Genomic DNA, 60,064 nt, shown 5'->3' on the forward strand with positions numbered 1-60,064 from the left:
TAAAATAGGCATACCAAGTTCTGATACACCCCTTGGGGTTGATAACTCACAAATTTATCCCATCCTAGGTCAACAAACCTATGAAGATGTGGGGAAAGTATTCTTACATAAAAGGCATGTCGAGAATCTTACCTAAGATGGGTTCCGCAGAGCGTATATGCTCATTGTATATCTTTTTAGGTCCTCGATAAAAGAGCCAAAGGTGAATATTCTCAGCATCATTGTGACCTGAGGATGGATTCTTTCATGCCATGTTCTTAGATCTTGGCATTTTCGAGTTTTAGTGCAGAGAAGTCTAAGAAATCTGAGTTTAAGATGCACAATATGAGCTTAGATCTTAGTTTAGGAGTAGAAATTGAGGTGTAGGAGGTTCAGGGAAGATGAGATGCATGTTCAGGTGAGAGAAGAATAGGGTTTAGGGAGCTAAATAGGCAAAATTTAGGGTTTTTCCATGAGTTAAATTTTTATATCTATGCAATTCTATTGACCAAACAAACAGTTCGGTCACCCGAACATGCTGGAATTCTAAAAACCCCTAACACAGTAGTTGTTTGGTTGACTGAAGCATTCAGTTGACAAGCTTTAGACTTTCAGTCGCCTAAAACACTTAAATCTCTCAGCGACCAGGTTCAGTAGTCGTTCGGTTGACTGACCAACACCCTTTGATTGCCCAAATATGTTGAATTTTCAAATTTACTTAAAATTGCCCCAGAATCCTTAAGTTAATGATCTCATTTTCCTCAAACTACTTCCCCTAGCATGCAATAAGCCTAATTCACATCTTATTAATATGAAACGATCTTCTTCAAGGGGTTTCGTGAATATGTCGGTCCATTGTTCATATGTGCTCACAAATTCAAGACTTATGTCCTCCTTTTGCACATGACCTCAAAGAAAATGATGTCTTATATCGATGTGCTTTGTTCTTGAGTGAGATATAAGATTTTAATATATATTAATGGCGCTAGTATTATCAAACTTTATTGGCATAGACTCATAATCCAGTTTATAGTCTTTAAGTTATTGCTTCATGTACAATACTTGAGCACAAAAACTGCTTACAGCAACATATTTAGCCTCGACGGTAGATAAAGCCACATAATTCTATTTCTTAAAAAACCAAGATATCAAAGAATGTCCTAAGAAGTGACACATACCACTTGTACTCTTGCGATCAATTTGCACTCGGCATAATTTGCATCAAAGTAGTTGATTATTTCAAAGGATGTGTCATTTGGATACCATAAACCTAAGTCTATAATACCAATCAAATACCTTAAAATCCTTTTAGCAGCTATTTGATGTGATACCTTAGGTGAGACTTGAAAATCTAGTACACATACAAACATTGAACATTATATCTAGTCTACTAGCCATTAAGTAGAGCAAACTCCAAATCATGCCACGATAGTACTTGACATATGCCTGTTACCCTTGCTCATCCTTATCAAGATTAGTGGAAGAGCTCATTGGTGTTCCTAATGCCTTGCCACCTTCTATATCAAATTTTATGAGCAAGTCTTTTATATACTTAGATTGGTTTATGAAAGTGTCATTCTTGGCTTGTTTGATTTGAAGTCCTACAAAATATGTAAGTTCACCCTTCATGCTATCTCAAATTCATCTTGCATGCATGTAACAAACTCTTTGCATAGATTCTCATTTGTAACACCAAATATGGTATCATCAATATAAATTTGAATGATAAGCATATCACAGGCCTTGGTTTTGATAAAGAGAGTACTATCCATCTTTCCTCTCGAGAATCCATTGTCTAATAAAAAGCCCCTCAGTCTTTTATACCAAGCTCTAAGAGCTTGTTTTAACCCATATAAGGCTTTCGTCAATCTACACACATCGTTCAAAAAATGGAAATCTTCAAAACCTGGAGGTTGTTCTACATGTACTTCTTCATTTATAAAACCATTTAGGAATGCACTTTTTACTTGCATTTGATAGAGTTTGAAGTTTTTATGGGATGCATAAGCAAGTGACATACGAATGGCTTCCATTTTAGTTACTAGAGCATAGGTTTCTTCAAAATCAATTCCTTCCTCTTAATTGTAACCTTGTGCTACTAGTCTAGCCTTGTTATGTACAACAATGTGATTTTTATCCTTTTTATTCCTATAAACCCATTTAGTGTCTATTACTAAATGATCATCGGGCCTAGGAACCAACCTCCAAACTTTATTCCTTTCAAATTGATATAACTGTTCTTGCATAGCTAACACACATGAATCATCGTTGATTGCATTATTTATGTTCTTAGGTTCCTCTTGTGATAGGAATGCACAATGATCGCATAGATTCTTAAGTAAAGATCTAGTTGACACCCCTCATGATGGTTCACCAATGATTTGGTCCTTAGGGTGGTTCTTCACTAATTTCCATTCTTTTGGCAATTCATTTACTTCAACTTGATTTTGAGTCATTATTAGATGGTTCTTTAATTTCAATGCTCTCTTCTTTACTATCACGAATTGCTAAGTCTTCTAAACCTTTTCTTATATCAAGATCATCATCACCAATGGTTTTAGAAAAGAATGGGTTGGCCTCATCAAATGCAACATGAATGAATTCCACTATAGACATCGTTCTTTTGTTGTACACTCTAAAAGGTTTTACTATTTATAGCATATCCTAAAAAAATCCCTTCATCGGATTTCGCATCAAATTTTCCTAGGTCCCCTTTATCATTTTAAAACAAAACATTTACATCCAAAGACATGGAAGTATGAAATGTTTGGTTTCTTTCCGTTCCAAAGCTTGTAAGGGGTTTTATTCAAGTTAGCCCTAATGGAAACTCTATTTATAACATAACAGACGCTATTTACCACTTTGGCCCAAAAGTATTTGGGCAGGTTATGCTCATTTAGCATAGTCCTAGCCATTTCTTCTAAGGAACTATTCTTTCTCTTAACAACTCCATTTTGTTGAGGTGTTCGAGGTGTTGAAAAGTTGTATGAAATTCCATTTTCATCACAAAATTTTTCAACATCATTATTTCTAAATTCTCCACCTCTATCACTTCTTATGTATAAAATACCATAAACCTTTTCATTTTGGAGTTTCTTACACAAGTTGGTAAGCATTTTACACACTTCATCTTTGGAGGCTAAGTATAACACCCAAGTGAATCTGGAGTAAATCATCTACTATGACGAATGCATATTGTTTTCCTCCTAGACTTTGTGTTTTAGTAGGGCCAAATAGATCTAGGTGAATTAACTCCAATAGCCTTCCAGCGGATATTAATTGCTTATTTTTTAAGCTTGTCTCGGTTTGCTTCCTGAGTTGGCAAGCACCACAAACTTTGTCTTTTGTGAATTTTTTGTTGGGTAACCCCTTAACCAATTAAAATCATGAATCTTGAAACATGCAGTAGCCTTTCGGTCGACTAAACTTTAGGTTCGGGCGACTAAACACTCTTTGGACTTTAACAATGGCAATAACCATTCGGTCGACTGAACCATAGGTTCGGTCACTCAAACTCTCTAATGCCAGACCAGTTTGTTCAGATTCCTGCATTTGGTTGACTAAGCATAAGCCTCAGGCGCCTGAACACCCTGAAATTCAATGTTCTTTATTCTTTTGATTCCAAAACTTATTTGTCTCCTTTTGGAATGATATTTGGACTTTGTAAAAATATTTTCCAAGTCATTAAAACGGGTCTCTAAGTCCAATAATTAATCCTAAGAGCTTCATAAACAAACACTAATTTGAGAAGTACTTACATGAGACTTTTTTTACAATACACATGAAATGCTATCTAAGTCCTCATGTCATCAAGCTTGATCTTCATCCTAGCTTTTCTTTAGTAGCCATTCTTCATTTACTTGAGTTCCTCGTGGCTTTGCATTTAAACATCATTCATTGTGCTTGTAAGCTATAATACCTATAAAGTGCACTTGATAGCACAATTAGATGTCTTTGTTTGTCATTATCAAAACGAGATTAAGCCTTGTTAGGCTAACATATCCAACTACTTTTCAAGAGGTAGTGCACAACCAGGAGAAAAGTAGATGGATGAGTGCTATGATAGAGGAAATAGAGTTGTTGCATAAGAACCAAACTTGGGAGTTGGTTGAACTTCCAGATGGGAAGCAATTTCAAAAAAGGAAGGAGAGAAATTCAAGGCTTGGTTAGTGGCAAAGGGGTACTCACAGAAGAAATGAGTAAATTATGATGAAATTTTCTCACCTGTGATCAGGCACACTTCCATCAGATTAGTGTTGGGACTAGTGGCATATTATGATATGCATTTGGAACAAATGGACGTCGATACAACATTTTTCCATGGTGACTTGGAGGAGCAAATTTATATGGTATAGCTAGAGGGATTCAGTTAACCCGGGCTAGAGCATTTAGTTTTCAAACTAAAGAAGTCTCTTTATAGGCTGAAACAGTCTTCGAGGCAACGGTACAAACATTTTGATTCCTATATGATTCAGATAGGTTACAGGAGGTGTGAGTATGATTGTTGTGTGTATGTGAAGAATCGTGATTATGGTTCTCTCATTTTCTTATTAATGTATGTTGATGACATGCTAATTGCTGCAAAGGACATAACTGAGGTAAATTAGTTGAATACTTTATTGAATAAAGAGTTTGACATGAAAGATCTTCGTGCATCTTAGAAGATACTTGGGATGGAGATTCACCAGGATAGAACTACAGGGAGATTATGGTTATCTTAGGGGCAGTTATGTGGAGAAGGTGTTAGAGAGGTTTAGCATGCTTGATGCAAAATCGGTTAGTACACCTTTAGCGAATCACTTTAAATTGTCTACCGCTAAATGCTCAAAGACGGATGATGACATACAGGACATGTCAAAGGTCCCCTATGCTAGTGTTGTGGGGTGTTTAATGTATGACATAGTATGTACAAGACCGGACCTGACACACGCAGTCAGTGTGGTGAGTAAGTTCTTTTCAAATCTGGGTAGACAACATTGGGAAGCCATTAAATGGATTTTCAGATACTTATGGGGTACTTCTAATTGTGGCATCATGTTTGACAAGCAATAGAGTGATACGTAAGTTGTGGGGTATGTTGATGCAGATAATGCAAGAGATTTGGATGATAGAAGGTCTACAACGGGGTATGTATTTACCTTTGTGGGAGGACCTATTTGTTGGAGGTCCATGGTATAGTCTCTAGAGGCATTATCAACAACTGAGTTGGAGTATATGGCTGTCGATGAAGTTGCAAAGGAAGCATTGTAGCTTACTGGTTTAGTCAAGGAGTTGGGCATACAGCAAGGTGGAGTTGAGCTGCATTGTGACAGTCAGAGTGTCATCTATTTGGCGAAAAATCAAGTGTATCATGCTAAAATTAAACATATAGATGTAAGGTTCCATAGGATCCGGGAGTTAATTTCTTCAGGTGAACTTGTACTTGAAAAAGTTCATACATCTGAGAACGTAGCAGATATCTTGATAAAACTAGTTACCACGGATAAGTTCAAGCATTGCTTGGACTTGCTTCATGTCTCCAGTTGCTAGAAGGGAGACGATACATGTTGGGAATAACGAACAAATTCCCGAAAAACCTGTGAGAAACAAAATAGAGAAAAAATAATGCCAAAGAAAAATCAATCACACGCACAAGACAATATTTACGTGGTTCGGCAATTTTGCCTACGTCCACGGAGTTGTAGAGATTTCAATATTATCAGGAAGAAAACACAGAGAGTGCGGTGATACAATGCTCTCGCTCTCGCTCTCTCGCTGGTACAACCACACCAACCCTAATCACCCGAAAGCAATCCTTTTTATATGCTTCGCTCCATGGACTAAGCCTTAGGATAGAAATCTCTAATTAAATAGAGGTCGGGTCGTCATCCAAATTAAAACACAACTAGGCTCCACAAAAGCCCAACAATACCAACTTAATGTCCCAAGGTCAAGGTGGAGCAGCGGGTTATATTTTTGGTTTCCCTTAAGGGGTGTATATTCGTCAAAGTGGAGATTGTTGTATATGTGGCTTATATACTAAGTGGAATGTATGTACAAAGAGAAAACATTGTAGAAAAATCAATATGCTAGGGGCAGCAAAGGAAACCGTCAATGGATTCACTGTAACCATCAATGATTTGGCCCAAATAGTCGACGAATTTTGGCATGGTTTGGCCTAATTTCAAAGATTTTACACTCTACCTGAAACAGTTAACGATATGACACAACCCGTTGACGGTTTGGCTCGAGAACCCAGAGTAAATTTTCAAATTTTGAATAATGGACGATAAGTTGGTTGGGGTTTGGAGGGAAAGCCTCCAGGAACTCTATTTATAGGTCATTTGTGATGTATTTGTAATGATGTTCATGTCTTTGACACAAGATAGTAAGAAAGATTGTCGATTGCACCCGTGGATGTAGGCATTTTTGAACCACGTAATTCCTTTGTGTTTTTGTTATTGCTTTCATATATTCTACGTGGTAGTGTTGTTTTGTAGTTTTACCATTGAGTGTTGCGTTTGTTTGATCCGATATTCCGCTGTGCAATTCAATTTATACAATAAAAAATTAATCATATTGAATATTTTGATGTGTCTTGAGGAAATTAAAAATATTTTTAGATGGATTTGATTTGAGACCTTCTTCCTTCCAAAAACCTTTGATATTGATAAAGGGAGAGCAAACATAAGTGAATTTTTTTTTTTTTTTGAAAATATGATAATGATTATGAGTAATTTTGAATGGTTGTGACCTTTGTGAAAATTGGATTTTCAATTTTTTATTGAAGTTTAAATTGTGAATCATTTTTCTTGCTAAATTCATACACTCCCATATTTTTCTTTTTATAATGAAAAGAGGAGATATTTTTCAAACATGAAATTTTTTTAAGTTAATTGGTGTCAATTCTTTTTGAAATAACTTGTAATCAATAAAAACTGGTGTTACAATGTTCCGAATAAGGGTTCGGAATGGCGAGAAATAATAATATTGAAAGTTCGATGGAATCATCACTAATCTGTTATTTACTTAGGTGCGGTTAGTTCACCTAATTACTACTTGTTGAGTGGTTTCTAAACTAATCCTTATTCAAGAAGCTAGTAGTCTCGGTTTGCTTTTACCAGAGTTGGAAACAAGAGTTCAATTATGCGAGGAGAAGATATTAGCACCCCCTACACACCCATTCTATGAAATGTACCTAATTAATTGTGAATTATCCCTAAATTGATTATAATGGACTTTAATTAACTCCTTTAAAAATAAATAAATATTTAAAATTTAGAAATAAAATGTGAAATAAGGTGTGATTTAGGAATGTTTAATAAGACCTCCAAAGAAGGGGATCTTATTAGATAACCCCCCCTCCCCACAGAATTAATATAGGCGAGGTCTGAAATACCTCTTTATCCTTTGTTAAATTATTAGGACATACACACATAAAAATAAAATATATACAGATAATAATCAAATAAAATCATCAAATTTGAGGAAAAAAACCAAGAGTCTTTAAAATATTCCTAGATTTTTCTGAAAGTTTTATACCATTTTTCTAAAATTTTCTAGGATTTTTAAAGACTTTTCCTCTTTTTTGTTTGGAATTTTTTATTTTTCTATTTTTTTATCTGAGTCAAAATAACTCAAATAATTTTTATTTATTTATTTAAATTTTAAATATTTTTCTGATTTTTTATTTTTTACTATTTTTCCCAATTTTTTGTAATTAAAAATAAATTTTAAATTAAAATAAAATAACTAGTGGTTCAGACAAGGTCGAACCGATACAATCAGTCTGAACCGAGTTTGACCCAGTTGGGATGAGTGGGCCACATGTCAACTAGACATGGCTACACATGATACTACTTTATATATATATTGTTTTTATTTTACTGTAGTAGGGTGACGTCATCATGACGTTACCCGCCACGTGGCAGGATATGACTTGCCTTAGGATTTTGACACAGATCATTGACATGGCAGCGATCCAGCTGTCCAAAGAAAACACATTTTGGACGGCTATGATTGGGCCACGTCGCCTTCCAAATATGCGGCCTTGGTTGTGCCACGTGTTATCGTATAAACAGTGACACGTGTCCCATTAATATATATAACCTATTCTCTCTCTCTCTCTCTCTTCTTTTCTCTGCTTCGCTCCTCCTCTTTTCTCTCTCTTTTTCTCATTCTTTCTCCGCAAATCGCTCTTCCTCTACGCTCTCTTTCTCTCACAAACCTCTCTCTTTTTCTCTTTTTGCCTCTCTCTTCTTTCTCTATTCCTCCTTCCTCTCTGTTCTCTCTTCTTTCTTCATCTGTTTCTTTCTTTCCGTTTTCATTTTCTTTTCTTCTCAGATCTCACTCCTTTTCTTCTTTATTTTGCAAATCTGGATTGAAAAAGAAATATGAGTAGAAAGTTTTTGGCTCTCTGCCTTCAAGCTTGGATAGAAGATTTCGAAGATAAGTTTTGGTACCTTTCCTTTTGTGCCCTTTTTATTTATTTATTTTTGTTTTCTTGAATTTTTTTAGTAATTTTCTCATAAGATAAACAAGTTGGGATTTGATTGACCTGGGTTCTAACCCAGGTTAAGTGGATAGCTAGGTTAGGCTAACTGGTCTAGGATTTAGGCTATGTTGATTGGGCCAAGCTATGTTTGAATTGAGTCAGGAGCAAGCTAAATAGGGCCAAGCCCGAGGATTCACTAATTGGGCTATATGGCAATTGGGCTTTGGGTTTTAATTAAATGGACTTCAACCAAATGGGTCGAGCCCAATAAACCTAAGCTGGAAAATGGGTTTTAGTTTAGTTGGGCTTGGTAAAAGGTTAATGATCACCGATTAATGGACCCATGTCCAAATTGGACATGGCTTTTTGGTCTTCGAGTCAACCATTTAAGATCCGGGTCAAATTGACTTGGATTTGGATTGGATTTTGGGTAAGTAAATTCAGGTTATTGGACCTAGGGTAATTGGATATGGATATGGGGTAATCAGGTATGGGCGTTCGGATCTAAATCTTGAATCTGGATGGGTAATTAAACTATATTACATTCAAACCACAATATCTTGAATTCTAAAATTTTGTAATTTTAATTATCCAAGAAGTTAAATAAAACTAAACAAAATTAATAGAAACCAACTTTTGTCTTCAAACTCCTCAAATCTTTAATCTTGCTGCCAATTCTCCATTGTTCCTACTCGTAGACCTCTTCTTATCATTCTTCAAACCTCAATCTCTACATTTCTTCCTCAAAATTCCTTTAATTCTGAATTTTGACTTCATAGCCTTTATCCAAGCTCCTTTGAATTTTTCACTTTCTTGATCTTCATGAATTATTCTCCAAATTCACAACTCTCTCAAACTTCTAGTTTCTATGTGTTTATCTCTATGACTCTTTTTATGTATGTGTGTGTCTCTCACCCCCCCCCCCCCCGGGCGCGGTGGCCCCCCAAAAGGCCTCTATTTATAGGTTTAAGGGAAGCAATTGAATTAAAATGATTAATCAGTCAATTTTAAATTGATCAATCAAACTTAAAGCTAATTGATTAATAAAATTGTTTAACCAATTTAAATTGCCTAATCATATTTAAAATACCAATTAGCTTTTATTTTCGATTTTCTTAACTGCACTCTTTTGTGTGTGTGTGTAGGTGCAAGTATGGAAAATTGGAGAATCTGGCTTTCTTTTCTTTTCTTTTCTTTTTTATTTCATTTTTTCCCTTTTTTTGTTTTTTTTTTTTATTTTTAATGTAAAAAAATTAATTTCCCTATATTTCTTATTTTCTTGTGTTTTCTCATTTTATAAAATAAAAATATTTACCCAATTTTTGTTATATAAGCCCCAGACAAAATGGGGTGCTACAACCGGTGTCAAGATTTTTAAATGATTTATGATCATACATTAAATTGGTATCATCATTTGTCATTGTTGTGACCTTGCAAAAATGTTCTGTAAAATATGTTGGTATATTTTTTATGATCAACATGTTGGGATAAAATTGAAATTTTGTGCTCAAATGATTTATCTTTTTTTTTTTTCCCTTACCCTTTATATTTTGATTTGAATGACGTCAAAAGGGGAGAGATATGAAAAATAGAAAATTGTGTGTGATTTAAATGATTTATATTTGTTTTTTTTTTTTTTTAGGAATAGTTTGTCATCATCAAAAGGATGAGATTGTTAGCCCAAAGGTTTCATTAACCTGATTTTGATGATAACAAATTATTGTATACTAATAACTTCGTGCTTAAATTGTTTTTAATAGGATTATTTCACTTAGAGTTGAAGATTTGAGAACTTTTATGAAGAGTTAAATTCCTATATATTTTTATTTTAATTCTCTCTATTGTAATTTGTTTCAACTTGTTTAATTGTAAGAATATATAGACCATAGCACTAGTAGACTAAATTTGAAAAAATGCAACCAAAAGATACTGCTCCAGGCTACACTTCTAAGGGAACGATCAACCATGCCTCTAGGGGCAGTCAACCACTCAAGGCAGTAGCTAGGGACTATTGACCAGCCCCCAAGAGGTTGTCGATTGGTGCACCCAAATTTATGGCAACTCCCATCAAACCAACAAAAAAAAAAGAAAAGCAATTATGGACCATCCTTGGGATCCCTCCCATGGTCCGCACATTGCAACATCCTATATGGGCTAGCTTATATATCAAAGCAACAGTACTTATCCTCATGTTATGTCTTATGTATACACACACACACACACACACATATATATATATATATATATATATATATAAGAAGGGGAATGGAGCAAGAGGGCAGAAAATAGAACAAAAGGGCTTTGAATATATTGTTATTTTGGAGTTTTAAGAGGGAAATGAGTTCAGTGGATTATTCATGCCATTACATTCACTCCAAAATATAAATCCCTAATTGTGGGTTTTTAAAGGAAATGTGAGAATTAATTAAATGATAGCACTCTTGTAATATAATAAAATATTCACATAAAGTAAGGCAATAAGTCATAGTTGGGATCTTAAGAAGCAGAGTAATGAGTTATTGATGGAGCTAAAGATGCCTCTAATTAGTTTAGAATCATTATTTGTTGCTGATAAATTTAATATTTGTTGTTTAGAAGGAACTAAAAAAGGAACTTGAGAGACTTAATAGTCTTTATGGATTTTTTTGACACTTTAGCATGGGATATATGTATTGTGATTACAGTTCTTAGATTATTGGGTCTTGGAGTACCCTAGAGAGTCCCTTTAGAGCATATTATTTACATTCTCCCGGCATGTGTCTTTTATAGGCACCCTCAAGGGTCAATCATCTCCCTTAATTAATGACTTTTAAGCATTGCAAAGCATAGAGTACTTTTCACCCCATATTTCATGCCACTCACTCCTAATCTTGAAAGGAAGTCTTAAATTTAGGTATAATGAAATTTATTGAGACCCTAAAACTAGGGCACTCCACTATTTCTATTTTTATTCTTTCTATTTTGCTATTTTTGAGCCTTAAAGCCAATTAAGGTGCTTCCAACTCCATTTTTTTTATGACTTGTAGAGCCTCTTCAAGCCTTGGAGATGAGGTGCTTCTTTGTTTGGAGAATCAATGTGCCTCCCCTTCTTTTAAAAAAAAATTTATTGGGCTTCTTCTAGCCTTCAAGTTGATGTAGTATTTGGGCCTTCGTACTTATTTTCTCATTTTAAATTATTGTTGTAAACTAAATCAGAAGGGTATTCCCTTTTTCCTCCAGGGCGATGTGGACAATGATTCCCAACACCCAGTGCCCATGTTGTCTAGAACTTTTCACCCTCTCTCAATGCTCTCACTCTTCATTCCAATCACTTGTCCCACATTAAATAGATGAATTTTGAGGGCATTTCTACTTCTCTATAAGTACGACTGAAGATTTATTATACTTTTATATAAGATTATTGAAATATTATCACATATCTATATTTGTATGTATATAATATTAAAACCATTTTCATATTGATCAGCTTTCTGGTTTTCTTCGTTCGGTTTTCTTATAAAACCAAATCGAATATTGATTTTCATAAAAGTCAAAATTGAAATTGGATACTGATATACTAAACCGAATTGTCAAACGGTTTAGTTTTGGTTTGGTTTTTAATTTTTCAGTAAATTTTGTATACCCTTAAACTTAAGCATGATATTGTGTTATGTGGATGTTGTTAGTTATATACAATACACAAGCATTGTTAGCAAACTTTTCAACAACACCTAAGATGATACTATATGCATAGGTGTGTTCTCTTTAATCATAATGAAGCTTTTATCTTCATATATGTGCATACTTTTAATGTCAAAAACGTGGTAATTAAATTTAAATGAAGTAATAACATGCCTCCCTTCAATAAGTTGAAACTCGAAAAGAAGAGAAAACTGAAAAGTACCAAGCCCTAGCTTAATAAATATGACATGAACATATGATTTGGGTAAGTACTTCACCAAGCATCTAGGGACCTTATTTTCTTGTATTCTTGTTTTTTGGAATGTAAATATATGATTTCTAAACATCCAAATAATCGAAAGAGTAAAAAGAAAAATAAAATATAACAAATCACTGTAAATGCAACAACTTGAAGAGAGGCATGAAAATCATCAAATGTGATCTATATCACATCCACCAAATACTATTTGTCAGTGAGCAATTTTACCAACTTCAAGATCTACACGAGCTTAAGAATTATTATTATTTTCTCAAATGATGCTATAATATCACATAAACACACTTGCTTTACTTTAATTGTTTGATGCTTTTTATATATTTTAGGAAAATAAAAAGTGGATACAAAAGTGGGCAAAATCCTCTTAAATATGTATTTGCCATCACATACAAACCATGTATGCAACATGTCTTCATTTTTTTATAAAATGAATGAAAAAAATTTATATTCTTTTATTTTTTATAATTTAATGAATTTATTTTTTCTAGATCTCTAGTGTTTATTATATATCTTACTATAAATTTTTATCTTTAGTTAACTTATAGGGGATATTTTAGACGATAAATAGTGGTAACTAAAGTGGGGGATCCCCTTTATATATGCGCAGTAGATATAGATAAAGCTTCCTTTATAAAAAATAAAAAGATATGAGTATATGTGAAATCAATACGGTGTTATATATGTAACGTTGACTGTCTTTTCAGGTCCATAGATAAACTCAAATATTTAAATTTACAAATTTCAATATAGCCTATGTCTAAAAAAGAGGTAGTGTGAATATATTCATATACTTTTGCTAATCATGAACTTGCCCAACTGATTATGCATATTCATAACTTTTGTTACAAAAATGAAGCAATTACCACAAGTGGTAAATTATAAAGGAAAAGTGAGAAAAGGGAAAATCAATCATTCTTTAAAATTTCACAATCATTCCCTTCCATTATTAATTCTAGCTATGTCGATCAAATGCAGACAAACACACCATGTGCTAAAAAGAATATATAATATAATTTTTCTAAGAGAAATTTAGAGAACAATAATACATTTTCTCCTATGATTATGGTTGAACAACAACATGCATGCTTGTAATTTTCTCAATAATATCACATTATGGGCGTTCTCTCTGATGGCCCATTGTTCTCCTATGCTTATAAACTTGACATCTTTTATAGTCTTCAGTCCATTCTCCTTCTCTATAAATGTGAGTAAGGTGCAAAAGGACTAGATAAGACCTGATGCAAAATTGGTTGGCTATAGTTTCCTTGGCAATTGAGGTGCCCCTGCTACGTTTTTCTTTTCATTTTCTTTTCTCCAGGTGCAAGGATTATCATGTGGAAACAAACTGCCCCCACCGAGTGTATCAATTTCTTGATGCCAAAGGTTGTACTTTTAATCTTCACATCGACATGTCATGGTGATCACGTGCAATTAAGATAAAAAGGAAAGTGATGTGATTGGTGTGATCCTAAGAGTGGGGTGAATTCGAATTTTAAAACTTTTCTCCTAGGTTCAATTCAAAACGCAATCAGAATTTCACAATCTAAGGTCTTTCTAAGTAGTTACCAATTCCATAGTTAATAAGATATTCAAATATATTTAGATCAAGATAGCAAATTAAATAAATCATTCAAGTGCAGAAATAAAAAGGCATAGGAAAGAGAATGACACAGCATATGTTATCGAGGTTCGGTAACTGTGCCTACGTCCCTGCCTCTAGTTAATCAGTCCGAGGATTCCACTAATGCTCACTTACGGGTGGAGCGATACCAAATACAATCTCCTCTCCTTATTGGGTGAGGAATATCCCAGGTCACTTTCACAGGGCTGACCTCAACCTATAACTATACCTTACAGGACAGTTGTAACGACCCTAAAATCTATACCATTTTTTTTTATAAAATAAACTGCAAAATATAACATTATAATACTCCTGTATAATTTGCTATAACATCTCAAGACCCAAGTGAGCATTGAGGAAAACCTGATTGTATTACACACCTATGCAGCGGTAAAACATAAAAATGTTCATCCATATAAACAATACCAAAATTCTGTAATTCTTCCCAAACCATACATACATATATACACATCACCCTAGTATCATCTACTCAAAAATAAAACCTCCTATTTACACTTACCTTACAAGCAGGGTAGTATAATCACCCTCTCTATCTGCGAGCCTGATCCGCTTATCTAACTGGATCACTTGAAAAATGTTAAATCACGGGGGTGAGACAATGCTCAGTAAGAGGAAATACGCTATTACTAGTGTGTGGTAATTAAACTTACATAAATATTATACTAATAAATAACTGAAACAGTGAAAGCTGTTTAGACAATATACAGTACATTTCATATCTATTATGGTTTAAAATACAACCGTAACATCTGAGTTTCTACTTATTCATACTTCTAGTATTGTAATATGTCTGATGATATTCTGTAAATCTGTATACATATACATAACTATGAAAATATACCTTAAAAAACTGTACGTCATGATTTAATCCCTCATAACAGGGTTATGTGGCTCGTAGGCGAGACTTAACTCTGGTTGGCCTACCAGGTAAGTCAACTATAACTCTACCATCCTCAGCCAGGCCAATCTACAACCTCTCCTAGGCACGATATTGGTATCTACCTTGTCAAATTGGCCACCTCAACCCAAACTTCTTGGGAGCCTGCAATCCCTCCAAGTACGGTTGAAGGAAACCTTCCACACATTATCTAAGATGTGTGGTTGCACTCTGATCTGTAATAGCAACGGTAGCATGCTCTAATAACTGAATATTTATTGAACTGATTTATCAGGGTCTAATACTATATAGTACTGATATACATAATTATCTTATTATTTCGTCATGATTCCAAAATAATCATAACATCGAAAGCTAATATGGAAATACTGTAATATCTATACTGTATAATCCGTAATACCATAGTGCTATGGAAAATAACTATAACACCAAAAACTGATTTGAAAATGCTGTATAATCTGTAATATCATGGTGTTATGGAAAATAACCATAACACCGGAAACTGATATGAAAATACTGTATTATCTGAGTTGTATAAACTGTAATATCATAGTGTTATGGCTTTAGTATTTTAGAAATCATGGTAATCTGCATATACTGTAAAATATCTGTCTGTATAAACACTGTAATTCATACTATTATAAAATTTGATAAAACATTTCTTTACATAATAACATAAATCATACCAATATGAAAACTGTATCATTTCTATACTGATCTGATAAAGTCTTATAAAAATATTTCTGTATCGATACTATAAATCATAATAATCTGGGAACTGTATAATTTCTGTACTGATCTGTTAAAATCTCATGTCACATAACAAAACAAGTATATATCTCATATTTTGAATAACTGTATTTTCTAATATACTAATAATTTATAAACAAAGTAATAATTTGGAAAACACATAATTTCTATTACCATTCTGAAGTTCCTAGCATAGCATATTTTCCTTACCTAACTGACTAGGAGGCTTGCCTCCAACTCCACTCCCATGCCCTCGACGTACTATTCTCAAAATCCTGAAATAATACATATATACCAATTCCTCCATAAATCACTAAATTCCCCAACAAATCATCACATTCATATTTCATGTTCATAATTTCCTAAATTATAATATACCTAAACTCCTGGAAAGATATCCACTAGGGTCCTCAATCCATGACTAAAGGGTCTCAAAACACCTCAACCTTGAAAATATAACACCTTAATTTTATTTCACAAAATTCTAGTATATTCCCTTATAACTCAAAATCTAAACTCAAATAAGTCTGATAAAACTGAAAATATTCAAATAAGCTACTTACCCCGATTTTGGGATAGTGCCCAAGTTGGCCTAACCAACAATCTACTTCGGCAGATTTGAAGAGAATCTTCCCAGGAGTAACGTGGCGGCTTCCGATTGTCAAACTGGCGAAGAACGAAGTCACAATTCTAGAGAGAAGGTGGGGAGGACGATTTTAGAGAGGGAAATTTTGCATGAAAAAATTGCTGAAAACCCGAGTTAAGCATATTTATACACTACTGCCTTGTCGAAGAGCCATGTCGCCCCGTCGACGAGTTTAAGAAGAGATTTTTCGATAAACACTTAACCCTCGTCGACAAATTGCAGGCCCTGGAAACATCCCTCTTTGTAAATTCTCGTCGATAAGGCACGTATCCACGTTGACGAGCCCAAGAAGCCTGTTCGTCGACGAACACTCTGCGCTCGTTGACGAGACCCTGCTGAATACTCTTTTTGAAATTCCCTTTTTCTCATTCCTTTAATTATTTAATTACTATAATTCTTCAGGTCTCTACAACGGTGCTCCTAGTTCTCCTAACCGGGTCTGAACCAGTCTGAGACTTTCTTAATCGGGTCTAAGTCTATCCAGTGCACATAATAGGCCAGTGCAATCTTCTTCCGACCACACGTCGGGAATACAACAAAGATAACAAATATTTTACGTACAAAGAGAGTGCTTTTATAACAAGCTAATGATGTACGCCAATAAGCACAAATGCACTCTTGTATTATAAGAATTTATGCTCAATAGAGTCTATGTGAATATATCTCTCTTAAAAGATATGTGATAGATAATGATTTTTGAGTGAAAAAAAAAAATATTTTATATTAAAAGCTCTTCATAGATCAAATGCCCAAATAATATCTCAAAAATATTTATAAAGAAAGTGTAAGAGATATTAGATTTTTTCTTGACAAAAGATATTTAACAATAAGCACAAAGTAGGCTTTTGAGTCTTGCAATGAGGATGCAAAAAGACTCCCAAGCTAAGAAGTGATTTCCCAACTATATTTACCAATGAATTAAAGTGGGACATACTCAACGCACACTCTCAAAAAAATATTTAAAATCAATGAATGAGAGAATGTATGCTATAAACAAATATAATAACCAAGCCCACAAGAATGAATATTAATCACTCTTCACTTTTCAATGATTTTGCAAATGAAGAGGATGAGATTAATGTTCTCCTCTATGAATGATTTTGCCAAGAAAGAATGAAGGAGAAATGAACAATATGCTTGAAATTTGAGAGTATATAACAATATGTGTAAGATAATTTTCAGAGAGAATTTGCTAATTAAATAGCTAATCAAGAGTTATGATTGGGTATTTATAGAATTCCCAAGTTTTTTTACCGTTGGGGACACAGAGGGAATTTTAAAAATTATTAAATTAAAAATTAACCCTGATTAGCGCAATAAAAAATTGAAAACTCGAGAGATTCGGTCGACCAGTGTTGGCGTTGGTCGGCTGACCTCACTCAGAATTTTGGAATAAATTTAAAGGTTCAGTTGGCTGTGGGAAGTGCCAGTCGGTTGAGCCAAGGCGATTTTCCAAACCTACGTGGTTTTGGTCGCCTAAGGGAAATGGCGGGTTCGTCGAGAGGACAAGGCTGGTTGGCTGTCCAACTTTAGAGTGTAGTGGTTGGTCAGCCGAGGTCTAAGAAACAAGTCAATTTTGAGACTGGGCGGCCGAACATGATAAAAAATACAACTTTGCCCTCAGGTCAAGTTCAGTCAGCTGAGGTGATATAAGCTACATGAGTTCAGTCGACTGAGGCTTTTTTAGAATAAAAGATTTTGTCTTGTTTTTGTTCCTTAAACTTTTTCAACCCTGTGTGAATAAGTTATGACATGTTATTTTGAAAGGTCTTGGAACCTAATGGTCAATCTATGGTCATTAAGCATAAAACCTATTCATGCATGCAATGCATTATTACAAACCGTTTAATATTAAAATTAAAATGCATTACAAATAAAATCATATCTTCTTTGATCTTTAATCTTCATGGAAAACCCCAATTATATGAGCTTTATGTGTCTTTATGGCTTCCATTTTTCGATACCTCAAAACATGTTCAAGCACTAAATGCACACATAAGATACTTGTGCTTTGTCAGTATCAAAATAGAGATTGGACTCAAAAAGTTAACAAAATGAAGTCAGTATTGGGTTATCCCATATCGATTGTGGAAGAGACTAGTGGTCAGTTATTAAGTGTGAGGGGAAACCTCACCCCTCAAAATAGCTTTTGGGGTTGAGAAGGCCCTAAACTACCCAACACTTGTTAGGATTGGAGGAGCCCATGGATGGGCTTGATATACATGGATGAATACCAACTTAACCCAAAAGGATAAGCCTATTGGGTCTTGGGTTCAACCGTGTATATAAGCACCCATTATCCACTCAAATTTTTCAATATGAACAAACTCACAAGTAGAATTTTCAACAGTCAAGAGACCCCAAGTGGCCTCCGCGGGTCTTTTCCAACACTCTAAGTCAATATCAGGATATATGTGATTATAGAATTTTTTAGATTATTATAGGATGACCTTACCTCAATCGTGACCCTCTTTTTTAATAGATAGACATTTCCCTGAGTTATTACCTTTCGCCTTTAATTTGGAGGAGGTTATAGGATTTTAATTGTTGAGGATGTAACTCTCTTCACTTCCTCCCATAATTTAAGAATACGCCCCCTCATTCTTCCTCGTAATTACGCTTTGTAAAGGATAACCCTTCACCTTCCCGACCAAGTCTTTATACATACATTATTTTTATCCTTACTAGTAATTTTTTTTTTAATAAAAAAGCAAAGTGAAAGGTTAATAATATTGAGGGTTATTTTTGTCAAATCATATAAAACAACCACAATTGTTCATTACTTTGGTATATTTATTTATTTTTCTTTATTTTCTTGGAAACCAATTAAGAAAAGAAAAGAAATATTTTTTTCTTGAAAGCCAATTAAGAAAAAAAAATCAATTCTTCTGTTCTTTTCTTAATAAAAATGTGAATCTCATTGATGTGGATTATATACCACTTTGGTAGGTAAAATATTAAAAAATCTTGTGATTGGTAAATTTCAAATCCTATAGAAGAGCAATGATTTGTAAGTATATTTATCTTCTTCTTTTTTTAGAAAAAAAAAATTAAACACTATTTCTTAGTAGGCCACAAGGAGTTGAGAAGATAATAAGAAATCATATACTCATAAAAATTGTAAATGTTATTTTATGATAACTTGTAAAATAGAGGCATTTTAGAAAGAATTCCTAAAAAATGTAATTTGAAAACTACCTTTCTTTATTTTACCAAGGATTGGTTTCAATAAAAAAATTGTTTTGGAAAAAAAAGGGAAGGAAAAAATTTTCCATTATATTTTTTCGTTATTTTAAATACTATCAAAAATAAAAATCCATTCTAATATCACTAAAAATTTTCAAAAATAAATACTAATGATATGTAAAATTAAATTTTGTTTATTGATTTAGGATAATTTTATTTATTCTTTCACCTTTTTTTAATAATCAAATAGGAAAAAGTGACTTACTTTCTTATTTTTCTATTTTTTAGCCTCCATTCCAAACTTGGAAAATATGAAGAAATGAAAAGAAAATTCAAAAGATTCCACTTTTTTTAATATTTTGTTATCAAGAAAAGTGAAAAATAAAATTTAAAAATGTATCAAATCAATGAACAAAAAATTTGATATTTTAAAAAGATTCTTCCTTCGGATTGTTGGTCTTCCCACACTCAATTTTATAGAACTGCAATGATCAAATTTTTACCACCACTTTGATTTCTAAAAAGAAAATTGAGGTTTTTAAAATTTTCAATCATATTAGAACAAAATTTTGTTTTTAATGATATTAGGTATATAGAGAAACACCTTAGCCTTTGTTTTGTGAGCATTGATTTCATGGCTTAGAATTGGATTTGTCCGTGTTTAAATAAAGTACAAATAATATTTATTTATTTTTTTTTAAAATAAAATAAATCTATATTCAAGCCCTAAAATCCACACTCCCTAATGTTTAAATTTTGGCATTTCAAAATTGAAATAATGTGAAAAAAGGGAACATGAGGAAGGTGATTAGTGGAAAAACCAAGAGAATATCAAAGGATTGGAGGAAAATAACAATATATTTATTTAAAAAAGGTGGAATTCAAAATGTAATAATTACCGTGGAATCAAACTAATAAATTATGATGAAAAAGTAGAAAATAGTAATTAAACAAAGAATAAAGTTATAAGCAAGCGTCTCAAATAATCAATTTGGTTTTACGTCTATCTCTAATCAAAAAAGGTTAATGGAAAAATTTAAGAAGAATAAGAGAACTTGCATATGATTTTAATTGACCTATAGAAAACCTATATAGATTGTCTATGGGAGTCATTCGGTGTATTTTGGAGAAAAAATGGTATATGGTAGATATACTAACGTCATTAAGGATGTGTATGATAGAGTAACAACTAACTTTAAGATTAGAGGAAAGTTTAGAAAATTTTCAATCACAATAGAAGTACATCAAAGTTCTACTTTGAATCTTTATCTTTTCGTCTTTAGTGATTAATGTTCTCACTGAGAATATCTAAAATGAGATCTCAGGAAGTATGCTATTTGTAGATAATATTGTTCTAATTAATGAAAGTAGGAGTATACTACCGTATAAGTTAAAATTATGGAGAACAACTAGAGTCTAGAGGCTTTAGGATAAATAAAAATAAAACAAACTATATGAAATAATGACTTTAGCCACATTAGGGGAAATATTGGAGATAAGATTAAACTTGATAATTAAGAATTTAATAACACTAGTAGACTTCGATATATTGGATCTATCATGCAAACTGGGGAAGAGATTGAAGAGGATGCTATACATAAAGTTAAAGTAGGTTGTGCAAAATGGAGGAGTGGTTTAGGTATGCTATCAATCATATAACACCCTTCAAATTAGAAGGAAAGTTTTATAGAATGGCCATAAGACCACCTATGCAATATGGATTAGAAGTTTAACAATTAAAAAATAACATATCCAAAAAGTAAATGTTGGCGAAATGCGAATAGCAAGATGGATGAGTAGTATAATTTTAAAGGATAAATTAAAGAACAAACATATTAGCAATAAATTAGACATATTAATAGTAGAAGATAAAATAAGAGAAGAATAATTTAGATGGTTTGAACACGTAAGCAAAGTAGTGTTCTAGTGAGGATAAATGAGTTAATTATTGTTAGGGGTGAGCATTCGGTTGGTTCGGTTAAAAAAATCTCATTAATGGAGCCGAACTGAAATTCCATATTAACCGAACTCAAAACTGACCAAACCAAATTTTTGTTAAATCGATTAACCGATCTAATATTTTAATATATAAATAATATATTATATATAAAATATATAAAAAATATTCCATTTTAGTATATATATAATATATAAAATACTTTAATATATATATATAATATATAAATACTTTAATATATAATATTTATAATTATTTATTATTAATTTATACTATTCGCTTAATCCAATTAACCGAATTAGTCAAACTCAAAAATCAAACTGAAAATTGAAAATCAAAACTAAACAAAAATGATAATTGAATCGAATCGAATAAATTTTTAATCGACATGAACTGACCAAATTTACTCGGTTAATTAGATTAATTCGATTAATTAATTTTTAACCGAATTATGCTCACCTCTACTTATTGTTATTAATAGTAGAAAGAATAGAGGTAGACCTAAAATAACTTGAAATAAGATAGTAAGAAAGGATATAGTAACTCCTAAGCTAGTTGAGGAAAATGCCCTCGATCGTGTGAATTGGCGAAAAAAGGATTCAAAGAATTGACCTCATTTTATAGGGTTTAAGGCTTATTATTGTTGTTGTTGTCGTCGTTGTAGTTGTTGTAGATTGACTTCCCTTGAAATTTAATGAGAAGACAAAAACTTCATATTAAACTTCAAAAAATCTAACGACCCCTTGAGGTTTCATAAATGTTACAAACCTTTCATTAAGTATACCAAAAATTATAAAAAACTCTTATAGTTATTAGAAAAAGAAAGATAAGGCTTTTGAGAGATATAAGTATCCCAAATTAAATGCAAGGGAAATTTTGTGTAATGTTTGAAATCTGATGAGAAGTCTATAAAATTTTCAGAATTTTAAAAAAGATCCATACATTTTTGACAAATAACCCTTATTTTATATTGGGAAAAACCTTAAATTTGTGTTAAATTTGAATAGAGAATAATATAAAATAAAATTGGATTAGGCTTTAAGCTGTGTTTGGTATTCCGTTTTTGTCCTCCTTAGCCCTATACGGTTCCTTCACTCAATCTCTCCATCGTCTCCATTCGGTTCATCCCCCTCGACACTCCGGGCGCGCCAGAGCCTCGCCTTCGGTTGTCGTTATGCCGTTCGGGTAAGCTTAATCCCTCGCTCAATCTCTCGCTTGCACTCTTAGTTCATTATCAATTTTCTCCATGTCCGCCTTTCCGCTACTCTGCCCTTTTTTCCTCACTGCTCAATCTCTCTCTGCCTGTCGCAGTAGTAGACCTCACTTGCTCAAGCTCTGACAATAACCGCGGACGAGCTCAACCATTAACGTCAATGTCAGTATCAAGATTGTTCATATCTTCATTTTCTCAAACGTATCTCTCTCTGCGATTTCGTTTATATAAATTTTGCCCTTGCTGGAATATTTAAAGTGTTTTTCTTGTCCGCAGATTCAATTTTAAGAAATGCAATCGTTTCGGGGGAGTATCCGACTGCTCAGAAGGCACCGCGTCAACACCTCACAGATTGGTCAGTTCAACTGTACAAGGGACTTTCTTTCGTACAGTGATTCTGGATTGAGCACTTCGAAAGCTAGCTTGTCTGTATCTGATGGAATATCTGCTGCAAACTGTGTTGGGTTTATTCCCAACTTTGCCATTCGCTCTCTATCGGCAGTGGTATGTTCTGGAGTCATTTTACGTGGCGCCTTTCATTTTGACCTGTTTATAATTTGTGTAATTTTGATTACATTTATGGTTTCTAAGTGTGAATTGTTCTTAATTTTACTGCATTCAATCACAATAAAGAGTAGTTCTTCCTGGTGTGTAGTGGTAGGCCTAAATTTGAGCACAGTTTATTATTAAGAATCATTCAGCACGCCTTGCCTGGCTTGCAGGAATGTGGGATTAAACTTTGACATTTCATTTGGTTGGAGAGAAGTGGAGAGAAGAGAAAAGGAACTTATAGTAAAGAAGTGAAGAGAAGAGAAACTAGTTTTTGTACACTCTGAATGATTCAATGGGGGAGGGGATGGAGAGAATTAGGGGAAGTACAAAAATGTCTACTATCATATATCAAGCCACTTTTAAAAACTGCAGCATATTTTTTTTAATATTTTTTAGCAGGTTCTGCCCATTTCTCCTTAAATCGCTCTGATTTGAGGGAGTAAAAATGGCTCTTTTCCTCCCTTTTTTCTTTTTCATTTCTCTTTGTTCTTTGTTAACCAAACAAGAGGAGTGGAGGGTAATCCATTTCTTTTCTCTTCTCATCTCCCCACTTCTCTACAACCAAACACAAGTGAATTATATACATGGAGAGGTCAATAAGGCCAACTATGATCTTGTTACTTGATTTTACAAGATATGATTTTGTTACTTCCTTTTAGTAGTCTGAAATTTCTTGTAGAAATCTAGGGATTTTACAATTGTTAATTATAGTATCTGCTTTATTAATTCCTCTATCCTCATTTGAACTTGTGTTAAATTATTGGCAACTAGTTCATGCCACATTAGGCTTTTTATTTCCTTTATAAATTTCAAAAATGAATTATGGAGGGGGTTCTTGAAAAGGAAGGAGAGCTTTGTTGTGCACAAGTAATGGATGTTCTAGAGAATGTCTATAGAGGAGAACCAGGCAATTACCAAGAAGCTGAAGCGTGGTTGTGCTAGGTGAAGGTATTCTGATGGTTGAAGGGGTTATCAGAACTAGTGGAAATTCATAGAGAGAGGGCTTAATTGTTCAAGCCTAAAAACAATGCCCCTCTTTGAAGAATAATCAGGGGTATTAATAGGGGAGAGACAAAATGGTGCGATTTGTCATCCTCCAATAATAGATTGGCATGTCATGTCTCGATTAATGGAAAGATGGGTTTTTGAGTGAATCAGTCATGACACATGGTTAGGAATAGAGGAAATAAAAGGGAGCACATTTCTCAAATGACATGTGGATACTTGAGCAACTTAAGAAAAGGTTCAGGAGTAGAGACCCCTTTTAGCGAATCCTGACGTGAGTCCACCAAGTCAAAACTCTCTAGAACATCCCAATATGAGGATTGGTAGTGACTCCGCCACCTGTTTCTATGGTCAATCCTAATACACACTGCTGATATTGGCCTATTGCAAGAATGCAAACATAATATAACTAACACTTAAATTTAATCATTATTTTTTTTTTTTTGATAACAAAAGAAGATTTCATTAATCGAGAGAATTTACTAGAGAGAGAATGAGACATCTCCCACGAAAAACTGGGACAAACCATAAATAAAAAATTTAAAACAGAGAGAGAAGAGATCAACAACTCAGCATGTTCCTCCAATATCTTTGTAACTCCTGAAAACTTGCCCCTTTGAATAATCCATAACTGACACCCCATAGTGAGGCTAAGTATTGGATTTTTCCCAGACCAATACCCAATTTAATTTTTTTTCCCAAAAAATATTTGACCATATGGCTCCATCCATATTCCATAACACTGCAAAAATACCACACTTCCATAATGCTGCCCTATCCTTCCATCTACCGAAGCTTGTGAAAGAGATGGCTAACAAGTTTTCCACCGAAGAAGGGCAAACTAAACTCTCTCCCATAATACCAAAAAGCTTATTCCAAATCCTCCAAAATTCATAGTGCAAAAGAAGGTGAGAAGCTGTCTCGGAGTTCTTGTAACAGAGCACGCATACATTAGGAGAGAGAGCCTTCAAAAGTCTCCTAATTTGCAGCATGTTATTAGCATTTATCTCATTAAGCACAATCAACCAAAAGAAAGCCTTAATTTTTTGGGGAGCATTGACCTTTCAAATAGTCGGATAGAGTGGAAATGAAGAGTTGGAATGGATCAAAATTCATTTTTTTTTTTGCAAGAATACACGCTCAACTGATCTAATGACCAACGAGGTCTCCTAATGGAGTTTCTAGGAAACCAAAGGGTTGCTTAAGTCGCCAACAAAGAAAGATATGACTCCACTTTGATTGGAAGTCAGATGAAGGAGATGAAGGAAAGAAGTGAAAAAGGAAGCGTTTCATAGCTAAGGGTCTTTCCAAAAACGAATATGAGAGTCTTTCCCACCTCAAGTGTGCGAGGGGTGAATCAAATCCGGAAGGAACTTTCAACTTGCACTCTCAACTAAATAACCAACTTTGTACTTCTAAAACGTTACACCTAGTGCACAAGGCTCCCATGCCATTGGGAGTCTTGGGAGGGGCAATCCTTCACGCCTGGAGCGATAGTTTTTGTGATTTCAGCCTGTAACCTTTGGGTTTGGATGTAACATTTTTACTAATAGTGATGAGTCAAGATTTATTGTCAACTTTGTACCTCTACTGCAAATTATCATTTAAAATATTATACATTATATGGTATAAAACTAGGAGTAGAAATGAGCGAATTGTAAAAATGAATGATAATTAGGCCTACCTAAAAGTGATAATGTTTGTTTGTTTGGGTTGCTTATCCATTCAACATTATATTGAGTTTTTCTTTCCTTTTCTTGCCTTTTGATGATCTTGGCATCAAAAATTAGTTTGAGAAATAGTGAATTGATATAGTAGCTGATGATGTGCTTGTGGAGGATTTATGTAACCTGGGAAGTCTAGGTATATTTTCTAGAAATAAAAAAAAAAAGAGAATGGGAGGAAAATAGAGAGGAAGACGAGTAGAGTTGGGATGATGAAAAGAGAAAAAATAGAAATGCATAAACTAGGGTTAGAAGGGATAGAAAAAACAGTCGAAAATTGAGACAGAAAAGAGGCTGGATAATAGAGCAAAGGACTCTTGACAATTTTGATTCATCATAAAATTGTCCCCCTGGTTATAACATCCTTTATTTGAGCAGTTGAGCTCTTTATACAGGCTTGTAGGCTTAACTCTAGACACAATAATAAAACCCTAGAACTAATACCTGCACAAAGGACCCCGTATTAGTCCTAATTGACCCAGGGCAGCTTTCCTTATAGTACAAAACTGTCATGAAAATTTTTACTGAAACTGAAAATGAGAAAAAAAAATTTGGAAAAAAATTTAAGTCCTTTTGGAAGCCCATAACAAATTTTATGGCAACGTTAAAATTACATTTTATGTCAAAGACATTGTGGCTGCAAGGTAATCTAGGACACATTGGCTAGGACACATTGCAACGATTGTCTTCTTGCAGATAGCAGGCTAGCTGAGTGAGTATAGTGCAAGAGAAAGGCATTGTCTCTCATCCCTCTTGCAATTCCTTGGTGCGCTTGGAAAGAAAGGAATAGGAGAGTGTTTAAAAATTCAATCACACTGCTTTATATTAGTAAAGAGCAGTGGATTATTGCAGTTTCCAGCTGGCATAGTGGGCTTGTAGTGAACACAATGTAATTCTAGATTTCTGACACCCTGCAGTGTGGTTGACTGTTTCTACACCGGGTTGGCATCCCCTTAATGCCCTTTCAATGAGTTTCATTTACTGATAAAAAAAAAGGGTTTGTTAGCATCATGTTATAATGCAGCATTGTGCTATAATGCTAGCCATTAAATATGATCAATGCTGAAGTTAATATCCATGTGCAATTGAGTCAATAGTGTAGTTGGAAATTGGGCTACTTTTTGTAAGCAGCAGTATAGTGCAATAAGCATGGAGTAAAGTTAGGGCTTGTTTTTAGTTGTGGAAAACAATTTTCATTTTCCAATTTTAAATTTTCAAAAATGAAAAAAATGCCATCTTGTTTTCTAGTTTCCCTTTATAGATTACTTGAAAAACAACAAAAGTTATTCCAACTTTTCTATACGAAATTTGGAGAGCTAGGAAAAATGGTGTCATTTTTGTAATTATTTGGAAAATTGGAAATAGAAAATAAAACTGTTTCCTCAACTGATTAGGTGTCTACATACTTACCTTGGAGGTAAACTAGCTCAAAATTCTATTGACTAGTCACTTCCCTCTAAAGATTTTGATATGCCATTTCTCTTTTGGCATAAGCAAATATTAAAATGTTCATATTGCCCCCATTTACAAAAATAAAAATAGAATTACAAAGTACAATTGACTTTCCACCTTTATGAGGAGTGGGACAAGCCCTAGACAAGCCTGCCTGTGATAAGTTGCCAGGGGAAGCTTCCTATCTTCTGGAACTTGGAATGGTTGGTTCATTTATGGCTGTTAAGGCTTGATATACATTGCTGGCGAGCAAACTAATAATTTAGGCTTTTAGCTAGAGTGTAAATCTAACATGGTGTTAGAGCAAGATTCAATGTAAACCCTTAGTGCATAGCTGCTGCCAAACCAAATGCTAAACCTCACAAGTCCTATATAAATCTGCCACAATAGTAGGATCATCTGCAACACTACTAGAGACAAGTCAGGAGTCGTTGGAAAACATAGGAGTCACTAGAAAAATTCGTGGACATCATTACCCTCTCAGAATCTCAAGAATTCTTTCAGATTTTGTAAAACCAGTCCCACATATGGATAAGGCTATGAAATTTCATTACCATAGGAGGCCCCACACATTGGCCGATAGTTGGCAGCTCTGGCTTCACAAGCTAGCACATGAGAGCTTGCTGAGCCTTGTTTTTTATCCGATTCTTCCCAAATGCCGGAATACTTCCATATTCCATAATATCAATTTCTAGATTCTCTGAGGACAAGTCATTGGGATGCAGTAATTTGCATCTTGAGATATCTCAGAAGTGCTCCCAGGAGAGATCTTTTATATCGTGATCTGGGTCACACTTATATCCATGGATATACAGATGCAGATTGGGTTGGATCACCTTCCTATCGGAGATCCACTATCAAGTATTGTATCTTGGTTGATGGTAATTTGGTTTCTTGGAAGAGTGAGAAACAAACTGTGGTGGCAAGGTCAAGTGCGGAATTAGAATGTAGAGCTATGGCTCACACTGCTTGTGAACTTGCTTGGTTGAAGAACATATTGGAAGAATTGGGTATTTTACATTCTCAACCTATGAAGTTGATGTGGGACAATCAAGCTGCTCTTCATATTGCCTCCAACCTAGTCTTTAATGAGTGGATGAAGCACATTGAAGTTGATTGCCACTTTGTTTGGGAGAAACTTGTGTAGAAGCTCATACTACCGCTTATGTGAAGTCGGATATGCAGCTTGCTGATTTTTTTACCAAAGCGTTGTGGGGTGCTTGTGTTAAATTCATTTGTAACAAGCAAGGAACGTGTGACATTTATGCTCCAGCTTGAGGGGGAGTGTTAGATGTTACTTATGTCTTTTAGTACTACTATTATTAAGTCTGCTAGTATGTTAATTAGTGAGATTTAGTAAGAATATCATTGTCATTAGAATGTGTTCAATTTGTATTATAAAAAGAGAGAGAGACCTATCTTCAAGTTAGGTCATTCATTTTAATCAAATATTAACAATGCCTTTCGTTCAAAAGTCCAACCCTTTCCGATCATTCATTCTTGCCACTTTGTTAATGGTTGTTTGGTACCATTATGGTTGTGTTTGTTAGTTTTCTTGGGGCTGTGGCAGTTTTATGCTGGTTTATTTGTGACTTGTTTGGGTTATTTTGGTTGTTCACCTTGTTTGTGGTTTTACCTTGTTTATTGTGGTTCATTTGTGAGTGTTGTGATGGAATCCATGAATCCCAAAGGTATGTTTCCCTCATGAGTCACCTGTTTGGCCATTGGTGAACAGTATAATATAACTGTCTTAGAGGAGTATTGAAGATTCTTGCAGTACCAAACATCCCAACAAGAATCTCATCATATTACATATTTTGCTCAGAAAGGTAATATTACATCCTGCATGTCATGTGGTGTCTCTCCTGCTAGTCCTTGGGTTATCAATTTTGCCAGACCATATGATAAGTGTAGCTAACTGCTTTTTGCCCTCTAGTATTCTGAAAATCTACCTCGAGTTACCCTTGTTGATGAGTTCACCCCTAAACTTTAGGGGGTTGGAGTAGTAAATCCTACTCCCTCTGTCTTTCTTTCTTCTATTTTATACATTCCTAAATCCCCTTTTATTCTCATGTTTGTTAGTAAGATTATAAACTCTCCTTCCCTGATTTTGTTGTTATTTAGGATTTGAAGGCAAGGAAAACGATTGGCATAGGATGTGAGGCTAATGGACTTAAACCACTTTAAGTTGCTCTTCCCTCTTGTTGTCTGCAGTGCTGCTCCTACACACTTCAGATCCACTGTTACCTTGGTTATCCGTATTGGACAAGTTAAAACAACTAGTTTCTACTTTTTTTTTAATTGAAAAAGAAGAGATAATGTTAAAGAGAAGAAGAATTATGAAAAAGAGCATAAGAAATCCTCAGAATAAAAACAAACTGAAACAAAAAAAAAATAAAAAGAACATTGCTCACCAATCATGTTGGAAATATGAAAAATAAACTTCTTTGAAACAGCTTGCTGCAAAAATCCACAATGAGATTAAAAATTGAATCCTACTTTGAAGAAAAGACGAGGATTTGTGATGTAGGACAAGAAGCAAGACCTTGTGAAGAGCCATGTTGGAGAATAATAAGAAAAATTGGGTTTAAGGAGTGTCGGGTTTAAGTAATACTTTATTATGTATTTAGTTTAATTAGTATAATATTATGTGTATTGTGGGGGATTGTTTGTAATATTTGTGTAAAGTATGAGTATTGGGTGTGTTTCTAATGTAATGTAGTTTTAGGGGTTTTTATGTAATTTCATGTGAAGAGGCTTTCTTATAAATAGTGTGTAAAAGCCATGTTATAGGCAGTTGTTGATGAATTTGAATTGGTATTGAACATGAGTTTTCCCCCTGGTATCTCCTCTTTCCTCCCTTCCCCGTCCTTTCGTCCTAATTTCTCCACGGTTGCGGAACCTTGATGCTGCCCTGCATCATTTTTTATTAGAGCCCAACTTCGATCCCCATTCTTCCATTTCAAATTTTCAATGCCCCCACGTCCCCTTCTCTCCTCTTCTACTTTGTTCTTCTTCACACTCTCTTCTTCTCTTCTTCTAATTTTCTCTCCCAATTCTCTCTATTTCTGATTTTTTCTCTTCTTCCCCTTTCTTCTTTGTTTTGATGTCCTATTCTGTCCCTAATCCTTTGCTGCCCAGCAGCCTTTGTTGGGGATCTAGGAGCAACAATAACACCACAAGCAAAAATAAACACTAAGATTTAATGTGGTTCGGTCCAAACTGACCTACGTCCACGGAGCACACCGAATTTCACTAGAAATGGGAGAAAATACAAGAGGAGGAGGAGGCTTCTGCACTCCACTCAACTCAACTCACTTTTTCTCACACTTCTCTCCCTCTCTCTCTCTCTCTCTCTCTCTCTCTCTCTCTCTCTCTATTACCTTCAACTCAATTACATTCACTCTCACTCACAACATTTCTCGCACACACACCTCCATTTATAGATGGATGGGGAGTGACATAAATGGAAGATGGTAATGAGGTTTAATGGGGTGATTCAATGGGATGAGTTGGGATTAGCACCAACACTCCAGCACATCAAGGCTGGCTCTCCACAACTCATCAAGGTTGTCTATCTCTACCGCTCATTAAGGATCATCAAGGCTCCATTTCCATTTTAGCTTCAACAATCTCCCACTTGGAGATAGAGACACCATCTCGACCAGTATATTGGTAAATGATGTGCTCAAATCTGTCTTCAATCATGAAGACCAACTGAAGTTGAGCACAACTTCAGCTTCTCTGTAGTCACCACCTTTGTCAACATATATGCTGAATTCCTGCTACCTTGAATTTTTTCAAGTGTCAACACTTCGTCCTCTAATAGAGATCTGACGAAGTGATAATGTAGTCCAATGTGTTTGGTTCTAGAATGAAATGTAGAGTTCTTTGCTAGATGTATCGCACTCTGACTGTCACTTTGCAAAACATTGCTCACCCGCTTTTTTATTTCGAGCTCTGTCAACAAACCTTGAAGCCAAATAATCTTTGTTGGCTTTTGTCACTGCTACATACTCAACTCCTGTAGTGGATAGGACAACAATCTTTTTTATCTGTGAAATCTAACTAACAGCTGTTGTGCCAACAGTGAACACCATGGTTTTAAATAACGGCCGTTACGTAGCGTAACGGCCGATACGTAACGGAAATCGGAAGCCCCGAAACCGATACGGGCCGATAATGCGGTTCGGAAAAAATTCACGGCCGTAACGGCCGTTACGGAGGCGTAACGGCACGTAACGGCCGATTCTCCAACGTTACACTTCGTAACGTCCGTTACGGACCGTTACATGGCCGACAGTCGCAGATTCGCTGAAGGATTTCTGCTGCAGGCAGCAGGCAGCAGCGCTGCTTTCCCCCTCCCCAGTCCCCACACTCATCTGCCATTCAAAGGGTAAAATGGAAAGTTACAAACTGACCTTGAAAATTTGTTGGCGCCTGGCGGAAGCAATAAGAAGGCTTCGAAGCCTGAGAGTGAGCACACCGAGGCTACCGAGCAGATCTACTCATCTTGCAGTTCCAGCAACTTGGCGAGTCACCAGCGACGGCGAAAGGTCTGCAGCAGCTCCGCCAGTCGTCGCAGTCGGCACCTTCCTCCGCCAGTCGTCGCAGTCGCCACCAGCCAGCCTCTCGTTTTAAGCTTCGGAGGCTCGGAGCTTGGCGTCATCTCTGCTTTGTGCTTCGCAGCTCGCAGCCTTCGCTCCTTCGAGCTCCTTCGAGTTCCCTCGAATCCCTCCCCTCTCTCGCTCTGAGTCGACTACCAGGCCCAGCGTATGAGACACTCTAACTCTTAACACTCAACACCCACAGCACTTTTCATTATGTTTTTTTTTTTTTTAAATTATATTTTGTTGTTCACAGCACTTTTCATTCTGTTTTTTTTTTTAATTATATTTTGTTGTTCCCACAGCACTTTTCATTATGTTTTTTTTTTTTTAAATTATATTTTGTTGTTCCTACAGCACTTTTCATTCTGTTTTTTTTTTAAATTATATTTTGTTGTAAAATAGGTTTGTTAAATTGAATTAAAAAAAAAAAGTAATTTAATAGAGTAAAAAATTAGAAATCATTAATAATTATGTAAAATAAAATTTTCTTAATTTATAAATATTTTAATTGTATTATATTTTTTGAAAGATAATTATGAAAATTAATTCCATGACATAGCAAGCAATTATTAATAGTATATAATTAATATTTTTAAGGTTAGTAAATAATTAATATTTACCAATAATAATTGAAGCCTTTTTTATAATAATATTTGAATATCAATAATCCACTACTGCATTCACCATCTAAACAAAGCATTAAAATAATGTATGTACACAAGACATCCATGTGATGGCATTTTATATTATCTAGGCTTAATTGAGCTATATTTTTCACCATTCTTAAAGAATTCTAAGGAATACTCTGCACAATTATTATAATATTTAGTCTTAGGATTTGCCAAATTCTAAGGAATACTCTGCACAATTATTATAATATTTAGTCTTAGGATTTGCCAAACTTATAGAAATAAAATTAATTCATGGCACCAATTGGCTAACATGCTATTTATGTCAGCTGGACAAAGTGGTTATTTTGATAAAGAAGATATCATATTCACTCCCATCTATTGAAAAAATATTGAATAATGTTCATATTATAAAATAAAAAAAAATTAAATAACATCTGTCACCCATTTTATGTTACATGTGTATCTACTTGCCATTTCTTGAGTAGGGTGACCCTGTTTATTAATATTTTTTAAGTTTTAATACATCATTTTGACCTTAAATTTAAAATTAGGTAAAATAAATGTTTACATCTATTTTTTGTTTTTAGTTATCAAATAAAGTAAAATTTGATAACTTAATAATAAAAAAATTAACCTAATAGTTAATACATTAATAAATCTGATTTTTACTAATTACTACTGGAATTTATAGAAAAATTTAATTTTAATCCATATACTGAGAAAATGCTTAAAAAATTAAATAGTCAATTTGTAATGTATGGATCTCTATTTGTGATGCTATGATGTATATGAAAGTAGAGCAAAAATCTTTTTCACCTGTTAATTTCTTATAGTTATAAATGAAAATAAAATCAAGCTATGAAAAATAATAAAAATATCTTTTTAAAGATAAAGAAATATATTTTTTTGTAATAAAATATCTAATATTTTATAATTTTGTTTATTTAAATATAAAAATAATAAACATTACTTATTATTTTTAATCAAATATTATACTTTATTTTTACGTAATAAGTATTTAAAATTAGGACTATTTAGTACTTATTATTTAATATTTACTAAATTACTAATTATATTATTCCTGTCATTGTAGAAAGGTTGTAACTTTGTATTTTCTTTATATTTTGTGTAGAGATCATCAAATTAAGTCTATCAATATGTCACGTGATAGAGGAAATGAAAACTTACCTAGTGAGGATATTGGATGGCATTTTGGTACTGCGGTAGACGGTAATAGACATGTTATTATGTGTAAGTTATGTGGGAAGATAATCAAAGGGGGCATTACACGCTTGAAACAACACTTGGCACATAAAAAGGGTCAAGTAGCTGGATGCTCAAATGTGACCACACAAGTAAGAGAACAAATGATGAAACATCTACAACAGTATGCTGAGAAGAAAAGAGATAAACAAAAAAGGCAAGAAGAAGCAGAAGCCCAAATTAGAGGAGATTTTGAGAATTTGAGCGATGAAGAAGACTTAGAAGAAGAAAGTATGAGATTTGCTCGACAAGAAAGCATGCGATCACAACAACAATGGGAAGAAAGACAAAGATTTCGAGCAAGAACAACTGGAAGAGGTAATATTTATGAAGAGGGAGGTGGCTCTGGCAGTGGTGCTACCAGTGGTTTCAATAGAGCAGGAGCTCGATCTTATAGTGGTCGAGAAGCTGGAGGTAGTGGACGACAATGGATCAATCCTGATGCCCCTGAAGCTAGACTAAAGGCAATGGATCCTATTTTAGAAAGAAGCAAGAGTGCGAAACAACCAAAACTCAACACAAAGTTACTGAAAGGTTTAAGAAGTAAATTAGGAAAAGCGGTTGGAAAATTCCTAATTTATAATCGGATTCCAGCGAATGTAGCTGACTCTCCATTTATGCAACCTATGCTTGATATTGCTGCAGAGGTTGGAAAGGGGGTGAAGGGTCCATCACCCTATGAGATATCTGAAATTTATTTGGAGCAAGAGTATCAAGAAATGAAAAATTATATAGCTTCTTTTGCTGGAATTTGGAAGGAAAGAGGTGTAACACTTATGTGTGATGGTTGGTCAGGACCAACTAGAAAACACATTATAAACTTTTTAGTTTATTGCGATAGAGGCACCGTGTTTCACAAATCAGTTGATGCCTCTGATGTGCCAAGCAGAACAGCTGAATATTATTTCAGGTAATTTTCTAATTTTAATTGTATATGCAAATAGTATTATGGACTTGCATGTTTTTAATTAAATAGTAGTAATTATTGAATCTATAATTTCATTTCAGATTAATGGATGAGGTGGTTGAAGAAATTGGAGAGGAGAATGTTGTTCAAGTAGTGACTGATAATGAAGCTGCAATGAAGGCAGGAGGAAAATTATTGATGCAGAAGAGGCCCAATCTCTATTGGACAGCATGTGCAGCTCATTGCATAGACCTTATTCTTGAAGATATTGGTAAGAAAAGTAACGTGAAGAAGGTCTTAGAAGATGCAAGAACAATAACCTCATTTATTTACAACCACACATGGACAGTGAATTTCATGAAGAAATTCACAAATAATAGAGAGTTACTTCGCCCTGCCATCACTCGATTTGCCACAAATTTCATTGCTTTGGAGACTATTGTCAGGCATAAACAAGCACTAAGGGAAATGTTTACATCTGATGCTTGGAAAAACTCAAGATTTGGAATGGCAAAATCAGGCCCAGCATATGATTCGAAGAAAATTATCTTAGGCAAAGAGTTTTGGCAAAAGGCCTCTGATATAATTAAAGTGCAAGAACCCTTGGTGAAAGTTCTTAAATTGGTTGATGGTGATGAAAAACCAACCATGGGCTTCATATACGAGGCAATTGATAGGGCGAAGTTGGCCATTCAAAAAGATTGCCGGTTTTACAAAGATTATTGGAAAATTATTGACAACCGGTGGAGTTTTCAGTTGCACCAAGATTTGCACGCTGCTGGTAAGTGTAAATCAAATACAATTTCTTATTATTTTAACTTTTAAATTATGCATAGTTGCATTAGAAAACTATTGATTAATATGTTTCTAAATTTAATTGTAGGGTATTTTTTGAACCCACAATTTCTTTATGGTGCCCCACCCTCTCCTGAAGTTGCTAGAGAAGTCATGGATGGAGTTAAAAAAGTGATAACCAAGTTGGTACCCGATATAGATACTCAAATTCGGGCTATTAATCAAGTAAGTATTGGTTCCATTAAATTGAATAATGAATTGTTCTAGTATTCTGTAATACTTTTAAGAATAATTATTAATACATCTAATTAATTAATTTTATTTCACAATCATCCTTTAGTTGTTGCTATATCGAGATAGGCAAGAGACTTTTGGAACCCCATTGGCTCAAAGGGCAGTGAAACAAACAAATCCTGGTAAATATGACTATATAGCTAAATAATGGAAAATTACTCTATTTTCTCTCTTTGTGTTCAAATTTGACTTTTGAAATACGCTATACTAATATAAAACTCTTTTTAATTATTAATGCAGCTGAATGGTGGATTCATTATGGCTTGTGTGCTCCTGAACTCCAAAGAATAGCAATTAGAGTTCTTAGCCAGACCACATCAGCTTCGAACTGTGAGCGTAATTGGAGCACCTTTAGCCTCATCCATACGAAAACAAGAAATAGATTAAAGTACATGAGACTACAAAAACTTGTTTTCGTACATTACAACATGAGGTTAAAGTTAAGACGTACAATGAGAAGAAGCCAACGAGAAATTGAAGAGGGTTTCAATCCTATCAATTTGGACTACATTTTCGAAGAAGATGATCCTTTAAGTCAATGGTTAGAGGAGAGAGAGACACCACTACTCGACGGTCAGGACAATTCAAATTGGTTAAATGAAGAGGTTGGTGGTACTACAGAAGGAGGTGATCAACCACCAATAAACGCGCATGATGATTCAAGTTCAAGCCCTGAACGTACACAAAGTGATGACAATCTTGGTTTGAGCCCACCAAGTGATGATGATGGTAATAGTGGTGCTGGAGCTGGGGTTGGGGGGGGTGGCAGTGGTGGTGGTGGAGGCGGCGGTGTAGAATATAATTATGGATATGATACAGGGACATCATTTGGAAGGGATATATATCCTTCTGATCCTTATGGACTACATGACATACCTGAAAATTATGACTTGGGTATTCCTCCAAGGAACCAATCTTCACAACCCAGGAGAAGGAGTGCTCGTGGTGACCCTAACGATTCTACTGAAGATTCATATGGTGTGGTTCGTAGTTTTGGCGACTTTGGTTTAGATGGTTCATCATCACAATCATATGGATCTCATCCAGCATATCCACATTATGCATCTCGTGACTCACATTTTTATCCCAGTGGATCAGGAATCTCAGGATCTAGTGAGTCTTCTTCTACACACTACCCAGAGCCAGCCCCTGCCCCAACTTATAGACATTATTCAGGAGAATTTTCATCACCAGTACATTTTCAAGAGCAACAACAAAATGACGTAAACTTAGGTTCATTCAACTATGTATTTCCACAAGGATGGGGAGATAATTTCCCATCCCAATCCCAAGATACAGATGCAAATTATGAAGACCCTCCACGTCATTCTTTTTGGTGGTGACATGTGTTATGTTACAAATTTGTAATATTGTATTCATGTATTTTCAACTATTTATTGATATTTGATATTAATCACTTTTTAAATTCATGTATGTGTAATGTGTATATTGAGTATTAAGTCTATTGAGTATTGATTCATTTTTAGTAACTTTATGACTTTAATTAATTGATTCTTACATTTCTACATCTTTTTACTCATTAAAGTAATGTAAACTATAAAAAAAATATGTTTTTTTTTGTAAACAGCGCACTAAAATTAATATAAAAATCATAATGCCTATTAAAAAGCATTTGTAGGTTGAAAAAAAGCCTTCAAAATTCATTAAAAATCATGTATTAATGGATTTCATGCTTATTTTTTAATTTTGGCATGGTTGTGCATGCGTGAAAAAAATTCACGACCGTTACGCCCGCTTCCCGTTACGTAACACCCGCGTCTCCCGCGACCCGCGACACCCGCGACCGTTTCGCGACGTTACCCGCGACCGCGATTTCGAACCATGGTGAACACATATCTGGTGGTGCTTCTGCGGTGATCAATTTCACCAGCAAAATCGGCATCAACATATCCTTGAATTTTCAAGTCTTCTTTGCCGAAACATAGTCACTTATCAATAGTGCCACACAGGTATCTCAAGATCCACTTCACTACTTCCTAGTGAGTCTTCCCTGGATTTAATATGAACCTGTTGACAGCTCCCACTGCTTGACCAATGTCTGATCTGGTACCAACCATGGCATACATGAGACTTCCAATGGCCGAGGCGTAAGTTACCTTAGCCATGAAGTCCTTCTCTTCATTTGTATGGAGAGTCTGATCCTTGAAATGGTGAAAGTGGTCGGTCAATGGTGTATTTACTATTTTGGCGTTGCTCATGTTGAATCTCTGTAAAACATAGCTAATATACTTCGACTGAGATAACCGCAACGTTCCCTGTTGCTTATCTCTAGAGATCCACATCCCTAGTATCTGCTTTGCTGAGCCTAAGTCCTTTATGTCAAACTCCTCTGACAATTCCTGCTTCAATTTTCTGATCTCTTCTATATCTAGTCCTATGACTAGCATGTCATTGACATATAGTAATAGAATGATATAGTTAGACTGATACCTCTTGAAGTAGTAACAGTGGTCGACATTGCACTTCTGAAAATCTTTCCTGCGCATAAAGCTGTCAAATTTTCTATACCATTGCCTGGGAGCTTGTTTGAGACCGTATAAGCTCTTCTTCAATCTGCACACAAGATTCTTTTTACCTTTCACTGAGAATCTTTCTGGCTAATGCATGTAAATCTCCTTATCTAGATCATCGTGAAGAAATGCCGTCTTCACATCCAACTGCTCGAGATGTAGGCCCTCTGAGGCAACAATGCTCAAGACTGATCTGATGGTTGTTAGTTTCACAATTGGTGCAAAGATGTCAGTGTAGTCGATTCCTTCCTTCTGCTCGAAGCCTTGACTACCAACTGAGCTTTGTACCCCCTGGAGCCATCATGTTCTTCTTTGATCTTGTACACCCACTTGTTATGAAGAGCCTTCTTACCTTTGGACAACTTAGCTAGTTCCCACGTTTTGTTGGAGGCAAGGAACTTCATCTCGTCCTTCATCGCAAGCTCCCACTTGCTCAAATCTCCTGCCTGATATGCTTCATCATAACATTCGTGTTCTTTTCCATCTGTAAGAAGTAAACAATTCATATACCTTTTATTTGGTACATGGATTCGAGAAGATCTCCCAAGTTCCGGAGTTGGAGTAGGAGGCGGTGGTGCGACGATCTGCTACACAAGTTCCTCCGCCTGAGCATTCTTGGCGTTTTGCTATTGTGTCTCCTCTGGTTGAGGATTCTTGGTGTTTTTCTATTGTGTCCCAGCACCTTCTAGGACATCATTTGTAGTCTACATAAGTTGTTTCATTCTGAGTTGGTTCTATGGGTTCTGTTGTGTGTTTGTCTTTGTATATCACCTTTTCATTGAAGATCACGTCTCTGCTTTTGATTACCTTCTTGTTTTCATTGTCCCAAATGCGATACCCATACTCATCTTCACCGTAGTCGATGAAGGTGCATTTTCGGGACTTTGGATCAAGCTTGTTTCTAACATGATCACTAACATGCACATATGCAATAGAACTAAAAACTTTTAAATGTGAAAGTCTCACCTCTTTTCCGCCTCATACTTCTTTTGGTAGTCTGTGGTCCAATAATACTGATGGATTCCTATTAATCAAGTATGCTGCTGTGTTGACCGGTTCCTGCCCAGAACTACTTTGATAAGCCTGACTGTATACGCATGCTTCTGGTTCTTTCAATCAACGATCGGTTCATCCGCTCGGCTATGCCGTTGTGTTGGGGCGTACTTGGCATAGTTCTTTCCATCTTGATACCATGCTCATAGCAAAATTTCTTGAACTTGGTGTCTTCATACTTACCACCATTGTCGGTTCTCAACTTCTTGATTTTTAAACCAGTTTCATTTTCTCAACCATTGCTTTCCAAATCTTGAAAACATAAAAGACATCTGATTTATATTTCAGAAAGTAAACTCATACCTTTCGAGAATGATCGTTGATAAATGTCACGAAGTAATTCCTTTTGCCTGTAGATGAGGCGGTCGTCAGCCCCCATACATCTGAATGGACTAGTTCAAGTCTCTTCTTTTTTGGGGTACGAGTGTATGTCTGGAAACCGACCCTCTTTTGTTTCTCGAGAATGCGATACTCGCACATGTCTCTCTACTAACCGTAGATCACTCAATTTTCCCTTTGAGTGCATCACCCTGAGTCCCTTTTCGCTTATGTGACCGAGTCATTGGTGCCAAATGTTGTTATCATCATTTCTTGTAGCAACTGAAATAGACATGCAGGTATTAGAGGTCACATAAAGTGTTCTACTTTTCTTACCTCATGCGTCAGTGCACCCTTTGATATCTTCCATTCATCGCTAATGAATGTTGTGGTTTATCCCTCATCTGCTAGTTGTCCAACTGAGATCAAGTTCTTTCTTAGGTCTGGAATATATCTGACATCTTTCAGCTTCCATACTGACCTATTCATCTTGATCTTTACAATTCCTTTGCCGGCTATGTCGCAAGGTTGATCATTGCCAAGGTATACCTTACCGAAATCACCTGGTATATATTCCTTTAGGCAATCTCTACTGCAAGTGGCATGAAATGAGGCTCTAGAGTCTAAGACCCAAGACCCCTTCCTGCTCTCCAAAGAGCATATCAACATATCACCTCTTTCTGAAGTGACATTTGCTTTTGTCTTTGCCTCATATTCTTTTTTGGACCTTTGTACTAATTTCTGTAATGCTCGGTCTTTCCACAGTTGCAGCACTCAATGTTCTTTGTGCCTTTGGAACCTTTAGGATTTCTGGATTTGGATCGCCTAGTCCTAGATCTGCCACGATTGTTTGATCACCCATGTCCGCTTCCTTTCCATGAATCTTTCCTCCGGCTTTCCACGTTCAAGGCTGAACTTGAAGTGGAAACATTGTTTGACTGCATCCTGATCTCTTCCGTCAAAATCATGCTAATGACCTTATCATACTTCAGCTTTGATTTTCCTGTGGAGCTACTGATCGCGTTAACAATACCTTTCCAACTATCAGGCAATTGACTAAGAATCAATAAGGCATGGATTTCATCGTCAAACGTGATTTGAACTGAGGCGAGTTGATCTGACAGTTCATTGAAATTGTTTAGATGTTTGCTAAAACTTTCACCCATGGGCATGTGCATGGTAAATAACTTTTTCATTAAGTGTACTTTATTGGCGGCTGATGGCTACTCGTACATGTTGGAAAGCGCATTCATAAGTGATTTGGTGGTTGTTATGTGCTTGACGTTGAAGGCAATGGACTTTGCCAGCGTCATCCTGACAGCTCCGAGAGCTTTCCAGTCAAGCAACTCCCATTCGTCCTCCTTCATGGATTCTGACTTTTCCTTTAATGGTAAGTGCAACTCCTTACCAAACAGGTAGTCATCGATTTGCATCTTCCAGAAACCGAAGTTGGTGCTGTCAAACATCTCGTTTTTTGAGCTTTTTTCGTTCGACATCTCGATTCGTCTATTTAGAGATGAAATCAGCTCAAACGGACAACACAGTTGGATCCGGAATGGTCAAAAACCCTGGAAATGGTTCAACTCGTTCAAAAAACAGACCTGAAATGGCTCCGAAAAGCCTGTCAAACTTTCTGGTCAAACTTCGTTAAATTAAACGGAATATACTCCCTTTTAACGGAATATGCTGATGTCGTTACTGATATCGTTATTGACGCCATCAACTGATGCCGTTATTGTTGACGTGGCAAGTGGGGCCCATATGATGACGTGGCTGCTGATGTGACAAAGTGGGTCCCAGTTGTAGACATGACACTGTGGGTCCCAACTGCTATTGTGGCACGGTGGGCCCAGCTATTGACACGGTAGCTGACTGAATGCCATGCGGCGTTGATGAGGCGCCGACATGGCTGTTGATGAGGCGCTGACTGGACGCTGACGTCACAGCTGCAGACGCCGTGAGCTGATCGGCGCGTGAGGGCGCATGAAGGTGCGTGAGGACGTTGCAGCCTTCTGGAGGCGCGTGGGGGCTCGTGGGACCTCCGTTTGAGCTTTGGTTTGCACCGTTGGCTTCGTTTCTTTGAGAGAACACACTAGTGTGCTCAAAACTCGATTTTGAGATATTGGGTAGAGGCTCCGATCTGGCGGTTTGGCTCCGATTTGGCGGTTTTGCTCCGATCTGGTTTTGATACCAATTGTTGGGGATCTAGGAGCAACAATAACACCACGAGCAAAAATAAACAAGCAAAATAAACACCAAGATTTAACGTGGTTCGGTCCAAACTTACCTACGTCCACAGAGCACACCAAATTTCACTAGTACTGGGAGAAAATACAAGAGGAGGAGGCTCCTGCACTCCACTCAACTCAACTCACTTTTTCTCGCACCTCTCTCTCTCTCTCATGTTCAACTCAATTACATTCACTCACTCACAACATTTCACAAACACACACCTCCATATATAGATGAATGGGGATTGACATAAATGGAAGATGGTAATGAGGTTTAATGGGGTGATTCAATGGGATGAGCTGGGATTAGCACCGACACTCCAGCACATCAAGGCTGGTTCTCCACAGCTCATCAAGGTTCTCTATCTCTACAGCTCATCAAGGCTCCGTTTCCATTTTAAGCTTCAACAGCCTTTTGCCCTCTTGCTTCTTCTCTGTTTCTCGTCTCCTTTTCTTCTTCTTCTTATTCTCTTTAATTCTTTCCCATAACTCTCTCAACCCTCTTACTCATTTCTGAATTATGTTACTGTCTCTTGGCAGTTTCTGTCCAGGAACTCCTCCAACCTGCCATCTTCTCATTTCTCTCCTTCTTTCTTAATTCTCTCTCTCTCTCTCTCTCTCTCTCTCTCTCTCTCTCTCTCTCTCTCTCTCTCTCTGTATTTCTATTTCTGAATTTCAGTTAAAAAAAAAAACAAAAGTTCTGCAACTTTTGAACTTTTTCAGAAATTCCATTTGTGTCCCATTTTTCAAAATATCACCTTCCAGACCCTTTCCTGCAACACCACTCAGCCCATTGAAAACAGGACCTCCCGAAACCCTCACCCCCAAGTTTTCATCGCCGTTCGACCACTGAAAGAACCCCCACGCTCTGGCCAAACATACTCCAGCCGTCAACCTTCAAAAATCTCTAGTGTCTTGTGTTTTTTTCATCACACCATCACCACCACTGTGCTCCCACCACTGATCTGCAGTCTGCTGAAGTTTCATTGCCGGAATCTTGCTTCCGGATTCACGCCTTCCATGCCCCGTCGAAGCACGTGAGAGAGTCTCCCAGAGTCTTTTGGAATTTCCTGTCTTGCGAGAAATTGTATGCAGGAACGATATTTTGGGTTTCTCCATGATAATTTGATCTGCAGCTTGACATTTTGATCGTAGACACAATATATTGTAAGCAGCGATAATTTGGCATGAGACCCTAGAAATTGTTGTTGCCAGCATCGGAAATCAGGTTTTGTTGCTTTAATTTGTGACCTTTATTCATGAATTTGTTTCATTTCAGCAGGACAGTCAATATCAAGGTGAATTAAAGATAGTTTTTGAGAAATTGGGAGTAAAGCTTGTGGGGAAATTGTGTTAGGGGTTGTGATATATAGCTTCAGCATGTATATGCATAAATCCAACAACATGGTGACAAGTTGTAGGACAAAGAAATGCCATTTATCATACCTTGGGCACAATTGCAAGCTCTTGAACACCGTTCTCAAATGTGGGGAAAAGGTTTGCAAAATTATTATTGATTGGGCACAATTTCAAGCTCTTCAACACCTTTCTTAAATGTGGCGAGAAGGTTAGTAAAATCATTATTGATGGAAGATGTCCAATGAATGTGGTTTCCATAAATGGAGTTGCTCAAATGCAACTTCATCTGGAACCTCACCCGGAGCCTTATGAGATGTCTTGGGTTGACAACTCTACTGTACATGCTTATGAAAGATGTTTGTTTCCCATCCAAATGGGTGAATATTCAGCTAATGTTTGGTGTGATATCCTACCTAAGAAGATTGGTCATGTACTCCTTGGTTCTCCTTGGTTGGTTGATTTGGGTGTGACTCAAGGACTTGAGAATGCATATTCCTTCCACTATAATGGGAAGAAAATCGTTTGAAGTCCGCTCTACCAATTAACCGAGACAATGTATCAGTCATAGTTACTCAACTTGAAAACACTACAAGCAAGGAATGCATATGCTTGAAGACATCCAAAGTCTTTCAAACATTCCCATCATTGAGTTTGTCATCCCCAATATGTTCATTGATGCTAATTCTCAACTCAAGTCTATGGTGCTGCCAATGGAAGGTGGTTTCTTGTCTCATTCAAGCACTTGCTTTTGAAGAGCCCAAGTTTGCTTCTCCCTTTTGATTCTACGACATTTCAAAATTCCAGGCTGAGTTTTTTCTAACTGGAGGAGAGTTGATGTAGGACAAGAAGCAAGACCTTGGGAAGAGCCATGTTGGAGAATAAGTAAGAAGAATTGGGTTAAGGGATTGTTGGGTTTAATTAGTAGTTTATTTTGTATTTAGATTAATTAGTATGATATTATGTGTATTTTGGGGGCTTGTTTGTAATATTTGTTTAAAGTATGGGTATGTTTCTAATGTAATGTAGTTTTAGGGGTTTTTATGTAATTTCATGTGAAGAGGCTTTCTTATAAATAGTGTGTGAAAGCCATGTTGTAGGCAGTTGTTGAATTTGAATTGGTATTGAACATGAGTTTTCCCCCCGGTATCAGTATCGCCCCTTTCTTCCCTTCCCCTTCTTTCTTATTTCTCCACGGCTGCAGAACCTTGATGCTGCCCCTGCATCAACTTGAGTTTGTGTCTAATCTTGAGCATGACTCTTGTATATATATAATTATGTATTTTTTTAGTAGGTTGCATCATTGTAGGAAGTTTTTTTGTTTCCTTGAAATTGGAACTTAACGTGCATTCCCCAACACTCCTTTGTATCTTCTTTGTCCTCTGTTCTTCTTTTTCCTTCATCTTCTTCCTTATTCTGTTTATTTCTCTTCCTATTTTCTCTCGTAGCGATAACCCTTACTGCTATTCTGCATTGCTGTAGCTATGTAGTAAACTCAATTATGGCTTCTTTCTGTGCACATTAATTTGGAGTTTTTGGGGCCTTCTGCTGTCTGATCTTCAAAAGGGATTGGAAGACGGAACTGATGTAATTTTATTTTACATTACATCCTCCTTTTCTTGTAATTATATTTTAATGGATTTGTTCTGTTATCTAAAAAAGAGGATGTAGGTCCTGCATAACATTATCTCTTTATGTGTGAGCACTCGTGTGCTTGGTTTGTGTGTGAGCAATTGGTCTAATGTTGCAATTTCTTTCATTATAGGCAGGTAAGATATTTTTTTGCTTTTGAATTTTGATCTTATGGGGTACCTCAATGCTCTCGAAGAGTTGATGTCTCTAGAAAATTGCAATGGACGCAGTCAAAATATGTTTTTGATTTGTGTCACCGATCTTTCTGCTATCATTTGAATTGCAAGGGCCATTAAGCTGTTCTAGAAAAAAATTGATTGGAGGTTGATTGTTTGGCTTTCTGGTTCCAAGTAAAACTAAATCCTTTTGAGCTGACTGTAACTGTATCAAATATTCAAATGAACAGTGCATTGATATGTTTTTCTGAAGAGTTCTGGAAATGTAGTTATTTACCTTTTATTCAACTTACTGTTATTATCAAAATCTAAGAGAATAATATTCAGTGGTGCCATACTTCTCTATTCTCATTACACTACTTGGTTCACTAGGCAAGGGAAAGTTTTAGGCCAGGATGGTTCCAATGGACTGCAGTGGTGCCTAATTTATCGAGCAGACACCTCTCAACAATGGGAAATCCTGTTGAATCTGTTTTGCAAGATTCTTCTGCCTCCATCTCTGACGTAGCTCCTCGCATCAAATTTAAGAGGCTCAGTAAAACGGCCAAGCATATAATGCAGGCAGGCATTTTTTGTGGTTGTTATTAAAATATGAAGTGACAGATTATGTCATATCCATTAGAATTTTAATCAATGCTATGCTTGCTTCTCAGATTTTAGATAAAGAAGCTGTTGAGGAAGTGAGGGTGCAGAGGGAGATCCCTGATATAAAGCCTGGTTACATAATCCAGCTCAAAGTGGTATGATATGTTCTTGTCAAGGGGAATCTTGGGTTGGGGAATTCTGTTTGGGGCATTTAGTTGTGCATCATCCATCATTTTGTTTTGTTATGATCCATGATATGAGCAGGAAGTCCCCGAGAACAAGAGGCGTGTTTCAATTTTAAAAGGCATTGTTATTGCAAGGCGTAATGCTGGTTTAAACACAACATTTAGAGTAAGGAGGCTAGTGGCAGGAGTTGGTGTTGAGTCACTCTACCCACTGTAAGTGCGCCTGGATGTTGCTCTTTGTTTTTAACAAAACCTGCCTCCTGAACATTTGCTACTATATCAGCTGAAAAATATGACTGCTACATGCATGTGAACACGCATGCACACGCAAAATATAGCCCATCGGTATGTGGTCTCAATCCATACAAAATAATGGGCGAAACAATAGATTGAGCATCAAGATGTTTATGTAACTTATTTTTCCGCCTGTCACAATATTGCTTATAAAATATATGAAAAAATTGTTATCAGGCTGTATTTGTTATTTTTGCCATGCATGTTTGTGTGGAGTATTCTCCAGTCTTCACTTTTTTCCTTTTTCTTTTTAATTCCTTGAGTTAGAGCTAACAGTTTGAGGGATGTAGTATCTAATGTGTGGCATTTGTTTAGTGTTCATTGAAAAAGCTTGTATTGGATGTAAAAACCAAAAAAGTATTCAGTTTTGTCATTTTATGTTGATGTGCGGTATTAATCCATGCCCAAAATTCAAGGCGCATAGTTATATGAAAATTTTTGAATTTTTTTTTCATATAATTATTGGGGGCTAGGATATCTAAAGCAGGAGTGAGAGTAGGAGAGAAACCATTTTGAAAAAATGATACACTCCAGATTGATTCCAAATATATACTCTAGAGTGTTTCCAGAGCATTCACACATAATGTACTGTGCGTGCTCACGTGTAGACAGGTCTGTGTGATATTATTGTTAAAATTCTGTGTAGACATCTCAACACTGTCATGAGCTCTTATTCCTATTCCTCCAAAGGCTCCATAATATAAAGAGGAATGATGTGCTACTCCATTCTGTTGTTGTCCACCCTTTTACCTTTCCAGGAAACATATCTCTTATGCTTTCATGGTGTCTTTATGCCTGGGTGGAATTTTTTTGTTCCACATCAAGATTCCTGGGGATGTAAGAGCATCTTTGGTTAAGGATCCAAAAATGAGTTTTTGTAGTTTCGTCTCAAAATGAAAACAAGATATTGCATCTTGTATTTTTTATATTCAAAAATGCATCTGGTTGGCTGTTTTTGGAGTTGTTTCTAGAAATGAAGGTGTAATTGCATTTGGTTAGGGTTGATCTTAGTGGCAATTTGTTATAAAATAATATTAATAATACTAGTAATAGTAGTAGTGGCTGTGGTAGTAAAATTTATAATAATAATTAATACTAATTATTACTAAAAGTGGATTATACCCCATACCTTTTTTTTTGTTGTATCCAGAAACTGTATCCAAAAACACAGGAAATACCTTAAAATCATTTCCCTAAAACCTGTATTCTCTAGGGTGTTCTCCAATATATTTCCAAAAATGATTTTTTGAAAGCACTTAACCAAATGCAAATTTTGTGCATCACTTGTATCCCTTGTTTCTGGATAACCTTAACCCCAATTACAGTGGTTGGCCTAACATGGGTCTTCCAAAATTAAGAAAATCACAAATATAAAGAGAGAAAAACTATATATACTTTGCAAACTGTTTGTTGGCCATTCAAAAATTGCTAACTTTAATACATGACATAATCATGACGAGAGATAGCTATACTTTTACAAAGCTCAAACCATTTTCATGATATAGGATACAACTCTCAATTATTTTGGAAAGATTGAGATCCAAGAGTTCTAGAAATCAACACATATTATGACATTCCTTTTATACAAACATGTTAAAAATTTAACCAATTATTCTTAAGGATCACACACCCAAAATGAGTAAGCCTCAACTAAAAAGTCGCAAAAAGCATGCCTTCTGTAAAAATGCTTAAGCCTCAACATAAAATGCATTAGCCTTTTTGGAATTTGGTATTTTAGATTGAGCATCAAGGTGTTTTAGGCATGTTGTGCATTGAGGTGAGCTTCAAGGCAAGACTCGATTAGGCCTTTTAAAACACTGCTTGTAAGGATAATAGTATTATGTTGATTCTTGTGTGCATACGTTTATATTAATAATAATAGCAATAAATAACAACAATAACAACAACAATAATTACTTTATTGTAATAATTGAAAGAAATAATGATAATGATATTAGTAATAATTTTTATGATAATAAAAAACTAATTTAAATAATTTTAACAATAATTTTTTACAATAATAATCATAATTTATTATTATTATTAGTTGTGAACAAGATGGAACAATTTCATTCAAGAGCAATTAATGGTGGGGATATTTTTGTCCATTAAGGCCAAGATTACCTACGAGAAAGGTGTGCATTGAATACCCATTTTTTGAAGGCATCTAGCATTCCCATTTCCTGGGAATTCAAGATGCTTAACAATTAGGGGATTCCCATGAGTTCTGAAACATAGGCATCTAACATTTCAGAGGCAACATTCTCGACAATCCTGCATGATAACCTGCGCCTCATGCCCCCTTAGCCTCTCTGGCATAACCAAGACCACTCTAGAACATGTAAGATCAAGTTCCACATTTCCCAAGCAATAGGGCAGTGACGCACCAAGTGATGGAGCTTTCCTTGTTATCCTTGCTCATAAAGCCTCCCCAGCTCACTAACCATTGATCAGTATCCTCCCTGTTAACATTGGCTCTGGAACTATACTATAAGTACAGTAGATTTTCAACTTCCTCAACCTCTCAATCCTCCACATCCCTCCTTACGGATTCTATTTGAACCATTTATGATCAAGTTCCCACATTTCCCTGGCTACAGGGAAGTGAACTATAGGGCTTCACTCATTAATTTTGCTCATAAAGCACTAGTTTTCACCAAGCTTTGAACAGTATCTTCCTTTTTAACATTGATTCTGGAGTTGTACACAATAAGGGCATCAGAGTTTCAACTTCCTCCCAATCCTCTTCTCTGTTGACATATTCCATTCAACCCCCTTCACTCTTGGGGGGTAACAAATCAGCTACCAAAGCATTTTTCCTTCTCAACGTAATATATATTAGCCTCTGGAATTTGTTTTCTTAGGTTTTGCATCATTACTTCCCTTTAGTAAGGTATAAAGGTACTACTTGCATGAGGATTCAATTTTGGGAGGATTCTTAGGTTGGGGAAGCTAATTTGATTTGAGCTTTTTCCCATCTTTATCATCTTTATTGTCTCCATGATGCTCCTACTGTTGATTTTTCCTTTGTCTAAGGGACATGCTGCCCTGGAACTTTTATTTTCTATTTTTCCTTGAAATTTAAATGAGAGGAGATATAGGACAAGAAGCTGGACCATGGGTAGACCTCTGTTGGAGACTAACTCGTAATAATTGGGTAAAATATTGTTGGAACTATTTAGTAGTTTATTATGTAGTTTAATTAGTATAGGATTATGTGTATTTGGGGGCTTGTTTGTAATATTTGTGTATTTAGTGGTTTGTTTGTAATTTTATGTATCTTTATGGATATATGTGTAATTTCTTGTATTTTAGGCTGTCTTATAAATGGTTTGTAAAAGCCAGGTCTTCTCTTTTCTTCCTCCTTTCTCCTTCTGTTCTTCTCTGTTCTGTTTCATAACTTTCTGCCGCCTTTTAATTTCTGTCTAGTCTATTGCTGCCTCTCTTTCCTTCTCCCTTGTTCTTTCTTTTTTTTTTTCTCCTTATATTTTCTCTCTCCCTTACTTCTTTCTCTCTCTATTTCTGATCTTATGATAACTTCCAGCCCCCTATTCTTCATCTGCACTGTTCAAATTTCTGCAGAATCCTCAAAACAACTTCTCTTCTCCATCCTTGATCTTCTGCCCCTCCCTTCTCTTTCCCTCTTTGCTTCTATTTTCTCATGAATCTGATCTTCTGATCTTCTCTCTCTATTTCTCTCACTTTTCTCTCCTTTATCTTATTCTCCTCCTATTCTTCTCTTCTTTCTAATTTTTCCCTTAATTCTCCTCTCTCTTTTTTTCCTTCCTTGTTTTCTCTCTCTCTCTCTCTCTCTCTCTCTCTCTCTCTCTCTGTGTTTCTGATGCCCTGGATTTCTAAAATTCTGCAATTCTCTCTTGTTTTTACATCTTTTTTTCTGTCCACTCATCTCTCTCTCTCTCTCTCTCATCTTGAAACTGTCTACGAATTTAAATACCAATCCCATATTCAAGCCCCCTCCAGTCATTGTCTCTGCTCTGAAATTTCAGTCCCCCCCCCCCCCCCCCACAAAAAAAAAACTGCAATTGTCCAAAAATTACAATCATGCCCCTTGAATTCAAATCCTGATTTCCTGGCATCATCTCATTTTACCTCCCTTAGCATCAAAAAAGGAAACTGCTGATTAGCCTCACCCCAAATATTCATTGCCCTCTGACTTTGTGTGTGGTCCCTGTGCCGGCAGAAGACTACCCTGTCATCTGCAGGTTGCCAACTCATGCGCTTCACGTGATGGTGATGCACATGTAGGAAAAATGTCCCCTGTTATGCCCAGCGCGTGTGGGGAAAATTTTCCATTTTCTGCAACTTATCAAAGTGTAAAATATCTACTTCCACTATTTTTATTTTTCCTGCAAAAAAAAAAAAAAAAAAAACTGGAAATTTTTGAAGAACTTCAAGAGAAAGTTGATTAAGTTTGGTTACACATTTTGAGGGGTTCACCAGTGCTGCCAGCATCAGACCCACACCAAATTGCTGCCATTTGTACAAAGTTTACCTTAATCAAGTACTGGCTTTTGAAGAGTCCAAGTTCATTGCTTCTTCCTGATGATCCTCCAACATTTCAAAATTTGAGGCTGATTTTGTTCAATTTGGGGAAATTTGATGTAGGACAAGAAGTCATCATGGATAGAGTGGTAGACTCTTGTTGGAGATTGTTGAAATTTGGGTCGAAAGATTGTTGGGTTTATTTAATAGTTTATCGTGTGTAGCATAAGATTATGTGTATTTGGGGGCTTGTTTGTATTTTTAGGGGTATATGTGTAATTTCTTGTGTTTTAGGCTTTCTTATAAATAGTGTGTAAAAGCCATGTAGGAGGTTGCTTATTGATGAATTTGAATTGAAGTGGATGTGTGTTTTTCCCCCTTATATCCCCTTCTTCCCTTCTTAGCTCTTCCACTTTCTCTCGTGGCTGCAAATCCATGCTGCGGACCTGCATCAAGGGGGAAAATAATGATTGTATTTTGTTGTTGGGTACTCTCAATTCCTTTCATATTTGTTTGATCTTCTACATGTGTTCTGAACTTGAATAATCATCCACAAAGGTTACAAAGTACCAGAAACCGAACTTGGACACAACCCTACTAGGACCCCAGATATTTGAATGAACTAACATAAAAGGGCTTACCTCCCGTTGATTAACTCGAGAAGCAAAAGAAACACAACGGTGCTTTCCCAACTGACAAGAATCACAATTGAGATTAGACACAAAACTCAAACAAGACATTTTATCTTTTCCAATGAAGGTTGACCAGGCGACAATGAATTTGAAAAGGTGTGACAGCAGCAATGCAGGCGGTAGAAGGAGATAGCGGCTCAAAGTGATAGGGTCAACCAACTTCACACCGCCAATCGTCTTCCTCGTCTTCAAATCTTGAATAACCACAGGATTAGGGAAGAATGCCATTGAACAATTCATGGATTTAGTAATTTTGCTAATGGACAAAAGGTTGAAAGGAAATTTAGGAATGTATAAAACCAAAGGAAGAGAAATAGAAGTGGGATTCACAGTCCTAATTCTCTTGACTATAGTAGTAGATCCATCAGCAAAAGTAACACAAGGTAAATTTGTAGAATATTGAAGAGTGAAGAGAAAAAGTTAGGTGTACTTGTCATATGATTAGTGGCAGCAGAGTCTATGACCCAAGGACTAGGATGAGAAGTACTGGATGGCAGGGATGTTGTGTGATTACCTATTTGGGCAAAAGATGCAATGGGAAGAGAAGCTTGTTATGACGCTCGATACAATTGGAACTTGGAATACTCTTCCTTTGACATAGATATAGTACATTGCCTCCCACTCGACCCCAATGGTGAGGAATCGGTGGTGGCTACATTGGTTGCCCCCAAAGGTGTGAAGTCAGTGATGGCTGCATTGGCAACACTTAAAGGCCTGCTGTGAAGATCCCAACACTGCTCAATGGTATGATTATTCTATCCACCATTAGTGCACTTGTGAGGAGTACCTCTGTCTCGTTTGTCTCTACCACTACGATCACTCAAACCACCGTGATAACTTTTGCGGTTATTTGGTAGAGAACTAGAATCACCTTGTGTAGCAAAGGCTGTCCTCTTAGAGCCAGATGCAAGAGTAGGAGAATGCGTGCTAAAGGAAGCACGAAGGACACAAGAATAAACATCAGCAAATGATGGCAAGTTGGCACTACTGAGTACCTGAGACCGAATTGCCTCAAACTTAGGTCTCAAGCCTGCTAGAACACGAAGAACTGCCATCTGCTCCCTCTGCTTCTACATCTCACAAATGTTGACAATTATAGGTTGCATGATGTTAAGCTCGTTATGAATACACTTCGTCTCTCCAAAATAATTAGCAATACTCCTATCTCCTTGTTGTAACTGAAAGTGTTCCTAGGATAAATCATACATACGTGTGATGTTACCGGAGTATAGAAGTTTGACATAACCCCAAATCTCCTTGCACGTATCTAGATGCATACACATCCGTGCAATCTATGGCTCCATCGAATTCCATAAAATAGAAACAATCAAGGCATCTTCCAGAACCCACACATATTTTCTCTTCTCATCAGAAGAATCAAATTGGAGCAAGTGATTAGATTTCCCTAATCCTGCTAAATAAATCCGAACAGTTTTAGACCATTGAACATAGTTCTTTGCATCCAACTTTTGAGTTGTTATTTGTGGCAGTGATGTAGGAAACATTTTTGGGATTCATAGATTCCATCCCAACACTTACAAATCAGCAATCACACCAAAAATAAGAAGAACAATCAAAACTAATCGGGAGAATCACAAACTATGTGAAGCACCGACACAACAACAGACGAGGTGAGCCAACTCAATGGCAGATATAGCACTGTCACAGCACTCACAAATCAGCAATCACACCAAAAACAAGAAGAACAATCAAAACTAATCGAGAGAATCACAAACTATGTGAAGCACCGACACAACAACAGATGAGGTGAACCAACTTACCGATGGAGATAGCATTTTCACAGCACTCACAAATCAGCAACCACACCAAAAACAAGAAGAACAATCAATAATTGGGACAATCACAAATCATGTGAAGCACCAACACAACCACGGACGAGGTAAACAACTTACCGATGGATATAGCACTGCCATAGCCTCTCAATTGAACATGCGAATGTTGCCACAGCTTTAAAAAACTCACAAAGAAGCCTTCACGAATCCATGAATAGTGTTGACTTTGGTGTATTCCCAAGAGGGGGGTGAATTGGAAATTTAAACTTTCTTCCTAGGTTAAACCAGATAACAGTATAACTCAACCTAGTGTCTTACTAATCATACACCAATTGCGCAGATAATGATATGCTGGAATTAAATCATGCGTAGCATTCACCATATATTAAATATAACATTCATGTGTAGTAAATATAAAGTGCTGAAATGTAAAGTGCACACACAATATGTTATCGGGGTTCGGCTAATACTGCCTATGTCCCCGCCTTTAGCTCGCAAGCTTAAGGATTCCCCTAATGCTCTCTTAATGTGTGGAGCGACACCATTTACAACCAGGTCAATTAACGGGGCTGACCTCAACCTACAACTGCACCTTACCAGGATGGTGTACCTAGTTTTCCTAACTGAGTTTAAGCCAATCTGAGACTATTCAACAGGGTTAGTCTCCTTCTTCAGGCCCACGTCTGGAATACAAAATATATGAAAATTTACGTACACGAAAATGCTTCTTATACAAGCAGATATGTACCACTGCACATAATATAATTAATGCACACCAATAATGTAGGAACTATAAGCTTAGTGCAAATATGTGTGTAATAATCCTTAAGCTAATGTCACTAAGCAATCAAATGCAAGAGTGTATTATCAATCAATCTTTGAAACAGTATATCACAACATCTCAATCACAGGTAGGGTTTCAAAGATATCTAAATAATTTAATCAAAATATCTCTAAAATGATTTTCTCAAAATTCTAGCACAAGAAATATTTGAAAATAAGCTTGTGAAAACAATTTTTGCTCAAACAAGAAACACAAGCTCAATGAGTCTTGCAATGACAATGCAAAGATTCACTAGCCACTAAATTTTCTCACATTGATTTATCAAATAAAATCAAGGGATAAATCTTATGCTCAACTCTCAATCTGAAAATCAAATACAATGAATATAATGAGAGTATCCTAGCAATATAGAACAATGAATAACCACTCAAACAACTCTCACAAAGATTGGTTTATCAAAGGAATGATTTGTATAAGAGAGTATAAGAAATTTGGCTTCAAAATATGTAGAATGGGCAAATGGGAGTATAAAAAGTTTGAGAGGTTTTTTGGTTAATCCTATTTGCTAATCACACCTTAATCAGGGCAAATGAGGGGCTATATATATAGATATCCTTAAAAATATTACCGTTGGGGACATAGGAGGAATTTTGAAAAATGTTTAATGAGGTTTAATAAAATTAAAGACCTTTTAACCTAGGTAAAATCCGAGCAACCTGAGAGGGTTGGTCGACCATTTTTATGGTTCGGTCGACCGTTTTGGGTTTGGTTGACCGAACTTTGGTGTTTGGTCGACCAGACAATTTTTGTCTTGAGAGTTCGATCGACCGGGCGGTTGGGATCTCCCCACGTCTCATTTTGGTCGACCAGAGCGTTGCAGCTCATTTTAGGTTCGGTCGACTGAAGGGTCAAACTGTTGACCCCAGGGAGGTTCGGTCGACCAAATGGTTCTGCGTGTAGAAGTTCGGTCGACTGAACATGCCAATTTGTGCATTTCGGTCCTATACTCTTTATAAGATTGTCCCTAATCACATAATAAATAATTCTAAGTTAATAGAGAACATTTTCATGCAGAATTATGAGCCCTAAGGTCAGTCTAAGTCTTTTGAGCATATATCCTAAAAATTTGGTGTCGAAGAAGGTCGACCGAGCGTGATTCCTAAGGTCTATCTATGGTGTTGAGCTTATAGTCCTACATGCATGATATGCATATTATTACAGACCTCTTTGAATTTAAATATTATAGACTCGAATATGAAAATACAACAAGTAAATATATCAGGGTCTTCATTCTTCTTCAAGTTGCCGCATGCCATCAATATGATCTTGCTAGTATTATCTTGCACACAAATTTGATAGACATTAAATACTGGAGTATTTGTCATAATCAAAATAGGGTATGACCCATAGGGTCAACAAATAGAAACGAACGGAACACCGCAAGTGCATTGTCGAAAAAGGTTGTATTTTTTAGCAAACACTGTCCTAATAGCTTGATAATATAGTCTAAAGAAGGAACCAAAACATGGCAGAGGAAAAAAGAAAAAAAAAGTGGCCGGAACTTCACTCACACACTGGCGCATGGGGTCAGCTCTACCAGCATTTGGACAGCGCGTGGGGTGTCCTCTGGTGATGGGGTTTTGTGGGGTGGGTCATTTTTGGGGGGGGGGGGGGGGGGGGGTGGTTTGTTTATGGGTATATAGTTGGATTTATGAAATAATATGGATGGGGGTGGATCTGGAAAGAACAGCCACGGGAATGGTGTTTTCTGGTGACGGCTGAGGGGAATAGGGTTTAGGTTGGGTCACGCTCTAATACCATATTAAGATTTGATTAAAATGAATGACCTAACTTGAAGATAGGTCTCTTCCTCTATTTATGATACAAATTAAATACATTCTAACGACAATAGTACCCTTACTAAAAGACATATAATCTCTAGCACTCCTAAATAGGGTGAACTGGCCACCCTTGGACAAATATTGCTTCTTTCAAGCAGCTAGTTTTCTTTGAAATCTCTTGACCTCGCCCTTGCTATAGCACACTGCTTTAGATTTAAAGCCCCAAGGGAAAGTCCCAGATATGTAGCTGGGAGCTTTCCCATTTTGCACCCAAGATTTGCAGCAAGGACGTTCAAATATCTTAGGTCCCCCATTGGTTCACAGTTACATTGAAGCCAACATCTCCAAACTAGAGTTGTAATCAGTGCCCATCCAAAACCTTGGAGGAACCTTTTAACTATCTTCTGCAGAAATTTTGGGCAATGCTTCCACCACTAGAAGAAAAAGAATGTGGATGTTGATCCCATTGCCTTAGACCTCTAGAACTATTGAAGAAGCCTCTAGGAGAGACATGGACGAGGACAGAAAAGTGCATGGAAGAATTTCAGAATTCAATCAGCTGCTACCAGTTTAAGCTCAAATCCAATCTCGTCAAAACTAAAGAATAAATTCCAAATAGGAATTTTCAATATCGATTTGACAAAAACTGAAACTTCGCAATAGGGACTTAAAATGTGGAACTGAGAGGTATTTGGCAGGGTTGAAATCAAAATCACCCTACTTCAGAATCAGATTAAGGACTTGGACAGAAAGGAAGTTAAGACCGTAACAGCAATTTGTCTGTGGAGGAGGGAGCTTCCAGGAAAAGTATCAAAGAACAGGTGGGCTGCTTGTTTATCAAGGAAAAGATGTCTTGGAGATAAAAATCTTTACCTTTTTGGCTGGAGGAGGGCAATATGTGCGTATGTATGTGGTCATACACACATTCACACATTTACTTTTAAGTATAATATAAATCTTGTTACAAGCAAAATGAATGTGTAGCTTATAGGTGAGTTCTATTACACCTTGGGACTATGCTCCAGGCTCCAATTCTCTCAACCTAAAGTTTGGTACGTATAAAAATTGATGTAGAACTCAGAACACCAATCCACCTGGAAATTTTTGAACTCAAATTTGAATTTGGATATTTCTGGTAAATTCACAAGATATCCATACAATTTACTGACTCGTGCTTCATCCCTCTTCCCCATGGGGCAGTTGTCCCACTAGTAACCATCTTGTTGGTCACTGTAGACAGTTAAGTTTGAGCTCAACACATGAAGTATTATTTGGAGATGGTGGCAAAAACAATGGTGGGCTCTTTGGGGAAAAAAGAGCCTTAGGCCTTGCTTAGTTGGGTCTGGAAGATTGAAGGGCTTCCTAGGCCACAAGGCTCCCATTTTGTGAGGGTAGAGGGAGGGCTGTCATAGTGTATGCAACCTTACCCAGCTTTTATGCGGAGAGGCTGTTTCATTGGACTTGAATCTGGGACCAACCAGTCACAATGTAGCAACCTTACTGTTGAGATTCAAATCTTACCTATAAAGTAATCAGACAATAATAATAACTGAATGCAAGCCTTGACCTGATGATAAGGGTGTTACACCCAAACCTGAAAGTTATAAGTTCATGTCATGAAAGCAGCCTCACCAAATGTGAAGGTAAGACAGTAAGCAAAGACTACATAGATCATGCCATCTCCAGACCTCTGATAGCCTTGTGCAGTAAGTGTTGCATTTTGAGGGTGAGTTTTGATCCAATGATAATGTCAGTATGGCACTACACCCAAAATTTAGGGTCTCAGGTTCAAGTTGTTGAAACCACCTCTCTTAACATGGAGGCAAGCACTAGAGTTGTGTGCATTATGCCATCTGTAAGACTCTCGATATGACTTTGGGGCTTTGTTCAGTGAGTGTAGTATTGTTTATAATAATAGTAGTGATGTGGTTGTGTATTTTTCATGCAACTTTTTTGTGACAGTTTTTGATATGCATTTGTCGGCATGGAAGGGACTTTGTTTACCTTGTAAAATATTTTTGTCGTGGACATCATGTTTTGTAGGATTTGATGTGTGAAAGGAATCATGATTGCAAAATAGCCGCAAATTCGCTGCTAAATTCTCATTCTTCAGTATGTCTACCCACTTGTGTTTCAAATAGAATGTGCCGTCACTTTTTACTGCCAATACCATGTAAAATGCTGCGTCATTTTGTTACTTTTATTATGGTTGTTACCTGTTCTAATTTCTTTGCATTTTAAGATGCCCAAAAGCTGTACATAAAATGAGTGGGTTATGGCAGGTACTCACCAAACATAAAGGAGATCAAGGTCCTGGATAAGAAGAGAGTGAGGCGGGCCAAGCTTTACTATCTCAGGGACAAAATGAATGCACTCAAGAAACATTGACAGCCATTAGATCTGGTTGGGGGGGGGGGGGGGGGGGGTGTTGTTGAAGGATTGCGGTGTCGGTGAAGTGGTGGAATTGGATTGCTCTGGTGAGAGAACACTCGCAAACGATCTTGTACTGTTCTTTCTTTCTTGGATATTTTTTTTTTCCTGTGGAACTTTGATTTATCAATTGTTTTTTTGAATAGCTGGGTGAGTGGCAGGGGCAGAGTTTATAGTGGGAAGCATGATAAGCCACCAGCAATACTCAGTTTATCATAGGGATCATGTTATCCAAAATGTGCCCATTGGTTTATCATTATCATGTAGAAATTGTTGCGTGGCTGTGGACCAATCATTTTGAATGACACATGAATTTTGCTTCAAGAATTTCTCCGAGCATCCCCCCTTGTCAACTACTGGGTATGCTAAAAAATATATTGTGGGGCTGTAGAATCTACTGCTTTAACAATATCTGCATGATGTATGTTTCTTACCATCTTTCCATACTTTGGTCTATCAGGATCTGCTTCACTTGCACTTCATTGAAGCCCAAGAGTTTGCTTTTCTAGCCTGAAAGGCCAAATTTGATTGGCAATCAGTTGAAAATTGTTGGCAACATTGTCCTCTGGTCAGGGCCCAAGGCAGATGGGTTGGACACTCAGTATTCCCCAAAAAAAAAAAAAAATTATAAAAGCAAAGGCTTTATTATATTGTAAAATACACGACTAGCAGAGACAGACCAACGTGATAAATGATCCAAACCCCTCGGCTAGTCAACTATATTCTTTACTATAATTTTGCATCTGGTTCTTGGCGGGTAAGACGGGAGCCTGGAAGGTGCCCTGTTCTAATGATTTCATGCGGCAAATGAGTTCCTATGGGGTGAGTTTGCCCCTCGTGTGACTGATAAAAAGAACAGTAGCTGAGAAATAACTGATAGCTGATAAAACGTGGCTAATAAAAAGTTAACTTAAGATTGCTTGGCGACTTAATTGGAAAGTGATTGATAGAAAGCACGAGCGGCATTGACCACTTTGCCAATAAAGTCACATAAATTAGTGTAATAATTTTAGATTACGAAAAGAGCTACATGAAAGGGTATTTTTTAAAGATCATAATATTCACAAATGGCTTTTTATCCATGGAAAGGATGAAGGAAATCTTAACAAAAAGAAAGGGTAGCCAAAATGACCCTTATGGGCACCTTGTAATCTAAAGTGCTAAGGCACTGGAAAAATCATTTTAAAATCTTTTTCAACAAAGGTAATCAATCTCTATTATATCCTTGTGTCGGGGTCCTTGGGGAGATGGTGACTTGAGATTGACATCCTTGAATTTTCTAAAGGGAAATCATCCTAGGATAGATCCACAAACTATGAGGGGTACATCTTGCAGTTGTTGAAAATAAATGTGAGGCCATCTGCCCTCGACCCACCACCCTTACCTTCGTCGTTTCCAGAACCTGCAAGAATTGATTGCCACTCAGAAATCCGGGAAGCTTGCAATCACTGCATAGTCTGCATTACTCCCCATCTCCAATCTACTACTTCAAAATAAAGAAATTTCTTAAATTTAGAATTATGATGTTTACTCATTTATTTATATTTTTTGGGAGACTATTCCAGATTAACATTTGATTGAAAGGTTTCATTTTCAGTCTCATAGTTTAAATTCAAGAAAGCAAACATTAAATCATATGCTTAAACATCAAGGCTGGTAACAGAAATTTTATCTAGTGAAAATATATATGATAATAATAATTTTTAAAATTATGATTTAATAGAATTAGTTTCATATCACTTTAG

General features: G+C 36.1%; 2 protein-coding genes across 3 annotated transcripts; both read left to right on the forward strand.

The window, feature by feature from the left end:
- Positions 1–22,513: 22,513 nt before the first annotated feature.
- LOC131145554 (large ribosomal subunit protein bL19cz-like) lies at positions 22,514–58,646 on the forward strand. Of its 2 annotated transcripts, none has more exons than XM_058094700.1 (7): positions 22,514–22,653; positions 22,780–22,843; positions 22,958–23,185; positions 45,585–45,773; positions 45,866–45,952; positions 46,062–46,195; positions 58,172–58,646. In XM_058094700.1, the coding sequence occupies exons 3-7, from the start codon at positions 22,973–22,975 to the stop codon at positions 58,275–58,277; spliced, it is 729 nt and encodes a 242-aa protein (XP_057950683.1). In that variant the 5' UTR covers positions 22,514–22,653; positions 22,780–22,843; positions 22,958–22,972; the 3' UTR covers positions 58,278–58,646. The 2 variants fall into 2 exon arrangements, with proteins under 2 accessions (XP_057950683.1, XP_057950684.1); XM_058094701.1 differs by having other exon boundaries at positions 22,551–22,653; positions 22,783–22,843.
- LOC131145550 (uncharacterized) lies at positions 32,417–37,343 on the forward strand. The gene is made up of 5 exons (XM_058094693.1): positions 32,417–34,829; positions 34,928–35,607; positions 35,710–35,846; positions 35,962–36,037; positions 36,156–37,343. Exons 1-5 carry the CDS (start codon positions 33,814–33,816, stop codon positions 37,256–37,258), a joined length of 3,012 nt encoding a protein of 1,003 aa, XP_057950676.1. The 5' UTR covers positions 32,417–33,813; the 3' UTR covers positions 37,259–37,343.
- Positions 58,647–60,064: the final 1,418 nt, after the last annotated feature.

The sequence above is a fragment of the Malania oleifera genome, chromosome 13 (assembly GCF_029873635.1).
Source record: "Malania oleifera isolate guangnan ecotype guangnan chromosome 13, ASM2987363v1, whole genome shotgun sequence".
Taxonomy (NCBI): domain Eukaryota; kingdom Viridiplantae; phylum Streptophyta; class Magnoliopsida; order Santalales; family Ximeniaceae; genus Malania; species Malania oleifera.

Bases quoted from the DNA above. Each gene is read 5' to 3' on its own strand.
- LOC131145554 (XM_058094700.1), top strand. From the start codon at position 22,973: ATGCAATCGTTTCGGGGGAGTATCCGACTGCTCAGAAGGCACCGCGTC. The intron at 23,186-45,584 runs GTATGTTCTGGA...TTGGTTCACTAG, and splicing joins TTCGCTCTCTATCGGCAGTG to GCAAGGGAAAGTTTTAGGCC. The intron at 45,953-46,061 runs GTATGATATGTT...TGATATGAGCAG, and splicing joins ACATAATCCAGCTCAAAGTG to GAAGTCCCCGAGAACAAGAG.
- LOC131145550 (XM_058094693.1), top strand. From the start codon at position 33,814: ATGTCACGTGATAGAGGAAATGAAAACTTACCTAGTGAGGATATTGGA. The intron at 34,830-34,927 runs GTAATTTTCTAA...ATTTCATTTCAG, and splicing joins ACAGCTGAATATTATTTCAG to ATTAATGGATGAGGTGGTTG. The intron at 35,847-35,961 runs GTAAGTATTGGT...ATCATCCTTTAG, and splicing joins AAATTCGGGCTATTAATCAA to TTGTTGCTATATCGAGATAG.